Source organism: Hyla sarda, unplaced genomic scaffold (genome assembly GCF_029499605.1).
Source record: "Hyla sarda isolate aHylSar1 unplaced genomic scaffold, aHylSar1.hap1 scaffold_527, whole genome shotgun sequence".
NCBI classification, from domain to species: domain Eukaryota; kingdom Metazoa; phylum Chordata; class Amphibia; order Anura; family Hylidae; genus Hyla; species Hyla sarda.
In genome coordinates this window covers 22,714-83,661 of record NW_026610538.1, presented here as the reverse complement: position 1 = coordinate 83,661, position 60,948 = coordinate 22,714, and the positions used below count along the sequence as shown (strand labels likewise).

The 60,948-nt window shown below is 32.7% G+C and overlaps 1 protein-coding gene across 1 annotated transcript; it reads left to right on the top strand.

Moving 5' to 3' along the window:
• The first annotated feature begins 4,476 nt into the window (after positions 1 to 4,476).
• LOC130338806 (uncharacterized) lies at positions 4,477 to 9,488 on the top strand. Its single transcript, XM_056554015.1, has 2 exons — positions 4,477 to 5,367; positions 8,893 to 9,488. The coding sequence occupies exons 1-2, from the start codon at positions 4,482 to 4,484 to the stop codon at positions 9,486 to 9,488; spliced, it is 1,482 nt and encodes a 493-aa protein (XP_056409990.1). The 5' UTR covers positions 4,477 to 4,481.
• Positions 9,489 to 60,948: the final 51,460 nt, after the last annotated feature.

The window sequence follows — 60,948 nt, the reverse complement described above, 5'->3', positions numbered from 1 at the left end:
TATATTCCTATACACTCTTATATATTCCTATACACGCCTATATATTCCTATACATTCCAATATATTCCTATACACTCCTATATATTCCTATACACTCCTATTTATTCCTATACACTTCTATATATTCCTATACACTTCTATGTATTCCTATACACTCTTATTTATTCCTATATATTCCTATACACTCCTATACATTTCTATACACTCCTAAATATTCCTATATATTCCTATACATGCCTATATATTCCTAAACATTCCTATATATTCCTATACACTCCTATACATTCCTATACACTCATATATTCCTATACACTCCTATATATTCCTAAACATTCCTATATATTCCTATACACTCCTATACATTCCTATACACTCATATATTAATATATATTCCTATACACTCCTATATATTAATATACACTCCTATATATTCCTATACACTCCTATATATTTCTATACACTCCTATATATTCCTATACACTCCTATATATTCCTATACACTCCTATATATTCCTATACATTCCTATACACCCCTATATATTCCTATACACTCCTATACATTCCTATACACTCCTATATATTCCTATACACGCCTATATATTCCTATACATTCCTATACACCCCTATATATTCCTATACACTCCTATACATTCCTATACACTCCTATATATTCCTATATATTCCTATACACGCCTATATATTCCTATACATTCCGATATACTCCTATACACCCCTATATATTCCTATATATTCCTATACACTCCTATATATTCCTATACACTCCTATATATTCCTATACACTCCTATATATTCCTATACACTTCTATACACTCCTATACAAGCCTATATATTCCTATACACTCCTATATATTCCTATACACCCCTATATATTCCTATACACTCCTATATATTCCTATACACCCCTATATATTCCTATACACTCCTATACATTCCTATACACTCCTATATATTCCTATACACTCCTATATATTCCTATACACTCCTATATATTCATATACACACCTATACATTCCTATATATTCCTATACACACCTATATTTTCCTATATACTCCTATACATTCCTATACACTCCTATATATTCCTATACACTCCTATATATTCCTATACACGCCTATATATTCATATACATGCCTATATACTCCTATATATTCCTATACACTTCTATATATTCCTATACACTACTATATATTCCTATACACTCCTATATATTCCTATACACTCCTATATATTCCTATACATTCCTATATATTCCTATACACTCGTATATATTCCTATACATTCCTATACACTCCTATATATTCCTATACACTCCTATATATTCCTATACCTTTCTATATATTCCTATACACTCCTATATATCCCTATACACTCCTATATATTCCTATACACTTCTATATCTTCCTATACACTCCTATATATTCCTCTACACTTCTATATATTCCTATACACTCCTATATATCCCTATACACTCGTATATATTCCTATACATTCCTATATATCCCTATATATTCCTATACGTTCCTATATATTCGTATACACTCCTATATCTTCGTATGCACTCCTATATATCCCTATACATTCCTATACACTCCTATATATTCCTATACATTCCTATACACTCCTATATATCCCTATACATTCCTATACACTCCTATATATTCCTATACATTCCTATACACTCCTATATATTCCTATACACTTCTTTATATTCCTATACACTTCTATATATCCCTATGCACTTCTATATACTTCCATATATTCCTATACGCTCCTATATATTCCTATACACTCCTATATATTCCTATATATTCCTATACACTCCTAGATATTTTTATACACTCCTAGATATTCCTATACACTCCTTTATATTCCTATACACTCCTATATATTCATATATACTTCTATATATTCCTATACACTCCTATACATTCCTATACACTTCTATATATTCCTATACATGCCTATATATTCCTATACACTCCTATATATTCCTATACACTCCTAGATATTCCTATACACTCCTATATATTCCTATACACTCCTATATATTCCTATACACTCATATATATTCCTTTACACTGATGTACATTACTATACACTCCTATATATTCCAATATATGCCTATACACTCCTATATATTCCAATACACTCCTATATATTCCCATAAACTCCTATATATTCCTATACACTCCTATATATTCCTATACACTCCTAGATATTCCTATACACTGCTATATATTCCTATACACTCCTATATATTCCTATACACTCCTATATATTTCTATACATGCCTATATATTCCTATACACTGATATACATTCCTATACACTGCTATATATTCCTATACACTCCTATATATTCCTATACACTCCTATATATTTCTATATATGCCTATATGTTCCTATACACTGATATACATTCCTATACACTCCTATATATTCCTATACACTCCTATATATTCCTATACACTGATATACATTCATATACACTCCTATATATTCCTATACACTCCTATACACTCCTATATATTCCTAAACACTCCTATATATTTCTATACATGCCTATATATTCCTATACACTGATATACATTCCTATACACTCCTATATATTCCTATACACTCCTATATATTCCTATACATTCCTATATATTCCTATATATTCCTATATATTCCTATACACTCCTATATATTCCTATACACTCCTATATATTCCTATACACTCCTATATATTCCTATACACTCCTAGATATTCCTATACACTCCTATATATTCCTATACACTCCTATATATTCCTATACACTCCTATATATTCCTATACACTGATATACATTCATATACACTTCTATATATTCCTATACACTCCTATACACTCCTATATATTCCTAAACACTCCTATATATTTCTATACATGCCTATATATTCCTATACACTGATATACATTCCTATACACTCCTATATATTCCTATACACTCCTAGATATTCCTATACACTCCTATATATTCCTATACACTCCTATATATTCCTATACACTCCTATATATTTCTATACACTCCTATATATTTCTATGCATGCCTATATATTCCTATACACTGATATACATTCCTATACACTCCTATATATTCCCATATATGCCTATACACTCCTAGATATTCCTATACACTCCTAGATATTCCTATACACACCTAGATATTTCTATACACTCCTATATATTCCCATATATGCCTATACACTCCTAGATATTCCTATACACTCCTAGATATTCCTATACACTCCTATATATTCCTATACACACCTATATCTTCCTATACACTCCTATATATTCCTATACATGCATATACACTCTGATATACTCCTATACACTCCTATATATTCCTATACACTCCTATATATTCCTATACGCTCCTATATCTTACTATACACTCCTATATATTCCTATACTCTCCTATATATTCCTATACACTCCTATATATTCCTATACATGCCTATACACTCCAATATATTCCTATACACACCTATATATTCCTATACACTCCTATATATTCCTATACATTCCTATATATTCCTATACACTTCTATATATGCATATACACTTCTAGATATTCCTATACACTCCTATATATTCCTATACACTTCTATATATGCCTATACACTCCTAGATATTTCTATACACTTCCATATATTCCTATACACTCCTATACATCCCTTTACACACCTATATATCCCTATACACACACCTATATTTTCCTATATACTCATATATTCCTATACACTCCTATATATTCCCATACACTCCTATATTTTCCTATACACTTCTATATATTCCCATACAATCCTATATATTCCTATACACTTCTATATATCCCTATACACTCCTATATATTCCTATACACACCTATATATTCCTATACATTCCTATATATTCCTATACACACCTATATTTTCCTATATACTCCTATACATTCCTATACACTCCTATATATTCCTATATACTCCTATATATTCCTATACACTTCTATATATTCCTATACACTCCTATATATTCCTATACACACACCTATATACCCCTATACACATAACTATATTTTCCTATATACTCCTATACATTCCTATACACTCCTATATATTCCTATACACTCCTATATATTCCTATACATTCATATACATGCCTATATACTCCTATATATTCCTATACACTTCTATATATTCCTATACACTCCAGAAAGGCCCCGTATCGGAAGCGAAGTAGGAGAGGAGGGGGCACATGACAGGGGGCAGCGCAGCGGGAAATAAGATAGGGGTCAAAGGCAGGTCAGGGGAAGGAGGGGGCATAGAGGAGGGGGAGTTAAGGAAGAGGTCGGAGGGGTTAAAAGAAGGCCGGAACCGGAAGGGCCCCTCTTTACCTCAAGAAGAAGCGTGGAAGGAAGTTGGAGCTGCTGCAGGCTACGGGACCAGCGTTATAGATGGCGGACTTGGAAGCGGCGATCCGGCGGGTGAGAGAGGAGCTCCGGAGGAGAGGTACAGGATGGCTGGATCAGCAGCTCCACGGCGATGCGGCCGGGACGTCGGCTGCGATCGCAGCGCCTCCGCGGACGTGCGGGAGGAGGTCCAGGGCGCCGTCCAGAGTGAGCCCAGATGCGATCCCACGCTCCCGGCGCCGGCAAGAGAGCCCCGCCAGGGACCCTCCGGTGAGGCCTGCTGCTGCTCCCACATCTGAGTGCGGTGAGTCTGCCGGGAGGAATCTCGTGCTGGGGAGGGGAGTGGTGGTGCCGGCGCGTGCAGAGCAGGGGCGCTCTGCAAGAAGACGCAGCAGGAGGGGAGAGGCAGAGCTACTGACGGCTGGTCCCAGTGCGGAGGCTCCGTGCACTGGGAGGGCCCGGCGGTCGGAAGTGGACGGGAGGGTATCGCCAGCGGCCCGGCGGGGCGCGGAGCTGGAAGCTGAAGGGGTCTGGAGGGCCTGCGGACGGACCTCGGGACACACTGCGGCGCCTGAAGGGACGAGGCGCCGGCAGGATCCGTCTCCAAGACGGCGTCTGGCTTCTGGTCGGGAGGCGCGGGGGGAGCGTGTGGCTAGCTCCGCCCCCGGGGCTACATGCACTAGCGAGGAGGTATCCGGAGACGAGAGGGATGGAGGCGGAGCCTCTCCCGTCTCAGCTGCAGAGGATGTCGCCGGGGATGAAAGCGATGACCTGCGACCTGCGGTGGCCAGTGTGGTGGTGCCGCCAGCGGCCGCCCGGGGAGGCGGTGCGACGGGTCAAGAACTGACTGGGGTGAGATCCGGAGGAGGCGCGACGCGTCGAGGCCAAGGAGGAGTGGCGACCGCTGGGCTGTCCGCCCCAGAGAGGTTGGGTGAGTGGAACACTGCTTTGGGGTCTGGGGTTGGGGGGGGTTTGTGGGAGGGTTTGTCTTCTTTACTGCGGGATGTCCGGGATCTGTTGCATGACAGGGCTGCTCCGGGAGTGGGGTCGCCGGCGGCGGTATGGGCGAACGGCGGTGCCGGGGTGGCCGAAGGGGGGTCCACGTCGGTCACGGTTGGGAGTGGGGACGGTGGGCAGACGGTCCCTGGTGCGGCGGCTGGGAAGGCGGGGGATAAAGTTGTGGATGAAGTGCGTCTGGCGGATTCGGCAAAAGGAGAAGTCTATGTCTGTTTTGAGGGGCCCCTGGGTGCGCATTTGAAGGCGGAGGTTCGGGAGCGGATCTGGAAAGGGGAGTATGTTGAAATTTTTTCGCTGCTCCCATTGGAGAAGTTCAACCTGGATAGGGTTAAACCTGATGAGTCAAAGAAGGAGGAGGAGGAACGCCGACAGTATCGGCTGATACCGCGGACGTTTAATAATTGGTTACAGGCGTTTGCCATCTTGGCGAGCGTTATTGGCGAGAAAGCGCCGGATAATTGTTCCGGCCTTTTTTGCTATCTCGATTCGGTTGGGGAAGCCTATAGGACATATGGGGGCACCGCTTGGCTGCGATATGACGAGCAGTTTCGGCAGCGCAAGGCGGTGCGCCCCTCTCTGCGGTGGGACCACAAGGATATCAGCTTGTGGATGAAACTAATGGCGGCGCCTCGCGCTCCAGGGGGACAGCAGTTCTTTCGGGAGGGGGCCGGCGGGGCTGGAGCTGGGTCTGGTCGGCCGGCCGGTGCGGCAAAAGGGTGTTGCTGGCAATTTAATGAGGGCCAGTGCAAGTTTGGGGAGACATGCAGATTCCGTCATGAGTGCTCCGGTTGCGGAGGTGCCCATGGTCTGTCGCGGTGTTTTCGAAAAGGGAAGGGTAAGGGCGGAGATGTTGAAGCAAAAGGGGGTCACGCCGGTGAGGGTGGAAAGGATGCTTCCTTTTCTAGAGGCGTACCCAAATAGGCGGGTGGCGGAGTTGTTGAGGAAGGGGTTTTCGGAGGGTTTTCGTATTCCGTGTTCGCCGGTTAGGGACTTGGGGGTGGTGCGCAACTTGACGTCGGCATTGGGTCATCCGGACGTGGTGTCGGCCAAGTTGTTTAAGGAAGTGGAGCTGGGTAGGATGGTGGGGCCGTTTGCGGCCCTGCCGCTGCCGACCTTGAGGATTTCTCCGCTGGGGGTGGTTCCCAAGAAGGAGCCGAACAAGTTTCGGCTCATTCACCACCTCTCCTTTCCTGAAGGGGAGTCGGTAAATGACGGTATCGACCCGGCGCTGTGCGCGGTGTCATACACGTCTTTCGATGCGGCGGTTGAGTGGGTGAGGCGGTACGGCAGGGGCGCGCTGTTGGCAAAAACGGATATTGAGGCTGCATTTCGGCTCCTTCCGGTCCATCCGGACAGTTTTGAGTTGTTGGGGTGTTGTTGGGAGGGACAGTTTTTTGTGAATCGTTGCCTTCCTATGGGCTGTTCTATTTCTTGTTCGTTTTTTGAGTTTTTTAGCACGTTTTTAGAATGGGTAGTGCGATCGGAGGCTCAGGTGCCTTCGGTGCTGCATTACCTCGACGATTTCTTATTCGTGGGTCAGGCTGGTAGGGCGACTTGCGCGATTCTGCTGCAAACGATGGAGAGGGTGGCGGCCTGCTTCGGGGTGCCTTTGGCACCCGACAAGACGGAGGGGCCATCCACAGCGTTAAAATTCCTGGGCATTGTCATTGACACGGTGGCTTTTGAGTGTAGGTTGCCGGATGACAAGCTTCAGGATTTGAGGGGGGCGATTGAAGGGGCGTTGCTGACTCGGAAGATTAAGTTGAGGGACTTGCAGTCGTTGTTAGGCCGCCTCAATTTTGCGTGCCGCATTATGCCCATGGGGCGGGTTTTTTGTAGGCGTTTAGCGGGTGCTACGGCAGGTGTGCGACGGCCGAATCACTTTGTGCGATTGTCCGCGGATTTGCGGGCGGATTTGGGGATTTGGCGGGAATTCTTGGACAGGTATAACGGGCGGTCGATTATCATGGAACGGCAAGTGTCCAACTGGGACATGGAACTGTTCACGGACGCGTCGGGTAGCTGTGGCTTCGGCGCCTATTTCCAGGGTCAGTGGTGCACGGGGGAATGGCCGATGGCATGGCGGGAGGGCGGTTTGGTGCGCAACTTGGCGCTGCTGGAACTTTTTCCGATTGTGGTGGCGGTGGAGATTTGGGGGGAGCAGTTGCGCAATCGGAAAATCTGTTTCCGGTGTGACAACCTGGGAGTGGTACAGGCAGTGAACGCACAAACGGCGAGATCGCCTCCGGTGGTGAGGCTGTTAAGGCGTTTGGTGTTAAGCTGTTTGTTGTTGAACGCGCAGTTTGTGGCTTTGCATGTCCCGGGGATCTGTAATGAGATTGCTGACTCTCTCTCTCGTTTTCAGTGGGACAGGTTTCGGGAGCTGGCGCCGGAGGCGGAGTCGCAGGGGATCCCCTGTCCGGAGGAGTTATGGCAAGTGGTTTGAGAACGGCCTTTGCCTTGATTCGTCGGTCGGTCTGTGATAGCACCTGGGCGGGGTATAGTAAGTGTTGGCGGGAATGGGAGCTTTTGGTGGCGGAGTTGGGGGTTTTGAGTGATGGGGATTGGGAAGTGGCAGTTTTGTTTTACGTTGGGAGGTTGTTTGGGGATGGAGTGTCCCCGTCGGGGTTGAGCCGCCGGATGGCGGCCCTGGGGTTCTGGTTTAGGTGTCAGGGGTTGTCTGATGTCACTAAATCGTTTAGGGTGCGTTTGGCTGCCAGGGGTTTTCGGAGAGGGGTGGTGCAGCGTGATGCTCGGCGGCCCGTTTCTTTCCAGCTGCTGGCGGATATAGGGGGGGTCTTGGGGACGGTGTGTTCGTCTGTTTTTGAGGTGTTGCTGTTTCGGCTGGCTTTCTCGCTGGCGTTTTTTGGGGCGTTCCGGGTTTCGGAGTTGGTCGCGCCTAGTAAGGTTCAGGTGGGAGGTTTGTTGTTTGGGGATGTTTGCTTGGACGGTTCTGTGTTAGTGTGTAAGGTGCGCAGGTCCAAAACGGACCAGCTGGGGAAGGGTTTTGCTGTGCGATTGGCGGAGTTGGGTGGTGGGGGCATGTGTCCGGTGCATTGTTTTCGGGAGTACTTGGGGGTTCGGACAGTGATGGGGGGCCCTCTGCTGGTTCATGCGAACGGGGAATTTTTGTCCCGGTTCCAATTTGTGCGGGTTTTCCGTTTTTGTCTGGAGAAGCTGGGGAAGGATACGGGTGGGTTCAGCTCGCACTCCTTTCGGATAGGAGCGGCTACGGAGGCGTCTCGGTGGGGTTTGGGGCCTGATGCGATACGGAGGATTGGTAGGTGGGAATCTGATCGGTTCCGGTTATATGTGCGCCCGCAGATGTTGTAGGGGGTGGGCGTGTCTTTTTGTGGGTGTTTGTTTTGTTTTCTGGACAATATATGTGGGGAGTAAGGCAGGGATAGTGATGGGTTGTTTTCGTGTTTATGTCTTACAGGGGGTCAGCCGTGCTTGGTCTGGATCGTGGGACATTCGTACGTGAGGCGTGGGGCCTCGCGCGCTGATGTTCGCCCGGCTGGGAGGCAGTTGGGTCTGGACAGGGAACAGGCTCAGGTGCGGTGGATTGGTCAAGGGGGTTTGCAGTGGGCGGGACTGCTCCCCCTCTTGCAAACACACGCGGCGCTGGACAGGCCCCCCAACGTGTTGGTAGTCCACCTAGGCGGCAATGATCTTGGGGGTCGGACGGCCAGAGCCTTGATGCGGGATATTAAATTGGACATGCTGCGGATCTGGTCGTCCTTCCCCGGGATCGTGGTGGTCTGGTCGGACATTGTGGCGCGGTTCAAGTGGAGGGAGGCGCGTTCGGTCATCCGACTGAATAAGGCGAGGGCCAAGGTTAATCGGGTGGTGAGTCGTTTCATGGCGCGGAATGGGGGCCTGGTAGTGCGCCACCGGGAGTTGGAGAGTCCTTCCTGGGATTTTATGGACGCTGACGGGGTCCATCTGAACCCCTTGGGGATGGATTTGTGGGTTCTGGAAATTAGGGAGGTGGTAGTGAGAGCAGTCGGGTTGTGGGTGGCCGGCCGTGAGTGAGGAGTCACACAAGGCCGTCGTGGCAGGTAGTGGGGGAGGGGGACCTGGAGGCACTTGATGGAGAATTGGAGTGAGGTGTGAACAGAATGGTGTGGTAGGGCTGGGGGCGGTACCCCAGTCACTGGTGACACCTCAGCGGTTGAGGTGGAAAACGGGGGCTCTGAAGGGGGTGTCCTTGGGTCGTTGATTTACGGCCAAGGGCAAAGTAGGAGCCCGGGGAATAACTCAGGTTGCCTTCAGGTCCCCTTACCTTTGGGGTAGGAAATGGAAAACTGTTTACACTGTTATGCACTATGATTTGTAAATGTTATAATGTTAATGGGTAATGTTTACCCGACTGTTTCTGTGTTATTGTAAAGTTAAAGTATATATATTTATTTTATTATGGTTATTATTTAATAAATGTGGCCGCTGTGGCCTTTTCCACCAAAAATAAGTGTTGTAATGTGGTTATTGATGGGGGGTGGCAGGGTGGTACAGGGGTCACAGAGCAAGTAGCAAATCCCCTAGTCATGTATATTCCTATACACTCCTATATATTCCTATACACTTCTATATATTCCTATACATTCCTATACACTTCTATATATTCCTATACACTCCTATATCTTCCTATACACTCCTATATCTTCCTATACACTCCTATGTATTCCTATATACTCCTATACATTCCTGTACACTCCTATATATTCCTATACACTCCTATATATTCCTATACACTCTTATATCTTCCTATACACTCCTATATCTTCCTATACACTCCTATGTATTCCTATACACTCCTATACATCCCTATACACTCCTATATATTACTATACATTCATATACACTCCTATATATTCCTACACACTCCTATATATTCCTATATACTCCTATACATTCCTGTACACTCCTATATATTCCTATACACTCCTATATATTCCTATACACTCCTATATATTTCTATATACTCTTATGCATTCCTGTACACTCCTATATATCCCTATTCACTCCTATATATTCCTATACACTTCTATATATTCCTATACACTCCAATATATTCCTATACACTCCTATATATTCATATACACTCCTATATATTCCTATAAACTCCTATATATTCCCATACACTCCTATATATTCCTATATACTCCTATACATTCCTATACACTCCTATATATTCCCATACACTCCTATATATTCCTATACACCCCTTTATATTCCTATACACTCCTATACATTCCTATACACTTCTATATATTCCTATAAACTCCTATATATTCCTATACACTTCTATATATTCCTATACACTCCTATATATTCATATACACTCCTATATATTCATATACACTCCTATACATTCCTATACACTTTTATATATTTCTATACACTCCTATATATTCCTATACACTCCTATATATTACTATACACACACCTATATATTCCTATACATTCCAATATATTCCTATACACTCCTATATATTCCTATACACTCCTATATATTCCTATACACTCCTATGTATTCCTATACACTCCTATATATTCCTATATATTCCTATACACTCCTATATATTCCTATACACTCTTATATATTCCTATACACGCCTATATATTCCTATACATTCCAATATATTCCTATACACTCCTATATATTCCTATACACTCCTATTTATTCCTATACACTTCTATATATTCCTATACACTTCTATGTATTCCTATACACTCTTATTTATTCCTATATATTCCTATACACTCCTATACATTTCTATACACTCCTAAATATTCCTATATATTCCTATACACGCCTATATATTCCTAAACATTCCTATATATTCCTATACACTCCTATACATTCCTATACACTCATATATTAATATATATTCCTATACACTCCTATATATTCCTATACACTCCTATATATTCCTATACACTCCTATATATTTCTATACACTCCTATATATTCCTATACACTTCTATATATTCCTATACACTCCTATACATTCCTATACACTCCTATATATTCCTATACACGCCTATATATTCCTATACATTTCTATACACCCCTATATATTCCTATACACTCCTATACATTCCTATACACTCCTATATATTCCTATGTATTCCTATACACGCCTATATATTCCTATACATTCCGATATACTCCTATACACCCCTATATATTCCTATATATTCCTATACACTCATATATATTCCTATACACCCCTATATATTCCTATACACTCCTATATATTTCTATACACACCTATATATTCCTATATATTCCTATACACTCCTATATATTCCAATACACTCATATACATTCCTATACACTCCTATACATTTTTATACACTCCTATATATTCCTATATATTCCTATACACTCCTATATATTCCTATACACTCCTATATATTCCTATACACTCCTATATATTCCTATACATTCCTATATACTCCTATACACTCCTATGTATTCCTATACACTCCTATGTATTCCTATACACTCCTATATATTCCTATACACTCCTATATATTCCTATACACTTCTATACACTCCTATATATTCCTATACACTCCTATATATTCCTATACACTCATATATATTCCTATACACTCCTATCTATTCCTATACATTCCTATATACTCCTATACAATCCTATATATTCCTATACACTCCTATATATTCCTATACACTCCTATATATTCCTGTACACTCCTATATATTCCTATACACTCCTATATATTCCTATACACTTCTATACACTCCTATATATTCCTATACACTCCTATATATTCCTATACATTCCTATATACTCCTATACACTCCTATACACTCCTATATATTCCTATACACTCCTATATATTCCTATACACTCCTATATATTCCTATACACTTCTATACACTCCTATATTTTCCTATACACTCCTATATATTCCTATACACCCCTATATATTCCTATACACTCCTATATATTCCTATACACTCCTATACATTCCTATACACTCCTATATATTCCTATACACTCCTATATATTCCTATACACTTCTATACACTCCTATACAAGCCTATATATTCCTATACACTCCTATATATTCCTATACACCCCTATATATTCCTATACACTCCTATATATTCCTATACACCCCTATATATTCCTATACACTCCTATACATTCCTATACACTCCTATATATTCCTATACACTCCTATATATTCCTATACACTCCTATATATTCATATACACACCTATACATTCCTATATATTCCTATACACACACCTATATTTTCCTATATACTCCTATACATTCCTATACACTCCTATATATTCCTATACACTCCTATATATTCCTATACACGCCTATATATTCATATACATGCCTATATACTCCTATATATTCCTATACACTTCTATATATTCCTATACACTACTATATATTCCTATACACTCCTATATATTCCTATACACTTCTATATATTCCTATACATTCCTATATATTCCTATACACTCGTATATATTCCTATACATCCCTATACACTCCTATATATTCCTATACACTCCTATATATTCCTATACATTTCTATATATTCCTATACACTCCTATATATCCCTATACACTCCTATATATTCCTATACACTTCTATATCTTCCTATACACTCCTATATATTCCTCTACACTTCTATATATTCCTATACACTCCTATATATCCCTATACACTCGTATATATTCCTATACATTCCTATATATCCCTATATATTCCTATACGCTCCTATATATTCGTATACACTCCTATATCTTCGTATGCACTCCTATATATCCCTATACATTCCTATACACTCCTATATATTCCTATACATTCCTATACACTCCTATATATCCCTGTACATTCCTATACACTCCTATATATTCCTATACATTCCTATACACTCCTATATATTCCTATACACTTCTTTATATTCCTATACACTTCTATATATCCCTATGCACTTCTATATACTTCCATATATTCCTATACGCTCCTATATATTCCTATACACTCCTATATATTCCTATATATTCCTATATATTCCTATACACTCCTAGATATTTTTATACACTCCTAGATATTCCTATACACTCCTTTATATTCCTATACACTCCTATATATTCATATATACTTCTATATATTCCTATACACTCCTATACATTCCTATACACTTCTATATATTCTTATACATGCCTATATATTCCTATACACTCCTATATATTCCTATACACTCCTAGATATTCCTATACACTCCTATATATTCCTATACACTCCTATATATTCCTATACACTCATATATATTCCTTTACACTGATGTACATTACTATACACTCCTATATATTCCAATATATGCCTATACACTCCTATATATTCCAATACACTCCTATATATTCCCATAAACTCCTATATATTCCTATACACTCCTATATATTCCTATACACTCCTAGATATTCCTATACACTGCTATATATTCCTATACACTCCTATATATTCCTATACACTCCTATATATTTCTATACATGCCTATATATTCCTATACACTGATATACATTCCTATACACTGCTATATATTCCTATACACTCCTATATATTCCTATACACTCCTATATATTTCTATATATGCCTATATGTTCCTATACACTGATATACATTCCTATACACTCCTATATATTCCTATACACTCCTATATATTCCTATACACTGATATACATTCATATACACTCCTATATATTCCTATACACTCCTATGCACTCCTATATATTCCTAAACACTACTATATATTTCTATACATGCCTATATATTCCTATACACTGATATACATTCCTATACACTCCTATATATTCCTATACACTCCTAGATATTCCTATACACTCCTATATATTCCTATACACTCCTATATATTCCTATACACTCCTATATATTCCTATACACTCCTATATATTCCTATACACTGATATGCATTCATATACACTCCTATATATTCCTATACACTCCTATACACTCCTATATATTCCTAAACACTCCTATATATTTCTATGCATGCCTATATATTCCTATACACTGATATACATTCCTATACACTCCTATATATTCCCATATATGCCTATACACTCCTAGATATTCCTATACACTCCTAGATATTCCTATACACACCTATATATTTCTATACACTCCTATATATTCCCATATATGCCTATACACTCCTAGATATTCCTATACACTCCTAGATATTCCTATACACTCCTATATATTCCTATACACACCTATATCTTCCTATACACTCCTATATATACCTATACATGCATATACACTCTGATATACTCCTATACACTCCTATATATTCCTATACACTCCTATATATTCCTATACGCTCCTATATCTTACTATACACTCCTATATATTCCTATACTCTCCTATATATTCCTATACACTCCTATATATTCCTATACATGCCTATACACTCCAATATATTCCTATACACACCTATATATTCCTATACACTCCTATATATTCCTATACATTCCTATATATTCCTATACACTTCTATATATGCATATACACTTCTAGATATTCCTATACACTCCTATATATTCCTATACACTTCTATATATGCCTATACACTCCTAGATATTTCTATACACTTCCATATATTCCTATACACTCCTATACATCCCTATACACACCTATATATCCCTATACACACACCTATATTTTCCTATATACTCATATATTCCTATACACTCCTATATATTCCCATACACTCCTATATATTCCTATACACTTCTATATATTCCCATACAATCCTATATATTCCTATACACTTCTATATATCCCTATACACTCCTATATATTCCTATACACACCTATATATTCCTATACATTCCTATATATTCCTATACACACCTATATTTTCCTATATACTCCTATACATTCCTATACACTCCTATATATTCCTATATACTCCTATATATTCCTATACACTTCTATATATTCCTATACACTCCTATATATTCCTATACACACACCTATATACCCCTATACACATAACTATATTTTCCTATATACTCCTATACATTCCTATACACTCCTATATATTCCTATACACTCCTATATATTCCTATACATTCATATACATGCCTATATACTCCTATATATTCCTATACACTTCTATATATTCCTATACACTCCTATATATTCCTATACATTCCTATACACTCCTATATATTCCTATACATTCCTATACACTTCTATATATTCCTATGTATTCCTATACACTCGTATATATTCCTATACATTCCTATACACTCCTATATATTCCTATACACTCCTATATATTCCTATACACTCCTATATATTCCTATACACTCCTATATATGCCTATACACTCCTAGATATTCCTATACACTCCTATATATTCCTATACACTCCTATATATTTCTATACATGCCTATATATTCCTATACACTGATATACATTCCTATACACTCCTATATATTCCTATACACTCCTATATATTCCTATACACTCCTATATATTCCCATACACTCCTATATATTCCTATACATGCCTATACACTCTTAGATATTCCTATACACTCCTATATATTCCTATATACTCCTATATATTCCTATACACTTCTATATATTCCTATACACTACTATATATTCCTATACACTCCTATATATTCCTATACACTCCTATATATTCCTATACACACCTATATACCCCTATGCACATAACTATATTTTCCTATATACTCCTATACATTCCTATACACTCCTATATATTCCTATACACTCCTATATATTCCTATACATTTCTGAATATACCTATACACTCCTATATATTCCTATACACTTCTGTATATTCTTATACACTCCTATATATTCCTATACATTCCTATACACTCCTAGATATTCCTATACACTCCTATATAATCCTATACACTCCTATATATTTCTATACATGCCTATACATTCCTATACACTGATATACATTCCTATACACTCCTATATATTCCTATACACTCCTATATATTCCTATACACTCCTATATATTCCCATACACTCCTATATATTCCTATACATGCCTATACACTCCTAGATATTCCTATACACTCCTATATATTCCTATACACTCCTATATATTCCTATACACTCCTATATATTCCCATACACTCCTATATATTCCTATACATGCCTATACACTCCTAGATATTCCTATACACTCCTATATATTCCTATACACTCCTATATATTCCTATACACTTCTATATATTCCTATACACTTCTATATATGCCTAGATATTCCTATACACTCCTATATATTCCTATACACACACCTATATATTCCTATAAACTCCTATATATTCCTATACACTCCTATATATTCCTATACACTCCTAGATATTCCTATACACTCCTATATATTCCTATACACTCCTATATATTTCTATACATGCCTATATATTCCTAAACACTGATATACATTCCTATACACTCCTATATATTCCTATACACTCCTATATATTCCCATACACTCCTATATATTCCTATACACTCCAATATATTCCCATACACTCCTATATATTCCTATACACTCCTATATATTCCTATACACTTCTATATATTCCTATACACATCTATATCTTCCTATACACTCCTATATATTCCTATACACTCCTATGTATTCCTATACGCTCCTATATATTCCTATACACTCCTATATATTCCTATACACTCCTATATATCCCTATACACTCCTATATATTCCTATATATTCCTATACACTCCTATGTATTCCTGTACACTCCTATACATTCCTCTAATCTCCTATATATTCTTATACACTTCTATATATTCCTATACACTCCTATATATTGATATACACTCCTATATATTCCTATACATTCCTATATACTCCTATATATTCCTATACACTCCTATATATTCCTATTAACTTCTATATATTCCTATACACTTCTTTATATTCCTATACGCTCCTATATATTCCTATACACTCCTATATATTAATATACACTCCTATGTATTCCTATACACTCCTATACATTCCTATACACTCCTATATATTCATATACACTCCTATATATCCTTACTCACTTCTATATAATCCTATACACTCCTATATACTCCTATACACTTCTATATATTCCTATACACTCCTATATATTCCTATACATTCCTACATATTCCTATACACTTCTATATATTCCTATACACTCCTATATATTCCTATACACTTCTATATATTCCTATACATTCCTATATATTCCTATACACTCCTATATATTCCTATACACTCCTATATATTCCTATACACTTCTATATATTCCTATACACTTCTATATATTCCTATACACTCCTATATATTCCTATACATTCCTACATATTCCTATACACTTCTATATATTCCTATACACTTCTATATATTCCTATACACACCTATATCTTCCTGTACACTCCTATATATTCCTATACACTCCGATATACTCCTATACACTCCTATATATTCCTATACACTCCTATATATTTCTATACGCTCCCATGTATTCCTATACGCTCCTATATCTTCCTATACACTCCTATATATTCCTATACATTCATATACATGCCTATATACTCCTATATATTCCTATACACTCCTATATATTCCTATACACTTCTATATATCCCTATACACTCCTATATATTCCTATACACTCCTATATATTCCTATGTATTCCTATACACTCCTATATATCCCTATACACTCCTATATATTCCTATATCTTCCTATACACTCCTATATATTCCTATACATTCATATACATGCCTATATACTCCTATATATTCCTATAGACTCCTATATATTCCTATACATTCATATACATGCCTATATACTCCTATATATTCCTATACACTCCTATATATTCCTATATCTTCCTATACACTCCTATATATTCCTATACATTCATATACATGCCTATATACTCCTATATATTCCTATAGACTCCTATATATTCCTATACACTTCTATATATCCCTATACACTCCTATATATTCCTATACACTCCTACATATTCCTATACATTCCTATACACTCCTATATATTCCAATACATTCCTATACACTCCTATATATTCCTATATATCCCTACACACTTCTATATATTCCTATACACTCCTATATATTCATATACACTCCTATATATTCCTATACACTCCTATATATTCCTATACACTTCTGAATATACCTATGCACTCCTATATATTCCTATACACTTCTATATATTCCTATACACTCCTATATATCCCTATACACTCCTATATATTCCGATACACTTCTATATATTCCTATACACTTCTATATACTCCTATATATTCCTATACACTCGTATATATTCCTATACATTCCTATATATCCCTATACACTCCTATATATTCCTATACGCTCCTATATATTCGTATACGCTCCTATATATTCGTATACACTCCTATATATTCGTATACACTCCTATATATCCCTATACATTCCTATACACTCCTATATATCCCTATACATTCCTATACACTCTTATATATTCCTATATACACCTATACATTCCTATACACTCCTATATATTCCTATACACTTCTTTATATTCCTATACACTTCTATATATCCCTATACACTTCTATATACTTCTATATATTCCTATGCGCTCCTATATATTCCTATACACTCCTATATATCCCTATACACTTCTATATATTCCTATACACTCCTATATATTCCTATATATTCATATATATTCATATACACTCCTATATATTCCTATACACTCCTAGATATTCCTATACACTCCTATATATTCCTATACACTCCTATATATTCCTATACACTCCTATATATTCATATATACTTCTATACATTCCTATACACTCCTAAACATTCCTATACACGCCTATATATTCCTATACACTCCAATATATTCCTATACACTCCTATATATTCCTATTCACTCCTATATATTCCTTTACACTCCTATACATTCCTATACACTCCTATACACTTCTATATATTCCTATACACTCCTATATATTCCTATACACTCCTATATATTCCTATACAATCCTATATATTCCTATACACTTCTTTCTATTCCAATAAACTGCTATACATTCCTATACACTTCTATATATTCCTATAAACTCCTATATATCCCTATACACTCCTATATATTCCTATACACTCCTATATATTCCTATACACTCCTATACATTCCTCTAAACTCCTATATATTTCTATACACTCCTATATATCCCTACACACTTCTATATATTCCTATACACTTCTATATATTCCTAAACACTCCTATATATTCCTATACACTCCTATATATCCCTATACATTCCTATACACTCCTATACACTTCTATATATTCCTATACACTCCTATATATTCCTATACACTTCTATATATTCCTATACATTCCTATATATTTCTACACATTCCTATATATTCCTATACACTTCTATATATTCCTATAAACTTCTATATATTCCTATACACTCCTATATATTCCTATACACTCCTGTATATCCCTATACACTCCTATATATTCCTATACACTTCTATATATTCCTATACACGCCTAGATATTCCTATACACTCCTATATATTCCTATACACTCCTATATATTCCTATACACTTCTATATATTCCTATACACTCCTATATCTTCCTATACACTCCTATATATTCCTATACACTCCTATAAATTCCTATACACTTCTATATATTCCTATACACTCCTATATCTTCCTATACACTCCTATATATTCCTATACACTCCTATAAATTCGTATACACTTCTATATATTCCTATACACTCCTATATATTCCTATACACTCCTATACACTCCTATATATTCCTATACACTCCTATATATTCCTATACATTCCTATACACTTCTATATATTCCTATACACTCCTATAAATTCTTATACACTTCTATATATTCCTATACACTCCTATATATTCCTATACACTCCTATAAATTCCTATACACTTCCATATATTTCTATACACTCCTATATATCCCTATACACTCCTATATATTCCTATACACTCCTATGTATTCCTATACACTCCTATACATTCCTCTAAACTCCTATATATTCTTATACACTTCTATATATTCCTATACACTCCTATATATTCATATACACTCCTATATATTCCTATACATTCCTATATACTCCTATATATTCCTATACACTCCTATATATTCCTATTAACTTCTATATATTCCTATACACTTCTATATATTCCTATACACTCCTATATATTCATATACACTCCTATGTATTCCTATACACTCTTATACATTCCTATACACTTCTATATATTCCTATACACTCCTATATATTCATATACACTCCTATATATCCCTACACACTTCTATATATTCCTACACACTCCTATATATCCCTATACCTTCCTATACACTCCTATATACTCCTATACACTTCTATATATTCCTATACACTCCTATATATTCCTATACATTCCTACATATTCCTATACACTTCTATATATTCCTATACACTCCTATATATTCCTATACACTCCTATATATTCCTATACACTCCTGTATATCCCTATACATTCCTGTACACTTCTATATATTCCTATACACTCCTAGATATTCCTATACACTCCTATATATTCATATACACTTCTATATATTCCTATACACTCCTATATATTCATATACACTCCTTTATATCCCTACACACTTCTATATATTCCTACACACTCCTATATATCCCTATACATTCCTATACACTCCTATATACTCCTATACACTTCTATATATTCCTATACACTCCTATATATTCCTATACATTCCTATACATTCCGATACACTCCTATATATTCCTATACACTCCTATATATTCCTATACACTCCTAGATATTCCTATACACTCCTATATATTCCTATACACTCCTATATATTTCTATACATTCCTATACACTCCTATATATTCCTATACACTCCTGTATATTCCTATACACTCCTATATGTTCCTATACACTCCTATATATTCCTATACATTCCTATACACTTCTATATATTCCTATACACTCCTGTATATTCCTATACACTCCTATATATTCCTATACACTTCTATATATTCCTATACATTCCTATACACTTCTATATATTCCTATACACTCCTATATCTTCCTATACACTCCTATATCTTCCTATACACTCCTATGTATTCCTATACACTCCTATACATTTCTATACACTCCTATATATTACTATACATTCCTATACACTCCTATATATTCCTATACACTCCTATATATTCCTATATACTCCTATACATTCCTGTACACTCCTATATATTCCTATACACTCCTATATATTCCTATACACTCCTATATATTCCTATACACTCTTATATCGTCCTATACACTCCTATATCTTCCTATACACTCCTATGTATTCCTATACACTCCTATACATTCCTGTACACTCCTATATATTCCTATACACTCCTATATATTCCTATACACTCCTATATATTCCTATATACTCTTATGCATTCCTGTACACTCCTATATATCCCTATTCACTCCTATATATTCCTATACACTTCTATATATTCCTATACACTCCTATATATTCCTATACACTCCTATATATTCATATACACTCCTATATATTCCTATAAACTCCTATATATTCCCATACACTCCTATATATTCCTATATACTCCTATACATTCCTGTACACTCCTATATATTCCTATACACTCCTATATATTCCTATACACTCCTATATATTCCTATGTACTCCTATACATTCCTATACACTCATATATATCCCTATTCACTCCTATATATTCCTATACACTCCTATATATTCCTATACACTCCTATATATTCATATACACTCCTATATATTCCTTTAAACTCCTATATATTCCCATACACTTCTATATATTCCTATATACTCCTATACATTCCTATACACTCCTATATATTCCCATACACTCCTATATATTCCTATACACCCCTTTATATTCCTATACACTCCTATACATTCCTATACACTTCTATATATTCCTATAAACTCCTATATATTCCTATACACTTCTATATATTCCTATACACTCCTATATATTCATATACACTCCTATATATTCATATACACTCCTATACATTCCTATACACTTTTATATATTTCTATACACTCCTATATATTCCTATACACTCCTATGTATTCCTATACACTCCTATATATTCCTATATATTCCTATACACTCCTATATATTCCTATACACTCTTATATATTCCTATACACGCCTATATATTCCTATACATTCCAATATATTCCTATACACTCCTATATATTCCTATACACTCCTATTTATTCCTATACACTTCTATATATTCCTATACACTTCTATGTATTCCTATACACTCTTATTTATTCCTATATATTCCTATACACTCCTATACATTTCTATACACTCCTAAATATTCCTATATATTCCTATACACGCCTATATATTCCTAAACATTCCTATATATTCCTATACACTCCTATACATTCCTATACACTCATATATTAATATATATTCCTATACACTCCTATATATTCCTATACACTCCTATATATTCCTATACACTCCTATATATTTCTATACACTCCTATATATTCCTATACACTTCTATATATTCCTATACACTCCTATACATTCCTATACACTCCTATATATTCCTATACACACCTATATATTCCTATATATTCCTATACACTCCTATATATTCCTATACACTCGTATACATTCCTATACACTCCTATACATTTTTATACACTCCTATATATTCCTATATATTCCTATACACTCCTATATATTCCTATACACTCCTATATATTCCTATACACTCCTATATATTCCTATACATTCCTATATACTCATATACACTCCTATGTATTCCTATACACTCCTATGTATTCCTATACACTCCTATATATTCCTATACACTTCTATACACTCCTATATATTCCTATACACTCCTATATATTCCTATACACTCATATATATTCCTATACACTCCTATATATTCCTATACATTCCTATATACTCCTATACACTCCTATGTATTCCTATACACTCCTATATATTCCTATACACTCCTATATATTTCTGTACACTTCTATACACTCCTATATATTCCTATACACTCCTATATATTTCTGTACACTTCTATACACTCCTATATATTCCTATACACTCCTATATATTCCTATACACTCCTATATATTCCTATACACCCCTATATATTCCTATACACTCCTATATATTCCTATACACTCCTATATATTCCTATACACTCCTATATATTCCTATACACCCCTATATATTCCTATACACTCCTATATATTCCTATATACCCCTATATATTCCTATACACTCCTATACATTCCTATACATTCCTATACACTCCTATATATTCCTATACACTCCTATATATTCATATACACACCTATACATTCCTATATATTCCTATACACACCTATATTTTCCTATATACTCCTATACATTCCTATACACTCCTATATATTCCTATACACTCCTATATATTCCTATACACGCCTATATATTCATATACATGCCTATATACTCCTATATATTCCTATACACTTCTATATATTCCTATACACTACTATATATTCCTATACACTCCTATATATTCCTATACACTCCTATATATTCCTATACACACCTATATACCCCTATACACATAACTATATTTTCCTATATACTCCTATACATTCCTATACTCTCCTATATATTCCTATACACTCCTATATATTCCTATACATTCCTATATATTCCTATACACTCGTATATACTCCTATACATTCCTATACACTCCTATATATTCCTATACACTCCTATATATTCCTATACATTTCTATATATTCCTATACACTCCTATATATCCCTATACACTCCTATATATTCCTATACACTTCTATATCTTCCTATACACTCCTATATATTCCTCTACACTTCTATATATTCCTATACACTCCTATATATCCCTATACACTCGTATATATTCCTATACATTCCTATATATCCCTATATATTCCTATACGCTCCTATATATTCGTATACACTCCTATATCTTCGTATGCACTCCTATATATCCCTATACATTCCTATACACTCCTATATATTCCTATACATTCCTATACACTCCTATATATCCCTATACATTCCTATACACTCCTATATATTCCTATACATTCCTATACACTCCTATATATTCCTATACACTTCTTTATATTCCTATACACTTCTATATATCCCTATGCACTTCTATATACTTCCATATATTCCTATACGCTCCTATATATTCCTATACACTCCTATATATTCCTATATATTCCTATATATTCCTATACACTCCTAGATATTTTTATACACTCCTAGATATTCCTATACACTCCTTTATATTCCTATACACTCCTATATATTCATATATACTTCTATATATTCCTATACACTCCTATACATTCCTATACACTTCTATATATTCCTATACATGCCTATATATTCCTATACACTCCTATATATTCCTATACACTCCTAGATATTCCTATACACTCCTATATATTCCTATACACTCCTATATATTCCTATACACTCATATATATTCCTTTACACTGATGTACATTACTATACACTCCTATATATTCCAATATATGCCTATACACTCCTATATATTCCTATACACTCCTATATATTCCTATACACTCCTATATATTCCAATACACTCCTATATATTCCCATAAACTCCTATATATTCCTATACACTCCTATATATTCCTATACACTCCTAGATATTCCTATACACTGCTATATATTCCTATACACTCCTATATATTCCTATACACTCCTATATATTTCTATACATGCCTATATATTCCTATACACTTCTATATATTCCTATACACTGATATACATTCATATACACTCCTATATATTCCTATACACTCCTATATATTCCTATACACTGATATACATTCATATACACTCCTATATATTCCTATACACTCCTTTACACTCCTATATATTCCTAAACACTCCTATATATTTCTATACATGCCTATATATTCCTATACACTGATATACATTCCTATACACTCCTATATATTCCTATACACTCCTAGATATTCCTATGCGCTCCTATATATTCCTATACACTCCTATATATTCCTATACACTCCTATATATTCCTATACACTCCTATATATTTCTATACATGCCTATATATTCCTATACACTGATATACATTCCTATACACTCCTATATATTCCCATATATGCCTATACACTCCTAGATATTCCTATACACTCCTAGATATTCCTATACACACCTATATATTTCTATACACTCCTATATATTCCCATATATGCCTATACACTCCTAGATATTCCTATACACTCCTAGATATTCCTATACACTCCTATATATTCCTATACACACCTATATCTTCCTATACACTCCTATATATTCCTATACATGCATATACACTCTGATATACTCCTATACACTCCTATATATTCCTATACACTCCTATATATTCCTATACGCTCCTATATCTTACTATACACTCCTATATATTCCTATACTCTCCTATATATTCCTATACACTCCTATATATTCCTATACATGCCTATACACTCCAATATATTCCTATACACACCTATATATTCCTATACACTCCTATATATGCCTATACACTCCTAGATATTTCTATACACTTCCATATATTCCTATACACTCCTATACACACCTATATATCCCTATACACACACCTATATTTTCCTATATACTCATATATTCCTATACACTCCTATATATTCCCATACACTCCTATATATTCCTATACACTTCTATATATTCCCATACAATCCTATATATTCCTATACACTTCTATATATCCCTATACACTCCTATATATTCCTATACACACCTATATATTCCTATACATTCCTATATATTCCTATACACACCTATATTTTCCTATATACTCCTATACATTCCTATACACTCCTATATATTCCTATATACTCCTATATATTCCTATACACTTCTATATATTCCTATACACTCCTATATATTCCTATACACACCTATATATCCCTATACACATAACTATATTTTCCTATATACTCCTATACATTCCTATACACTCCTATATATTCCTATACACTCCTATATATTCCCATACATTCCTATACACTCCTATATATTCCTATACATTCCTATACACTTCTATATATTCCTATGTATTCCTATAAACTCGTATATATTCCTATACATTCCTATACACTCCTATATATTCCTATACACTCCTATATATTCCTATACACTTCTATATATTCCTATACACTCCTATATATCCCTATACACTTCTATATCTTCCTATACACTCCTATATATTCCTCTACACTTCTATATATTCCTATACACTCCTATATATCCCTATACACTCCTATATATTCCTATACACTTCTATATATTCCTATACACTTCTATATATTCCTATATATTCCTATACACACCTATATATTCCTATATATTCCTATACACTCTTATATATTCCTATACATTCCTATATATCCCTATACACTCCTATATATTCCTATACACTCCTATATATTCCTATACACTCCTAGATATTCCTATGCGCTCCTATATATTCCTATACACTCCTATATATTCCTATACACTCCTATATATTCCTATACACTCCTATATATTTCTATACATGCCTATATATTCCTATACACTGATATACATTCCTATACACTCCTATATATTCCCATATATGCCTATACACTCCTAGATATTCCTATACACTCCTAGATATTCCTATACACACCTATATATTTCTATACACTCCTATATATTCCCATATATGCCTATACACTCCTAGATATTCCTATACACTCCTAGATATTCCTATACACTCCTATATATTCCTATACACACCTATATCTTCCTATACACTCCTATATATTCCTATACATGCATATACACTCTGATATACTCCTATACACTCCTATATATTCCTATACACTCCTATATATTCCTATACGCTCCTATATCTTACTATACACTCCTATATATTCCTATACTCTCCTATATATTCCTATACACTCCTATATATTCCTATACATGCCTATACACTCCAATATATTCCTATACACACCTATATATTCCTATACACTCCTATATATTCCTATACATTCCTATATATTCCTATACACTTCTATATATGCATATACACTTCTAGATATTCCTATACACTCCTATATATTCCTATACACTTCTATATATGCCTATACACTCCTAGATATTTCTATACACTTCCATATATTCCTATACACTCCTATACACACCTATATATCCCTATACACACACCTATATTTTCCTATATACTCATATATTCCTATACACTCCTATATATTCCCATACACTCCTATATATTCCTATACACTTCTATATATTCCCATACAATCCTATATATTCCTATACACTTCTATATATCCCTATACACTCCTATATATTCCTATACACACCTATATATTCCTATACATTCCTATATATTCCTATACACACCTATATTTTCCTATATACTCCTATACATTCCTATACACTCCTATATATTCCTATATACTCCTATATATTCCTATACACTTCTATATATTCCTATACACTCCTATATATTCCTATACACACCTATATACCCCTATACACATAACTATATTTTCCTATATACTCCTATACATTCCTATACACTCCTATATATTCCTATACACTCCTATATATTCCCATACATTCCTATACACTCCTATATATTCCTATACATTCCTATACACTTCTATATATTCCTATGTATTCCTATAAACTCGTATATATTCCTATACATTCCTATACACTCCTATATATTCCTATACACTCCTATATATTCCTATACACTTCTATATATTCCTATACACTCCTATATATCCCTATACACTCCTATATATTCCTATACACTTCTATATCTTCCTATACACTCCTATATATTCCTCTACACTTCTATATATTCCTATACACTCCTATATATCCCTATACACTCCTATATATTCCTATACACTTCTATATATTCCTATACACTTCTATATATTCCTATACACACCTATATATTCCTATATATTCCTATACACTCTTATATATTCCTATACATTCCTATATATCCCTATACACTCCTATATATTCCTACACGCTCCTATATATTCGTATACACTCCTATATCTTCGTATGCACTCCTATATATCCCTATACATTCCTATACACTCCTATATATTCCTATACATTTCTATACACTCCTATATATCCCTATACATTCCTATACACTCCTATATATTCCTATACATTCCTATACACTCCTATATATTCCTATACACTTCTTTATATTCCTATACACTTCTATATATCCCTATGCACTTCTATATACTTCTATATATTCCTATACGCTCCTATATATTCCTATACACTCCTATATATCCCTATACACTTCTATATATTCCTATACACTCCTATATATTCCTATATATTCCTATACAATCCTAGATATTTTATACACTCCTAGATATTCCTATACACTCCTTTATATTCCTATACACTCCTATATATTCATATATACTTCTATATATTCCTATACACTCCTATACATTCCTATACACTTCTATATATTCCTATACACGCCTATATATTCCTATACACTCCTATATATTCCTATACACTCATATATATTCCTTTACACTGATATACATTACTATACACTCCTATATATTCCAATATATGCCTATACACTCCTATATATTCCTATACACTCCTATATATCCCTATACACTCCTATATATTCCTATACACTTCTATATATTCCTATACACTTCTATATATTCCTATATATTCCTATACACACCTATATATTCCTATATATTCCTATACACTCTTATATATTCCTATACATTCCTATATATCCCTATACACTCCTATATATTCCTACACGCTCCTATATATTCGTATACACTCCTATATCTTCGTATGCACTCCTATATATCCCTATACATTCCTATACACTCCTATATATTCCTATACATTTCTATACACTCCTATATATCCCTATACATTCCTATACACTCCTATATATTCCTATACATTCCTATACACTCCTATATATTCCTATACACTTCTTTATATTCCTATACACTTCTATATATCCCTATGCACTTCTATATACTTCTATATATTCCTATACGCTCCTATATATTAATATACACTCCTATATATCCCTATACACTTCTATATATTCCTATACACTCCTATATATTCCTATATATTCCTATACAATCCTAGATATTTTTATACACTCCTAGATATTCCTATACACTCCTTTATATTCCTATACACTCCTTTATATTCATATATACTTCTATATATTCCTATACACTCCTATACATTCCTATACACTTCTATATATTCCTATACACGCCTATATATTCCTATACACTCCTATATATTCCTATACACTCATATATATTCCTTTACACTGATATACATTACTATACACTCCTATATATTCCAATATATGCCTATACACTCCTATATATTCCTATACACTCCTATATATTCCTATACACTCCTATATATTCCTATACACTCCTATATATTCCCATAAACTCCTATATATTCCTATACACTCCTATATATTCCTATACACTCCTAGATATTCCTATACACTGCTATATATTCCTATACACTCCTATATATTCCTCTACACTCCTATATATTTCTATACATGCCTATATATTCCTATACACTGATATACATTCCTATACACTCCTATATATTCCTATACACTCCTATATATTCCTATACACTGATATACATTCCTATACACTCCTATATATTCCTATACACTCCTATACACTCCTATATATTCCTATACACTCCTATATATTCCTATACATGCCTATATATTCCTATACACTGATATACATTCCTATACACTCCTATATATTCCTATACACTCCTAGATATTCCTATACACTCCTATATATTCCTATACACTCCTATATATTCCTATACACTCCTATATATTTCTATACATGCCTATATATTCCTATACACTGATATACATTCCTATACACTCCTATATATTCCTATACACTCCTATTTATTCCTATACACTGATATACATTCCTATACACTCCTATATTTTCCTATACATTCCTATACACTCCTATATATTCCCATATATGCCTATACACTCCTAGATATTCCTATACACTCCTAGATATTCCTATACACTCCTATATATTCCTATACACACCTATATCTTCCTATACACTCCTATATATTCCTATACATGCCTATACACTCCGATATACTCCTATACACTCCTATATATTCCTATACACTCCTATATATTCCTATACGCTCCTATATCTTCCTATACACTCCTATATATTCCTATACTCTCCTATATATTCCTATACACTCCTATATATTCCTATACATGCCTATACACTCCAATATATTCCTATACACACCTATATATTCCTATTCACTCCTATATATTCCTATACATTCCTATATATTCCTATACACTTCTATATATGCATATACACTTCTAGATATTCCTATACACTCCTATATATTCCTATACACTTCTATATATGCCTATACACTCCTAGATATTTCTATACACTTCCATATATTCCTATACACTCCTATATATCCCTATACACACCTATATATCCCTATACACACACCTATATTTTCTATATACTCCTATATATTCCTATACACTCCAATATATTCCCTTACACTCCTATATATTCCTATACACTTCTATATATTCCCATATACTCCTATATATTCCTATACACTTCTATATATCCCTATACACTCCTATATATTCCTATACACACCTATATATTCCTATACATTCCTATATATTCCTATACACACCTATATTTTCCTATATACTCCTATACATTCCTATACACTCCTATATATTCCTATATACTCCTATATATTCCTATACACTTCTATATATTCCTATACACTCCTATATATTCCTATACACACCTATATACCCCTATACACATAACTATATTTTCCTATATACTCCTATACATTCCTATACACTCCTATATATTCCTATACACTACTATATATTCCTATACATTCATATACATGCCTATATACTCCTATATATTCCTGTACACTTCTATATATTCCTATACACTCCTATATATTCCTATACACTTCTGAATATACCTATACACTCCTATATATTCCTATACACTTCTGTATATTCCTATACACTCCTATATATTCCAATATATGCCTATACACTCCTATATATTCCTATACACTCCTATATATTCCTATACACTCCTATATATTCCCATACACTCCTATATATTCCTATACATGCCTATACACTCCTAGATATTCCTATACACTCCTATATATTCCTATACACTCCTATATATTTCTATACATGCCTATATATTCCTATACACTGATATACATTCCTATACACTCCTATATATTCCTATACACTCCTATATATTCCCATGCACTCCTATATATTCCTATACATGCCTATACACTCCTAGATATTCCTATACACTCCTATAGATTCCTATACACTCCTATATATTACTATACACTTCTATATATTCCTATACACTCCTGTGTATTCCTATACATGCCTATATTTTCCTATACTTTTCTATATATGCCTATATATTCCTATACACTCCTATATATTCCTATACACTCCTATATATTCATATACACTCCTATATATTCCTATACACTCCTATATATTCCTATACACTCCTATATATTCCTATACACTGATATACATTCCTATACACTCCTATATATTCCTATACACTCCTATATATTCCTATACACTCCTATATATTCCCATACACTCCTATATATTCCTATACATTCCTATACACTCCTAGATATTCCTATACACTCCTATATATTCCTATACACTCCTATATATTCCTATACACTTCTATATATTCCTATAGACTCTTATATATTCCCATACACTCCTTTATATTCCTATACATGCCTATACACTCCTAGATATTCCTATACACTACTATATATTCCTATACACTCCTATATATTTCTATACATGACTATATATTCCTGTACACTTATATACATTCCTATACACTCCTATATATTCCTATACACTCCTATATATTCCTATACACTCCAATATATTCCCATACACTCCTATATATTCCTATACATGCCTATACACTCCTACATATTCCTATACACTCCTATATATTCCTATACACACCTTTATATTCCTATACACTTCTATATATTCCTATAGACTCTTATATATTCCTATACACTCCTATATATTCCTATACACTTCTATATATTCCTATACACTTCTGTATATTCCTATACACTCCTATATATTCCTATACACTCCTATATATCCCTATACACTCCTATATATTCCTATACACTCCTGTGTATTCCTATACATGCCTATATATTCCTATACACTTTTATATATGCCTAGATATTCCTATACACTCCTATATATTCCTATACACACACCTATATATTCCTATACACTCCTATATATTCCTACACATTCCTATATATTCCTATACACTCCTATATATTCCTATACATTCCTATATATTCCTATACACTGATATACATTCCTATACACTCCTATATATTCCAATATATGCCTATACACTCCTAGATATTCCTATACACTCCTCTATATTCCTATACACTCCTATATATTCCTATACACTCATATATATTCCTTTACACTGATATACATTCCTATACACTCCTATATATTCCAATATATGCCTATACACTCCTATATATTCCTATACACTCCTATATATTCCTATACACTCCTATATATTCCCATACACTCCTATATATTCCTATACACTCCTATATATTCCCATACACTCCTATATATTCCTATACATGCCTATACACTCCTAGATATTCCTATACACTCCTATATATTCCAATATATGCCTATACACTCCTATATATTCCTATACACTCCTATATATTCCTATACACTCCTATATATTCCCATACACTCCCATATATTCCTATACATGCCTATACACTCCTAGATATTCCTATACACTCCTATATATTCCTATACACTCCTATATATTTCTATACATGCCTATATACTCCTATACATTCCTATACACTCCTATATATTCCTATACACTCCTATATATTCCTATACATTCATATACATACTTATATACTCCTATATATTCCTATACACTTCTGTATATTCCTATACACTCATATATATTCCTATACATTCCTATACACTCCTATATATTCCTATACATTCCTATACACTCCTATATATTCCTATAAATTCCTATACACTCCTATATATTCCTATACACTCCTATATATTCCTATACACTCCTATATAACCCTATACACTCCTATATATTCCTATACACTTCTATATATTCCTATACACTTCTATATATTCCTATATATTCCTATAAACACCTATATATTCCTATATATTCCTATACACTCGTATATATTCCTATACATTCCTATATATCCCTATACACTCCTATATATTCCTATACGCTCCTATATATTCGTATACACTCCTATATATTCGTATACACTCCTATATATTCCTATACATGCCTATACACTCCGTTATACTCCTATACACTCCTATATATTCTTACACTCCTATATATTTCTATACACTCCTATATATCCCTACACACTTCTATATATTCCTATACACTCCTATAAATTCATATACACTCCTATATATTCCTATACACACCTATATCTTCCTATACACTCCTATATATTCCTATACACACCTATATCTTCCTATACACTCCTATATATTCCTATACACACCTATATCTTCCTATACACTCCTATATATTCCTATACACTCCGATATACTCCTATACACTCCTATATATTCCTATACACTCCTATATATTCCTATACGCTCCCATATATTCCTATACGCTCCTATATCTTCCTATACACTCCTATATATTCCTATACATTCATATACATGCCTATATACTCCTATATATTCCTATAGACTCCTATATATTCCTATACACTTCTATATATCCCTATACACTCCTATATATTCCTATACACTCCTATATATTCATATACACTTCTATATATCCTTATACACTTCTATATACTTCTATATATTCCTATGCGCTCCTATATATTCCTATACACTCCTATATATCCCTATACACTTCTATATATTCCTATACACTCCTATATATTCCTATATATTCCTATACACTCCTATATATTCCTATACACTCCTCTATATTCCTATACACTCCTATATATTCCTATACACTCCTATATATTCATATATACTTCTATATATTCCTATACACTCCTATATATTCCTATACACTCCTATATATTCCTATACACTCCTCTATATTCCTATACACTCCTATATATTCCTATACACTCCTATATATTCATATATACTTCTATATATTCCTATACACTCCTATATATCCCTATACACTCCTATATATTCCTATACACTTCTATATCTTCCTATACACTCCTATATATTCCTCTACACTTCTATATATTCCTATACACTCCTATATATCCCTATACACTCCTATATATTCCTATACACTTCTATATATTCCTATACACTTCTATATATTCCTATACACACCTATATATTCCTATATATTCCTATACACTCTTATATATTCCTATACATTCCTATATATCCCTATACACTCCTATATATTCCTACACGCTCCTATATATTCGTATACACTCCTATATCTTCGTATGCACTCCTATATATCCCTATACATTCCTATACACTCCTATATATTCCTATACATTTCTATACACTCCTATATATCCCTATACATTCCTATACACTCCTATATATTCCTATACATTCCTATACACTCCTATATATTCCTATACACTTCTTTATATCCCTATACACTTCTATATATTCCTATACACTCCTATATATTCCTATATATTCCTATACAATCCTAGATATTTTATACACTCCTAGATATTCCTATACACTCCTTTATATTCCTATACACTCCTATATATTCATATATACTTCTATATATTCCTATACACTCCTATACATTCCTATACACTTCTATATATTCCTATACACGCCTATATATTCCTATACACTCCTATATATTCCTATACACTCATATATATTCCTTTACACTGATATACATTACTATACACTCCTATATATTCCAATATATGCCTATACACTCCTATATATTCCTATACACTCCTATATATCCCTATACACTCCTATATATTCCTATACACTTCTATATATTCCTATACACTTCTATATATTCCTATATATTCCTATACACACCTATATATTCCTATATATTCCTATACACTCTTATATATTCCTATACATTCCTATATATCCCTATACACTCCTATATATTCCTACACGCTCCTATATATTCGTATACACTCCTATATCTTCGTATGCACTCCTATATATCCCTATACATTCCTATACACTCCTATATATTCCTATACATTTCTATACACTCCTATATATCCCTATACATTCCTATACACTCCTATATATTCCTATACATTCCTATACACTCCTATATATTCCTATACACTTCTTTATATTCCTATACACTTCTATATATCCCTATGCACTTCTATATACTTCTATATATTCCTATACGCTCCTATATATTAATATACAACTCCTATATATCCCTATACACTTCTATATATTCCTATACACTCCTATATATTCCTATATATTCCTATACAATCCTAGATATTTTTATACACTCCTAGATATTCCTATACACTCCTTTATATTCCTATACACTCCTTTATATTCATATATACTTCTATATATTCCTATACACTCCTATACATTCCTATACACTTCTATATATTCCTATACACGCCTATATATTCCTATACACTCCTATATATTCCTATACACTCATATATATTCCTTTACACTGATATACATTACTATACACTCCTATATATTCCAATATATGCCTATACACTCCTATATATTCCTATACACTCCTATATATTCCTATACACTCCTATATATTCCTATACACTCCTATATATTCCCATAAACTCCTATATATTCCTATACACTCCTATATATTCCTATACACTCCTAGATATTCCTATACACTGCTATATATTCCTATACACTCCTATATATTCCTCTACACTCCTATATATTTCTATACATGCCTATATATTCCTATTACACTGATATACATTCCTATACACTCCTATATATTCCTATACACTCCTATATATTCCTATACACTGATATACATTCCTATACACTCCTATATATTCCTATACACTCCTATACACTCCTATATATTCCTATACACTCCTATATATTCCTATACATGCCTATATATTCCTATACACTGATATACATTCCTATACACTCCTATATATTCCTATACACTCTAGATATTCCTATACACTCCTATATATTCCTATACACTCCTATATATTCCTATACACTCCTATATATTTCTATACATGCCTATATATTCCTATACACTGATATACATTCCTATACACTCCTATATATTCCTATACACTCCTATTTATTCCTATACACTGATATACATTCCTATACACTCCTATATTTTCCTATACATTCCTATACACTCCTATATATTCCCATATATGCCTATACACTCCTAGATATTCCTATACACTCCTAGATATTCCTATACACTCCTATATATTCCTATACACACCTATATCTTCCTATACACTCCTATATATTCCTATACATGCCTATACACTCCGATATACTCCTATACACTCCTATATATTCCTATACACTCCTATATATTCCTATACGCTCCTATATCTTCCTATACACTCCTATATATTCCTATACTCTCCTATATATTCCTATACACTCCTATATATTCCTATACATGCCTATACACTCCAATATATTCCTATACACACCTATATATTCCTATTCACTCCTATATATTCCTATACATTCCTATATATTCCTATACACTTCTATATATGCATATACACTTCTAGATATTCCTATACACTCCTATATATTCCTATACACTTCTATATATGCCTATACACTCCTAGATATTTCTATACACTTCCATATATTCCTATACACTCCTATATATCCCTATACACACCTATATATCCCTATACACACACCTATATTTTCCTATATACTCCTATATATTCCTATACACTCCAATATATTCCCTTACACTCCTATATATTCCTATACACTTCTATATATTCCCATATACTCCTATATATTCCTATACACTTCTATATATCCCTATACACTCCTATATATTCCTATACACACCTATATATTCCTATACATTCCTATATATTCCTATACAACACCCTATATTTTCCTATATACTCCTATACATTCCTATACACTCCTATATATTCCCTATATACTCCTATATATTCCCTATACACTTCTATATATTCCTATACACTCCTATATATTCCTATACACCCTATATACCCCTATACACATAACTATATTTTCCTATATACTCCTATACATTCCTATACACTCCTATATATTCTATACACTACTATATATTCCTATACATTCATATACATGCCTATATACTCCTATATATTCCTGTACACTTCTATATATTCCTATACACTCCTATATATTCCTATACACTTCTGAATATACCTATACACTCCTATATATTCCTATACACTTCTGTATATTCCTATACACTCCTATATATTCCAATATATGCCTATACACTCCTATATATTCCTATACACTCCTATATATTCCTATACACTCCTATATATTCCCATACACTCCTATATATTCCTATACATGCCTATACACTCCTAGATATTCCTATACACTCCTATATATTCCTATACACTCCTATATATTTCTATACATGCCTATATATTCCTATACACTGATATACATTCCTATACACTCCTATATATTCCTATACACTCCTATATATTCCCATGCACTCCTATATATTCCTATACATGCCTATACACTCCTAGATATTCCTATACACTCCTATAGATTCCTATACACTCCTATATATTACTATACACTTCTATATATTCCTATACACTCCTGTGTATTCCTATACATGCCTATATTTTCCTATACTTTTCTATATATGCCTATATATTCCTATACACTCCTATATATTCCTATACACTCCTATATATTCATATACACTCCTATATATTCCTATACACTCCTATATATTCCTATACACTCCTATATATTCCTATACACTGATATACATTCCTATACACTCCTATATATTCCTATACACTCCTATATATTCCTATACACTCCTATATATTCCCATACACTCCTATATATTCCTATACATTCCTATACACTCCTAGATATTCCTATACACTCCTATATATTCCTATACACTCCTATATATTCCTATACACTTCTATATATTCCTATAGACTCTTATATATTCCCATACACTCCTTTATATTCCTATACATGCCTATACACTCCTAGATATTCCTATACACTACTATATATTCCTATACACTCCTATATATTTCTATACATGACTATATATTCCTGTACACTTATATACATTCCTATACACTCCTATATATTCCTATACACTCCTATATATTCCTATACACTCCAATATATTCCCATACACTCCTATATATTCCTATACATGCCTATACACTCCTACATATTCCTATACACTCCTATATATTCCCATACACTCCTATATATTCCTATACATGCCTATACACTCCTAGATATTTCTATACACTCCTATATATTCCTATACACTCCTATATATTTCTATACATGCCTATATATTCCTATACACTGATATACATTCCTATACACTCCTATATATTCCTATACACTCCTATATATTCCTATACACTCCTATATATTCCTATACACTCCAATATATTCCCATACACTCCTATATATTCCTATACATGCCTATACACTCCTACATATTCCTATACACTCCTATATATTCCTATACACACCTTTATATTCCTATACACTTCTATATATTCCCTATAGACTCTTATATATTCCTATACACTCCTATATATTCCTATACACTTCTATATATTCCTATACACTTCTGTATATTCCTATACACTCCTATATATTCCTATACACTCCTATATATCCCTATACACTCCTATATATTCCTATACACTCCTGTGTATTCCTATACATGCCTATATATTCCTATACACTTTTATATATGCCTAGATATTCCTATACACTCCTATATATTCCTATACACACACCTATATATTCCTATACACTCCTATATATTCCTACACATTCCTATATATTCCTATACACTCCTATATATTCCTATACATTCCTATATATTCCTATACACTGATATACATTCCTATACACTCCTATATATCCAATATATGCCTATACACTCCTAGATATTCCCTATACACCTCTATATTCCTATACACTCCTATATATTCCTATAACACTCATATATATTCCTTTACACTGATATACATTCCTATACACTCCTATATATTCCAATATATGCCTATACACTCCTATATATTCCTATACACTCCTATATATTCCTATACACTCCTATATATTCCCATACACTCCTATATATTCCTATACACTCCTATATATTCCCATACACTCCTATATATTCCTATACATGCCTATACACTCCTAGATATTCCTATACACTCCTATATATTCCAATATATGCCTATACACTCCTATATATTCCTATACACTCCTATATATTCCTATACACTCCTATATATTCCCATACACTCCCATATATTCCTATACATGCCTATACACTCCTAGATATTCCTATACACTCCTATATATTCCTATACACTCCTATATATTTCTATACATGCCTATATACTCCTATACATTCCTATACACTCCTATATATTCCTATACACTCCTATATATTCCTATACATTCATATACATGCTTATATACTCCTATATATTCCTATACACTTCTGTATATTCCTATACACTCATATATATTCCTATACATTCCTATACACTCCTATATATTCCTATACATTCCTATACACTCCTATATATTCCTATAAATTCCTATACACTCCTATATATTCCTATACACTCCTATATATTCCTATACACTCCTATATAACCCTATACACTCCTATATATTCCTATACACTTCTATATATTCCTATACACTTCTATATATTCCTATATATTCCTATAAACACCTATATATTCCTATATATTCCTATACACTCGTATATATTCCTATACATTCCTATATATCCCTATACACTCCTATATATTCCTATACGCTCCTATATATTCGTATACACTCCCTATATATTCGTATACACTCCTATATATTCCTATACATGCCTATACACTCCGTTATACTCCTATACACTCCTATATATTCTTACACTCCTATATATTTCTATACACTCCTATATATCCCTACACACTTCTATATATTCCTATACACTCCTATAAATTCATATACACTCCTATATATTCCTATACACACCTATATCTTCCTATACACTCCTATATATTCCTATACACACCTATATCTTCCTATACACTCCTATATATTCCTATACACACCTATATCTTCCTATACACTCCTATATATTCCTATACACTCCGATATACTCCTATACACTCCTATATATTCCTATACACTCCTATATATTCCTATACGCTCCCATATATTCCTATACGCTCCTATATCTTCCTATACACTCCTATATATTCCTATACATTCATATACATGCCTATATACTCCTATATATTCCTATAGACTCCTATATATTCCTATACACTTCTATATATCCCTATACACTCCTATATATTCCTATACACTCCTATATATTCATATACACTTCTATATATCCTTATACACTTCTATATACTTCTATATATTCCTATGCGCTCCTATATATTCCTATACACTCCTATATATCCCTATACACTTCTATATATTCCTATACACTCCTATATATTCCTATATATTCCTATACACTCCTATATATTCCTATACACTCCTCTATATTCCTATACACTCCTATATATTCCTATACACTCCTATATATTCATATATACTTCTATATATTCCTATACACTCCTATATATTCCTATACACTCCTATATATTCCTATACACTCCTCTATATTCCTATACACTCCTATATATTCCTATACACTCCTATATATTCATATATACTTCTATATATTCCTATACACTCCTATATATCCCTATACACTCCTATATATTCCTATACACTTCTATATCTTCCTATACACTCCTATATATTCCTCTACACTTCTATATATTCCTATACACTCCTATATATCCCTATACACTCCTATATATTCCTATACACTTCTATATATTCCTATACACTTCTATATATTCCTATACACACCTATATATTCCTATATATTCCTATACACTCTTATATATTCCTATACATTCCTATATATCCCTATACACTCCTATATATTCCTACACGCTCCTATATATTCGTATACACTCCTATATCTTCGTATGCACTCCTATATATCCCTATACATTCCTATACACTCCTATATATTCCTATACATTTCTATACACTCCTATATATCCCTATACATTCCTATACACTCCTATATATTCCTATACATTCCTATACACTCCTATATATTCCTATACACTTCTTTATATTCCTATACACTTCTATATATCCCTATGCACTTCTATATACTTCTATATATTCCTATACGCTCCTATATATTCCTATACACTCCTATATATCCCTATACACTTCTATATATTCCTATACACTCCTATATATTCCTATATATTCCTATACAATCCTAGATATTTTATACACTCCTAGATATTCCTATACACTCCTTTATATTCCTATACACTCCTATATATTCATATATACTTCTATATATTCCTATACACTCCTATACATTCCTATACACTTCTATATATTCCTATACACGCCTATATATTCCTATACACTCCTATATATTCCTATACACTCATATATATTCCTTTACACTGATATACATTACTATACACTCCTATATATTCCAATATATGCCTATACACTCCTATATATTCCTATACACTCCTATATATCCCTATACACTCCTATATATTCCTATACACTTCTATATATTCCTATACACTTCTATATATTCCTATATATTCCTATACACACCTATATATTCCTATATATTCCTATACACTCTTATATATTCCTATACATTCCTATATATCCCTATACACTCCTATATATTCCTACACGCTCCTATATATTCGTATACACTCCTATATCTTCGTATGCACTCCTATATATCCCTATACATTCCTATACACTCCTATATATTCCTATACATTTCTATACACTCCTATATATCCCTATACATTCCTATACACTCCTATATATTCCTATACATTCCTATACACTCCTATATATTCCTATACACTTCTTTATATTCCTATACACTTCTATATATCCCTATGCACTTCTATATACTTCTATATATTCCTATACGCTCCTATATATTAATATACACTCCTATATATCCCTATACACTTCTATATATTCCTATACACTCCTATATATTCCTATATATTCCTATACAATCCTAGATATTTTTATACACTCCTAGATATTCCTATACACTCCTTTATATTCCTATACACTCCTTTATATTCATATATACTTCTATATATTCCTATACACTCCTATACATTCCTATACACTTCTATATATTCCTATACACGCCTATATATTCCTATACACTCCTATATATTCCTATACACTCATATATATTCCTTTACACTGATATACATTACTATACACTCCTATATATTCCAATATATGCCTATACACTCCTATATATTCCTATACACTCCTATATATTCCTATACACTCCTATATATTCCTATACACTCCTATATATTCCCATAAACTCCTATATATTCCTATACACTCCTATATATTCCTATACACTCCTAGATATTCCTATACACTGCTATATATTCCTATACACTCCTATATATTCCTCTACACTCCTATATATTTCTATACATGCCTATATATTCCTATACACTGATATACATTCCTATACACTCCTATATATTCCTATACACTCCTATATATTCCTATACACTGATATACATTCCTATACACTCCTATATATTCCTATACACTCCTATACACTCCTATATATTCCTATACACTCCTATATATTCCTATACATGCCTATATATTCCTATACACTGATATACATTCCTATACACTCCTATATATTCCTATACACTCCTAGATATTCCTATACACTCCTATATATTCCTATACACTCCTATATATTCCTATACACTCCTATATATTTCTATACATGCCTATATATTCCTATACACTGATATACATTCCTATACACTCCTATATATTCCTATACACTCCTATTTATTCCTATACACTGATATACATTCCTATACACTCCTATATTTTCCTATACATTCCTATACACTCCTATATATTCCCATATATGCCTATACACTCCTAGATATTCCTATACACTCCTAGATATTCCTATACACTCCTATATATTCCTATACACACCTATATCTTCCTATACACTCCTATATATTCCTATACATGCCTATACACTCCGATATACTCCTATACACTCCTATATATTCCTATACACTCCTATATATTCCTATACGCTCCTATATCTTCCTATACACTCCTATATATTCCTATACTCTCCTATATATTCCTATACACTCCTATATATTCCTATACATGCCTATACACTCCAATATATTCCTATACACACCTATATATTCCTATTCACTCCTATATATTCCTATACATTCCTATATATTCCTATACACTTCTATATATGCATATACACTTCTAGATATTCCTATACACTCCTATATATTCCTATACACTTCTATATATGCCTATACACTCCTAGATATTTCTATACACTTCCATATATTCCTATACACTCCTATATATCCCTATACACACCTATATATCCCTATACACACACCTATATTTTCCTATATACTCCTATATATTCCTATACACTCCAATATATTCCCTTACACTCCTATATATTCCTATACACTTCTATATATTCCCATATACTCCTATATATTCCTATACACTTCTATATATCCCTATACACTCCTATATATTCCTATACACACCTATATATTCCTATACATTCCTATATATTCCTATACACACCTATATTTTCCTATATACTCCTATACATTCCTATACACTCCTATATATTCCTATATACTCCTATATATTCCTATACACTTCTATATATTCCTATACACTCCTATATATTCCTATACACACCTATATACCCCTATACACATAACTATATTTTCCTATATACTCCTATACATTCCTATACACTCCTATATATTCCTATACACTACTATATATTCCTATACATTCATATACATGCCTATATACTCCTATATATTCCTGTACACTTCTATATATTCCTATACACTCCTATATATTCCTATACACTTCTGAATATACCTATACACTCCTATATATTCCTATACACTTCTGTATATTCCTATACACTCCTATATATTCCAATATATGCCTATACACTCCTATATATTCCTATACACTCCTATATATTCCTATACACTCCTATATATTCCCATACACTCCTATATATTCCTATACATGCCTATACACTCCTAGATATTCCTATACACTCCTATATATTCCTATACACTCCTATATATTTCTATACATGCCTATATATTCCTATACACTGATATACATTCCTATACACTCCTATATATTCCTATACACTCCTATATATTCCCATGCACTCCTATATATTCCTATACATGCCTATACACTCCTAGATATTCCTATACACTCCTATAGATTCCTATACACTCCTATATATTACTATACACTTCTATATATTCCTATACACTCCTGTGTATTCCTATACATGCCTATATTTTCCTATACTTTTCTATATATGCCTATATATTCCTATACACTCCTATATATTCCTATACACTCCTATATATTCATATACACTCCTATATATTCCTATACACTCCTATATATTCCTATACACTCCTATATATTCCTATACACTGATATACATTCCTATACACTCCTATATATTCCTATACACTCCTATATATTCCTATACACTCCTATATATTCCCATACACTCCTATATATTCCTATACATTCCTATACACTCCTAGATATTCCTATACACTCCTATATATTCCTATACACTCCTATATATTCCTATACACTTCTATATATTCCTATAGACTCTTATATATTCCCATACACTCCTTTATATTCCTATACATGCCTATACACTCCTAGATATTCCTATACACTACTATATATTCCTATACACTCCTATATATTTCTATACATGACTATATATTCCTGTACACTTATATACATTCCTATACACTCCTATATATTCCTATACACTCCTATATATTCCTATACACTCCAATATATTCCCATACACTCCTATATATTCCTATACATGCCTATACACTCCTACATATTCCTATACACTCCTATATATTCCCATACACTCCTATATATTCCTATACATGCCTATACACTCCTAGATATTTCTATACACTCCTATATATTCCTATACACTCCTATATATTTCTATACATGCCTATATATTCCTATACACTGATATACATTCCTATACACTCCTATATATTCCTATACACTCCTATATATTCCTATACACTCCTATATATTCCTATACACTCCAATATATTCCCATACACTCCTATATATTCCTATACATGCCTATACACTCCTACATATTCCTATACACTCCTATATATTCCTATACACACCTTTATATTCCTATACACTTCTATATATTCCTATAGACTCTTATATATTCCTATACACTCCTATATATTCCTATACACTTCTATATATTCCTATACACTTCTGTATATTCCTATACACTCCTATATATTCCTATACACTCCTATATATCCCTATACACTCCTATATATTCCTATACACTCCTGTGTATTCCTATACATGCCTATATATTCCTATACACTTTTATATATGCCTAGATATTCCTATACACTCCTATATATTCCTATACACACACCTATATATTCCTATACACTCCTATATATTCCTACACATTCCTATATATTCCTATACACTCCTATATATTCCTATACATTCCTATATATTCCTATACACTGATATACATTCCTATACACTCCTATATATTCCAATATATGCCTATACACTCCTAGATATTCCTATACACTCCTCTATATTCCTATACACTCCTATATATTCCTATACACTCATATATATTCCTTTACACTGATATACATTCCTATACACTCCTATATATTCCAATATATGCCTATACACTCCTATATATTCCTATACACTCCTATATATTCCTATACACTCCTATATATTCCCATACACTCCTATATATTCCTATACACTCCTATATATTCCCATACACTCCTATATATTCCTATACATGCCTATACACTCCTAGATATTCCTATACACTCCTATATATTCCAATATATGCCTATACACTCCTATATATTCCTATACACTCCTATATATTCCTATACACTCCTATATATTCCCATACACTCCCATATATTCCTATACATGCCTATACACTCCTAGATATTCCTATACACTCCTATATATTCCTATACACTCCTATATATTTCTATACATGCCTATATACTCCTATACATTCCTATACACTCCTATATATTCCTATACACTCCTATATATTCCTATACATTCATATACATGCTTATATACTCCTATATATTCCTATACACTTCTGTATATTCCTATACACTCATATATATTCCTATACATTCCTATACACTCCTATATATTCCTATACATTCCTATACACTCCTATATATTCCTATAAATTCCTATACACTCCTATATATTCCTATACACTCCTATATATTCCTATACACTCCTATATAACCCTATACACTCCTATATATTCCTATACACTTCTATATATTCCTATACACTTCTATATATTCCTATATATTCCTATAAACACCTATATATTCCTATATATTCCTATACACTCGTATATATTCCTATACATTCCTATATATCCCTATACACTCCTATATATTCCTATACGCTCCTATATATTCGTATACACTCCTATATATTCGTATACACTCCTATATATTCCTATACATGCCTATACACTCCGTTATACTCCTATACACTCCTATATATTCTTACACTCCTATATATTTCTATACACTCCTATATATCCCTACACACTTCTATATATTCCTATACACTCCTATAAATTCATATACACTCCTATATATTCCTATACACACCTATATCTTCCTATACACTCCTATATATTCCTATACACACCTATATCTTCCTATACACTCCTATATATTCCTATACACACCTATATCTTCCTATACACTCCTATATATTCCTATACACTCCGATATACTCCTATACACTCCTATATATTCCTATACACTCCTATATATTCCTATACGCTCCCATATATTCCTATACGCTCCTATATCTTCCTATACACTCCTATATATTCCTATACATTCATATACATGCCTATATACTCCTATATATTCCTATAGACTCCTATATATTCCTATACACTTCTATATATCCCTATACACTCCTATATATTCCTATACACTCCTATATATTCATATACACTTCTATATATCCTTATACACTTCTATATACTTCTATATATTCCTATGCGCTCCTATATATTCCTATACACTCCTATATATCCCTATACACTTCTATATATTCCTATACACTCCTATATATTCCTATATATTCCTATACACTCCTATATATTCCTATACACTCCTCTATATTCCTATACACTCCTATATATTCCTATACACTCCTATATATTCATATATACTTCTATATATTCCTATACACTCCTATATATTCCTATACACTCCTATATATTCCTATTCACTCCTATATATTCCTTTACACTCCTATACATTCCTATACACTCCTATACACTTCTATATATTCCTATACACTCCTATATATTCCTATACACTCCTATATATTCCTATACACTCCTATATATTCCTATACACTTCTATATATTCCAATACACTGCTATACATTCCTATACACTTCTATATATTCCTATACACTCCTATATATCCCTATACACTCCTATATATTCCTATATACTCTTATATATTCCTATACACTCCTATACATTCCTCTAAACTCCTATATATTCTTATACACTCCTATATATTTCTATACACTCCTATATATCCCTACACACTTCAATATATTCCTATACACTCCTATATATTCCTATACACTTCTATATATTCCTATACATTCCTATATATTCCTATACATTCCTATATATTCCTATACACTTCTATATATTCCTATACACTCCTATATATTCCTATACACTCCTGTATATCCCTATACACTCCCATATATTCCTATACACTTCTATATATTCCTATACATTCCTATACACTTCTATATATTCCTATACACGCCTAGATATTCCTATGCACTCCTATATATTCCTATACACTCCTATATATTCCTATACACTTCTATATATTCCTATACACTCCTATATCTTCCTATACACTCCTATATATTCCTATACACTCCTATGTATTCCTATACGCTCCTATATATTCCTATACACTCCTATATATTCCTATACACTCCTATATATCCCTATACACTCCTATATATTCCTATATATTCCTATACACTCCTATGTATTCCTGTACACTCCTATACATTCCTCTTATCTCCTATATATTCTTATACACTTCTATATATTCCTATACACTCCTATATATTGATATACACTCCTATATATTCCTATACATTCCTATATACTCCTATATATTCCTATACACTCCTATATATTCCTATTAACTTCTATATATTCCTATACACTTCTTTATATTCCTATACGCTCCTATATATTCCTATACACTCCTATATATTCATATACACTCCTATGTATTCCTATACACTCCTATACATTCCTATACACTCCTATATATTCATATACACTCCTATATATCCCTACTCACTTCTATATAATCCTATACACTCCTATATACTCCTATACACTTCTATATATTCCTATACACTCCTATATATTCCTATACATTCCTACATATTCCTATACACTTCTATATATTCCTATACACTCCTATATATTCCTATACACTTCTATATATTCCTATACATTCCTATATATTCCTATACACTCCTATATATTCCTATACACTACTATATATTCCTATACACTTCTATATATTCCTATACACTTCTATATATTCCTATACACTCCTATATATTCCTATACATTCCTACATATTCCTATACACTTCTATATATTCCTATACACACGTATATCTTCCTATACACTCCTATATATTCCTATACACTCCGATATACTCCTATACACTCCTATATATTCCTATACACTCCTATATATTCCTATACGCTCCCATATATTCCTATACGCTCCTATATCTTCCTATACACTCCTATATATTCCTTTACATTCATATACATGCCTATATACTCCTATATATTCCTATAGACTCCTATATATTCCTATACACTTCTATATATCCCTATACACTCCTATATATTCCTATACACTCCTATATATTCCTATGTATTCCTATACACTCCTATATATCCCTATACACTCCTATATATTCCTATATCTTCCTATACACTCATATATATTCATCTACATTCATATACATGCCTATATACTCCTATATATTCCTATAGACTCCTATATATTCCTATACATTCATATACATGCCTATATACTCCTATATATTCCTATACACTCCTATATATTCCTATATCTTCCTATACACTCCTATATATTCCTATACATTCATATACATGCCTATATACTCCTATATATTCCTATAGACTCCTATATATTCCTATACACTTCTATATATCCCTATACACTCCTATATATTCCTATACACTCCTATATATTCCTATACATTCCTATACACTCCTATATATTCCTATACATTCCTATACACTCCTATATATTCCTATATATCCCTACACACTTCTATATATTCCTATACACTCCTATATATTCATATACACTCCTATATATTCCTATACACTCCTATATATTCCTATGCACTTCTGAATATACCTATGCACTCCTATATATTCCTATACACTTCTATATATTCCTATACACTCCTATATATCCCTATACACTCCTATATATTCCTATACACTTCTATATATTCCTATACATTCCTACATATTCCTATACACTTCTATATATTCCTATACACACCTATATCTTCCTATACACTCCTATATATTCCTATACACTCCGATATACTCCTATACACTCCTATATATTCCTATACACTCCTATATATTCCTATACGCTCCCATATATTCCTATACGCTCCTATATCTTCCTATACACTCCTATATATTCCTATACATTCATATACATGCCTATATACTCCTATATATTCCTATAGACTCCTATATATTCCTATACACTTCTATATATCCCTATACACTCCTATATATTCCTATACACTCCTATTTATTCCTATACACTCCTATTTATTCCTATACATTCCTATACACTCCTATATACTCCTATACATTCCTATACACTCCTATATATTCCTATATATCCCTACACACTTCTATATATTCCTATACACTCCTATATATTCATATACACTCCTATATATTCCTATACACTCCTATATATTCCTATACACTTCTGACTATACCTATGCACTCCTATATATTCCTATACACTTCTATATATTCCTATACACTCCTATATATCCCTATACACTCCTATATATTCCGATACACTTCTATATATTCCTATACACTTCTATATATTCCTATATATTCCTATACACTCGTATATATTCCTATACATTCCTATATATCCCTATACACTCCTATACGCTCCTATATATTCGTATACACTCCTATATATTCGTATACACTCCTATATATCCCTATACATTCCTATACACTCCTATATATTCCTATACATTCCTATACACTCCTATATATCCCTATACATTCCTATACACTCTTATATATTCCTATACACACCTATACATTCCTATACACTCCTATATATTCCTATACACTTCTTTATATTCCTATACACTTCTATATATCCCTATACACTTCTATATACTTCTATATATTCCTATGCGCTCCTATATATTCCTATACACTCCTATATATCCCTATACACTTCTATATATTCCTATACACTCCTATATATTCCTATATATTCATATATATTCATATACACTCCTATATATTCCTATACACTCCTAGATATTCCTATACACTCCTATATATTCCTATACACTCCTATATATTCCTATACACTCCTATATATTCATATATACTTCTATACATTCCTATACACTCCTAAACATTCCTATACACGCCTATATCTTCCTATACACTCCAATATATTCCTATACACTCCTATATATTCCTATTCACTCCTATATATTCCTTTACACTCCTATACATTCCTATACACTCCTATACACTTCTATATATTCCTATACACTCCTATATATTCCTATACACTCCTATATATTCCTATACAATCCTATATATTCCTATACACTTCTTTATATTCCAATAAACTGCTATACATTCCTATACACTTCTATATATTCCTATACACTCCTATATATCCCTATACACTCCTATATATTCCTATACACTCCTATATATTCCTATACACTCCTATACATTCCTCTAAACTCCTATATATTTCTATACACTCCTATATATCCCTACACACTTCTATATATTCCTATACACTTCTATATATTCCTATACACTCCTATATATTCCTATACACTTCTATATATTCCTATACATTCCTATATATTCCTATACATTCCTATATATTCCTATACACTTCTATATATTCCTATAAACTTCTATATATTCCTATACACTCCTATATATTCCTATACACTCCTGTATATCCCTATACACTCCTATATATTCCTATACACTTCTATATATTCCTATACACGCCTAGATATTCCTATACACTCCTATATATTCCTATACACTCCTATATATTCCTATACACTTCTATATATTCCTATACACTCCTATATCTTCCTATACACTCCTATATATTCCTATACACTCCTATAAATTCCTATACACTTCTATATATTCCTATACACTCCTATATATTCCTATACACTCCTATATATTCCTATACACTTCTATATATTCCTATACACTCCTATGTCTTCCTATACACTCCTATATATTCCTATACACTCCTATAAATTCTTATACACTTCTATATATTCCTATACACTCCTATATATTCCTATACACTCCTATATATTCCTATACACTCCTATAAATTCATATACACTTCTATATATTTCTATACACTCCTATATATCCCTATACACTCCTATATATTCCTATACACTCCTATGTATTCCTATACACTCCTATACATTCCTCTAAACTCCTATATATTCTTATACACTTCTATATATTCCTATACACTCCTATATATTCATATACACTCCTATATATTCCTATACATTCCTATATACTCCTATATATTCCTATACACTCCTATATATTCCTATTAACTTCTATATATTCCTATACACTTCTATATATTCCTATACACTCCTATATATTCATATACACTCCTATGTATTCCTATACACTCTTATACATTCCTATACACTTCTATATATTCCTATACACTCCTATATATTCATATACACTCCTATATATCCCTACATACTTCTATATATTCCTACACACTCCTATATATCCCTACACCTTCCTATACACTCCTATATACTCCTATACACTTCTATATATTCCTATACACTCCTATATATTCCTATACATTCCTACATATTCCTATACACTTCTATATATTCCTATACACTTCTATATATTCCTATACACTCCTATATATTCCTATACACTCCTGTATATCCCTATACACTCCTATATATTCCTATACACTTCTATATATTCCTATACACTCCTATATATTCCTATACACTCCTATACCCTCCTATACATTCCTATACACTTCTATATATTCCTATACACTCCTAGATATTCCTATACACTCCTATATATTCATATACACTTCTATATATTCCTATACACTCCTATATATTCATATACACTCCTATATATCCCTACACACTTCTATATATTCCTACACACTCCTATATATCCCTATACATTCCTATACACTCCTATATACTCCTATACACTTCTATATATTCCTATACACTCCTATATATTCCTATACATTCCTATACATTCCGATACACTCCTATATATTCCTATACACTCCTATATATTCCTATACACTCCTGTATATTCCTATACACTCCTATATGTTCCTATACACTCCTATATATTCCTATACATTCCTATACACTTCTATATATTCCTATACACTCCTGTATATTCCTATACACTCCTATATATTCCTATACACTTCTATATATTCCTATACATTCCTATACACTTCTATATATTCCTATACACTCCTATATCTTCCTATACACTCCTATATCTTCCTATACACTCCTATGTATTCCTATACACTCCTATACATTCCTATACACTCCTATATATTACTATACATTCCTATACACTCCTATATATTCCTATACACTCCTATATATTCCTATATACTCCTATACATTCCTGTACACTCCTATATATTCCTATACACTCCTATATATTCCTATACACTCCTATATCTTCCTATACACTCCTATGTATTCCTATACACTCCTATACATCCCTATACACTCCTATATATTACTATATTATCCTATACACTCCTATATATTCATATATACTCCTATACATTCCTGTACACTCCTCTATATTCCTATACACTCCTATATATTCCTATACACTCCTATATATTCCTATATACTCTTATGCATTCCTGTACACTCCTATATATCCCTATTCACTCCTATATATTCCTATACACTTCTATATATTCCTATACACTCCTATATATTCCTATACACTCCTATATATTCATATACACTCCTATATATTCCTATAAACTCCTATATATTCCCATACACTCCTATATATTCCTATATACTCCTATACATTCCTGTACACTCCTATATATTCCTATACACTCCTATATATTCCTATACACTCCTATATATTCCTATGTACTCCTATACATTCCTATACACTCATATATATCCCTATTCACTCCTATATATTCCTATACACTTCTATATATTCCTATACACTCCTATATATTCCTATATACTCCTATATATTCATATACACTCCTATATATTCCTATAAACTCCTATATATTCCCATACACTTCTATATATTCCTATATACTCCTATACATTCCTATACACTCCTATATATTCCCATACACTCCTATATATTCCTATACACCCCTTTATATTCCTATACACTCCTATACATTCATATACATTCCTATACACTTCTATATATTCCTATAAACTCCTATATATTCCTATACACTTCTATATATTCCTATACACTCCTATATATTCATATACACTCCTATATATTCATATACACTCCTATACATTCCTATACACTTCTATATATTTCTATACACTCCTATATATTCCTATACACTCCTATATATTACTATACACACACCTATACATTCCTATACACTCCTATACATTCCTATACACTCCTATATATTCCTATACACTCCTATATATTCCTATACACTCCTATGTATTCCTATACACTCCAATATATTCCTATATATTCCTATACACTCCTATATATTCCTATACACTCTTATATATTCCTATACACGCCTATATATTCCTATACATTCCAATATATTCCTATACACTCCTATATATTCCTATACACTCCTATTTATTCCTATACACTTCTATATATTCCTATACACTCCTATGTATTCCTATACACTCTTATATATTCCTATATATTCCTATACACTCCTATACATTTCTATACACTCCTAAATATTCCTATATATTCCTATACATGCCTATATATTCCTAAACATTCCTATATATTCCTATACACTCCTATACATTCCTATACACTCATATATTAATATATATTCCTATACACTCCTATATATTCCTATACACTCCTATATATTCCTATACACTCCTATATATTTCTATACACTCCTATATATTCCTATACACTTCTATATATTCCTATACACTCCTATACATTCCTATACACTCCTATATATTCCTATACACGCCTATATATTCCTATACATTCCTATACACCCCTATATATTTCTATACACTTCTATATATTCCTATACACTCCTATATATTCCTATACACTCCTATATATTCATATACATTCCGATATACTCCTATACACTCCTATATATTCCTATACACTTCTATATATTCCTATACATTCCTATACACTTCTATATATTCCTATACACGCCTAGATATTCCTATACACTCCTATATATTCCTATACACTCCTATATATTCCTATACACTTCTATATATTCCTATACACTCCTATATCTTCCTATACACTCCTATATATTCCTATACACTCCTATGTATTCCTATACGCTCCTATATATTCCTATACACTCCTATATATTCCTATACACTCCTATATATCCCTATACACTCCTATATATTCCTATATATTCCTATACACTCCTATGTATTCCTGTACACTCCTATACATTCCTCTAATCTCCTATATATTCTTATACACTTCTATATATTCCTATACACTCCTATATATTGATATACACTCCTATATATTCCTATACATTCCTATATACTCCTATATATTCCTATACACTCCTATATATTCCTATTAACTTCTATATATTCCTATACACTTCTTTATATTCCTATACGCTCCTATATATTCCTATACACTCCTATATATTCATATACACTCCTATGTATTCCTATACACTCCTATACATTCCTATACACTCCTATATATTCATATACACTCCTATATATCCCTACTCACTTCTATATAATCCTATACACTCCTATATACTCCTATACACTTCTATATATTCCTATACACTCCTATATATTCCTATACATTCCTACATATTCCTATACACTTCTATATATTCCTATACACTCCTATATATTCCTATACACTTCTATATATTCCTATACATTCCTATATATTCCTATACACTCCTATATATTCCTATACACTCCTATATATTCCTATACACTTCTATATATTCCTATACACTTCTATATATTCCTATACACTCCTATATATTCCTATACATTCCTACATATTCCTATACACTTCTATATATTCCTATACACACCTATATCTTCCTATACACTCCTATATATTCCTATACACTCCGATATACTCCTATACACTCCTATATATTCCTATACACTCCTATATATTCCTATACGCTCCCATATATTCCTATACGCTCCTATATCTTCCTATACACTCCTATATATTCCTATACATTCATATACATGCCTATATACTCCTATATATTCCTATAGACTCCTATATATTCCTATACACTTCTATATATCCCTATACACTCCTATATATTCCTATACACTCCTATATATTCCTATGTATTCCTATACACTCCTATATATCCCTATACCCTCCTATATATTCCTATATCTTCCTATACACTCCTATATATTCCTATACATTCATATACATGCCTATATACTCCTATATATTCCTATAGACTCCTATATATTCCTATACATTCATATACATGCCTATATACTCCTATATATTCCTATACACTCCTATATATTCCTATATCTTCCTATACACTCCTATATATTCCTATACATTCATATACATGCCTATATACTCCTATATATTCCTATAGACTCCTATATATTCCTATACACTTCTATATATCCCTATACACTCCTATATATTCCTATACACTCCTATATATTCCTATACATTCCTATACACTCCTATATATTCCTATACATTCCTATACACTCCTATATATTCCTATATATCCCTACACACTTCTATATATTCCTATACACTCCTATATATTCATATACACTCCTATATATTCCTATACACTCCTATATATCCCTATACACTCCTATATATTCCTATACACTTCTATATATTCCTATACATTCCTACATATTCCTATACACTTCTATATATTCCTATACACACCTATATCTTCCTATACACTCCTATATATTCCTATACACTCCGATATACTCCTATACACTCCTATATATTCCTATACACTCCTATATATTCCTATACGCTCCCATATATTCCTATACGCTCCTATATCTTCCTATACACTCCTATATATTCCTATACATTCATATACATGCCTATATACTCCTATATGTTCCTATAGACTCCTATATATTCCTATACACTTCTATATATCCCTATACACTCCTATATATTCCTATACACTCCTATTTATTCCTATACACTCCTATATATTCCTATACATTCCTATACACTCCTATATATTCCTATATATCCCTACACACTTCTATATATTCCTATACACTCCTATATATTCATATACACTCCTATATATTCCTATACACTCCTATATATTCCTATACACTTCTATATATCCCTATACACTCCTATATATTCCTATACACTCCTATTTATTCCTATACACTCCTATATATTCCTATACATTCCTATACACTCCTTTATATTCCTATATATTCCTATACACTCCTATATATTCCTATACACTCCTATATATTCCTATACATTCCTATACACTCCTATATATTCCTATATATCCCTACACACTTCTATATATTCCTATACACTCCTATATATTCATATACACTTCTATATATTCCTATACATTCCTATACACTCCTATATATTCCTATATATCCCTACACACTTCTATATATTCCTATACACTCCTATATATTCATATACACTCCTATATATTCCTATACACTCCTATATATTCCTATACACTTCTGAATATACCTATGCACTCCTATATATTCCTATACACTTCTATATATTCCTATACACTCCTATATATCCCTATACACTCCTATATATTCCGATACACTTCTATATATTCCTATACACTTCTATATATTCCTATATATTCCTATACACTCGTATATATTCCTATACATTCCTATATATCCCTATACACTCCTATATATTCCTATACGCTCCTATATATTCGTATACACTCCTATATATTCGTATACACTCCTATATATCCCTATACATTCCTATACACTCCTATATATTCCTATACATTCCTATACACTCCTATATATCCCTATACATTCCTATACACTCTTATATATTCCTATACACACCTATACATTCCTATACACTCCTATATATTCCTATACACTTCTTTATATTCCTATACACTTCTATATATCCCTATACACTTCTATATACTTCTATATATTCCTATGCGCTCCTATATATTCCTATACACTCCTATATATCCCTATACACTTCTACATATTCCTATACACTCCTATATATTGCTATATATTCATATATATTCATATACACTCCTATATATTCCTATACACTCCTAGATATTCCTATACACTCCTATATATTCCTATACACTCCTATATATTCCTATACACTCCTATATATTCCTATACACTCCTATATATTCATATATACTTCTGTACATTCCTATACACTCCTAAACATTCCTATACACGCCTATATATTCCTATACACTCCAATATATTCCTATACACTCCTATATATTCCTTTTCACTCCTATATATTCCTTTACACTACTATACATTCCTATACACTCCTATACACTTCTATATATTCCTATACACTCCTATATATTCCTATACACTCCTATATATTCCTATACAATCCTATATATTCCTATACACTTCTTTATATTCCAATAAACTGCTATACATTCCTATACACTTCTATATATTCCTATACACTCCTATATATCCCTATACACTCCTATATATTCCTATACACTCCTATATATTCCTATACACTCCTATACATTCCTCTAAACTCCTATATATTTCTATACACTCCTATATATCCCTACACACTTCTATATATTCCTATACACTTCTATATATTCCTAAACACTCCTATATATTCCTATACACTCCTATATATCCCTATACATTCCTATACACTCCTATACACTTCTATATATTCCTATACACTCCTATATATTCCTATACACTTTTATATATTCCTATACATTCCTATATATTCCTATACATTCCTATATATTCCTATACACTTCTATATATTCCTATAAACTTCTATATATTCCTATACACTCCTATATATTCCTATACACTCCTGTATATCCCTATACACTCCTATATATTCCTATACACTTCTATATATTCCTATACACGCCTAGATATTCCTATACACTCCTATATATTCCTATACACTCCTATATATTCCTATACACTTCTATATATTCCTATACACTCCTATATCTTCCTATACACTCCTATATATTCCTATACACTCCTATAAATTCCTATACACTTCTATATATTCCTATACACTCCTATATATTCCTATACACTCCTATATATTCCTATACACTTCTATATATTCCTATACACTCCTATATCTTCCTATACACTCCTATATATTCCTATACACTCCTATAAATTCTTATACACTTCTATATATTCCTATACACTCCTATATATTCCTATACACTCCTATATATTCCTATACACTCCTATAAATTCCTATACACTTCTATATATTTCTATACACTCCTATATATCCCTATACACTCCTATATATTCCTATACACTCCTATGTATTCCTATACACTCCTATACATTCCTCTAAACTCCTATATATTCTTATACACTTCTATATATTCCTATACACTCCT

What these genes read in the sequence shown, in the direction of transcription:
- LOC130338806 (XM_056554015.1), top strand. Translation starts at nt 4,482, where the DNA reads ATGGCGGACTTGGAAGCGGCGATCCGGCGGGTGAGAGAGGAGCTCCGG. An exon ending in GTCCGCCCCAGAGAGGTTGG is followed by an intron (nt 5,368 to 8,892) that starts GTGAGTGGAACA and finishes TATGTCTTACAG; the next exon opens with GGGGTCAGCCGTGCTTGGTC.